Raw genomic sequence first — 65,452 nt, 5'->3', positions numbered from 1 at the left:
TACGCGAATCACGCGCGTCCCACAGAAGTGCTTCCGTGTGGCATGTGTGATTTTCACGCACCCATTGACTTCAATGGGTGCGTGATGCACGAAATACGCTCAAAGAACGGACATGTCGTGAGTTTTTCGCAGCGGACTCACGCTGCGTAAAGATCACGCAACTGTCTGCACGGCCCCATAGACTAATATAGGTCCGTGCGAATAAGCCCTAAATATAAATAAATATGCATTGCTGCTGAATCTACTTACATTAGTTAGGTTCTTAGCGAACATTTTGATCAAATCACACAAGGCGCCCTCTATTCATTGCTTGATTAGTTCTAACCCTCAATGCCATTTGTCAGTAAATAAATATCTAGCCTTTTTTAAATGCTGACTTAATTACTACCTCTTGGGTCAGGGCATTCCATAGCTTGACTACTCTGAGCGTATGTTCACTGCTTATTTTCAGCCGTTTTTCAACCCGTAAATGCCCCGAAAAACTGCTAAAAAAACCAGAAGCTGAACGCCTCCAAACATCTGCCCATTGATTTCAATGGGAGAAACAGCATTTTGTTCCAACGGGCCGGTTTTTTACGCGGGCGTTTGTAAAAACGCAGCGTAAAAAAGTGCATGAGCAGTTTTTCATTGTATCAATAGAAAAAACGCTCCGAAAACGGCCGCAAAAAAACGCTTGATGCTTTGAAAACGGCTGAAAAGGTTTTCCCTTGAAAACAGCTCCGTATTTTACGGACTTTTTTTTTAGTTTGTTGTGTGAACATACCCTAACTGTAAAGAACCCTTATTGAGGTCTGAAATGTCTTTCTTCCACATGCAATGAATGTCCCCTGATTCTTTGTAGAGTCCTTGGAAAGAGCAGATTATGTGCTAGTTCTTTGTATTGACCACACATATACTTATACATGTTAAAAAGGTCACCTCTGAGGGTATGTTCACACGGCTTTTCGGGCCGTAAAAGCCCAGAAAAACGTCTGAAAATATGGGGGCTAAATGCCTCCAAACACCTGCCCATTGATTTCAATGGGAAAAAACGGCGTTCCATTCCCACGGGGCATTTTTTTACACGGCCGTTTTTAAAAACAGAGCGTAAAAAAAATTCCCTGTTAAAAAGAAGTGCATGTCACTTCTTGAGCCGCTTTTGGAACGGTTTTCATTGTCTCAATAGAAAAACAGCTCCAAAAACAGCCGTAAAAAATGCTTGATGCTTTAATGGCTGAAAATTAGAGGCTGTTTTCACTTGAAAACAGCTCTGTATTTTACAGCCATTTTTTGTTAAGCGCGTGAACATGGGCGTCTTTTTTCTCTAGTCTTTCATTGTAAGCGACACCTCCCATCCTATTTAATAATCTGGTTGTCTGCCTTTGAACCCTCTCCAGTTTGCCTATATCCTTTTTGCAATGTGGAGCCCAAAACTGAATTCCATATTCAAGATGTGTCCTTATAAGGGTATGTTCACACGACTTAGCAAAATACGTCTGAAAATGCGGAGCTGTTTTCAGGAGAAAACAGCTCCTGATTTTCAGACGTTTTTGTAGCAACTCACGTTTTTTGCAGCGTATTTTACGGATGTTATTGGAGCTGTTTTTCAATGAAAAACGGCTCCAAAAACGTCCCAAGAAGTGACATGCACTTTTTCGTGGGTGTCTTTTTACGCACCGTATTTTGACAGCGACACGTAAAATAACACTTCGTGGGAACAGAACATCGTAAAACCCATTGAAATCAATGGGCAGATGTTTGTAGGCGTAATGGAGCTGTTTTTTCAGGCGTAATTCGAGGCGTAAAATGCCCGAATTACGTCTGAAAACCGTGCGTGTGAACATACCCTCAGGGATTTATATAGGGGTAATTTTACATTTGAATCTCAGGATTTTAGGGCGTATAAAAAGAGATAAAAACCCTATTTGCTTTTGCAGCTGCTGCTTGACATTGGGTACTGCTGCTTAACTTATTTGTTACCAAAATACCCAGGTCCATCTCTTGTTACGTTATCCCCAGCTTTATTCCATTTAATGTATATACATTAATACTATTATTGCATCCTGGGTGCATTACTTTACATTTATCAACATTAAATTTCATATTTTTGCCCATGCTGCCAGCTTATCGAGGCCTTTCTGTAATATTTTATAGACCAGCTGAGTTTTAAGTATCCTACAAGGTTTTGTAGTCAGCAAAAACTGACACCTTGCTATGAATCCCATCCATATGGTCATTAAAGGACAGGTGTAGCGAAAAAAAAAAATTTTTTTTTATATACTATTGCTTTTAGTAGGTCATTAAAATACATTTTATTTGTGTTTTTGTGTTGTACTTTTTATTTTTTTCTTTCTTTTACTTCTCTATGGGGGCTGCCATTTTTTTTTCATCTCTGTATGTGTCGATTAATGACACATACAGAGATGGAATACGGCAGCTACAGTGCATAGGAGTCTATGAACGGCTCCCGTCCATTGCTTCTGCTCTCTGGCTCTGTACTGCGCAGACGCAGGTCAGAGTCACACAGCAGAGCAGCTGTTTGCAGGGAGATAGCAGGCGCCATTATGAAGACCAGCTGCAGTGCAGGTAAGGTGTGTGTCTCTGTCTGTCCCTCTCTCTCTCTCTCACAGACCGCCGCTCTTGTGACCCCGGACGGGCCCCCCCTATAGTCGTGCAGGACTCTGTATAAAGGTCTCCAAAGGACACATGATGTAACTGTCCTGGGAAAGCTGGGTGATAAACAATATGCCCGCTGTTAGTGTGGTACCCAGCTGTCCCAGACCCCTGAATGATAAATCTCTAGTTGTGCTGAGACTGAGAGGTTCATTAGTCACATCCCCAAACAGTCTCAGCACAACTAGAGAGATTTACCGTTCAGGGGTCTGGGAAAGCTGGGTGACCACCATTACCACTCCTACTGGAGTGTGAGAGGTTTATTAGTCACATCCCCAAACACACTCCAGTAGGAGGGGTAATGGTGGTCACCCATCTTTCCCAGAAGCAGATATAACCAGGAAAGGGCTGGATGGACGGGCTGAGGGTGCACAGCGTTTTTGGTGATCCCCTCTGTCATGTGATTGGACCTAGGTTACCGGTTCATCAGACGGGGTTCATGTGACTATAAATCTGTCCATAACAAGAGACAGTGCACTCAGGATAAGCCCTGCCCTCATGCCGTAGTTGTGCGGTTCTGTCTGCAGTGATGACGGTGGGTGGCTCTGACACCCGCCTCCCCCGTCTGGTCATCTCAGGACAGAAGGGGTGTCCGGATTGGAGACAGCGCTGCACCTGTCCTCAGGTTGTGTCTGGTATTGCAGTTCACCTCCATTGAAGTGAATAGGACAGAGCTGTAATACCACACATGACCTGAGGACAGGTGTGGTGCCATGTTTTCCTGGACGACCCCTTTAAGACTGTTCCCGTGCGTGCGTGTGCACGGGCGCCGCTACTTCATAGCCACTTAGCAGCTGTTTTGAAGAATCGGCGGCGAACGCGCACACACACACACACACGCACGCACGCACGCGCGCGCGCGCAAAATGAAGTGTAATCAAGCGTTTTTTTATTTGGTTTTTGGCACGTAAAATGTGCAAAAAAAATGTGTCAAATACACGCCGTGTGAACCGGTCAACTGAAAAGTCATTCACTTCACTTTCATAATTCTAAGGGTATGTTCACACACAATGTTTTCAGCTGAAAAATCGGAAGCAGAACGCCTACAAGCATCTGCCCATTGGTTTCAATGGGAAACCTGGCGTTCTGTTCCGACAGGGCGTTTTTTACGTGGTCGTTTTCCAAAAACAGCACGTAAAAAGACACCCGCCAAAATGAAGTGCACATCACTTCTTGGGACGTTTTTGGAGCCTTTTTTCATTGACTTTATAGAAAAACAGCTCCAAAAATGGCTGATAATCAGGAGAGGGTTTCCCTTTGTTTAGTAAGCGTGTGAACATACCCTTAGCCTTTTGGTGTGTCCTATAACTTCTGCCAGCTGCAGAATCACACCCAAAATGGATGCCGGACACTGCTTAGCAATTTGAAGACACCTTTTCCTGGCTTGTAGGAGGGGGGGGGGGGGGGTAAGATTCCCTCCCACATTTACAGCACCTGTGAGTCAGGTTGCTTTGCCTTATTCATCTTGCTGTAATTCTGGGAAGTGCTCCCCCTGGTGGCCAACATAGAAAAACATGTCAAATTATTATTTAATTTTTAATACTTTCCACCATATGGAAGAAAACAAACAATACAGCAAAAAACTTAAAAAATAATAGAAATAAGTAACGACACTTAAAAAAAAAAAGGTTTAATTTGCGACGCATTCCCTTTAATAAAGAGACTAAAAAGATTTGGGCCCAACACTGATCCTTGTGGTACCCCACTGTAATAGAGTAGTAGCAAAAAGGACCCATCAATTAGGACTTGCATGCCACTCATTCTGAGTAAGTGAATCATTAATTGAAAGGGGCTTGTTCAAAGTAATAGCAGTGAGGAGTTAAATTGGTGAAGTAATTTATTCTGTGGAATAACAGGTGTCAATTTTGGCCCCTATTTAAGGTAGGAGGGTGGCAAACGTTGCACATGTTGGGTATAGTGCATTTCCTTTTGAATTGCTGGAGAAAATGGGTTGTTCCAGACATTGTTCTGATGAAAACCGTGCTTTAAAAAGTTAATTTCCCCCCTCCAAACATATAGAGAAGTGCAGCAAATTATAGGCTGCTAAAACTGTCAAACGCCTTTGAAGTGGCAACCAAAACCTGAAGGACGTGGAAGGAAGCAGGGAACTACTGTTTGAATGGATCGAAGAATAGCCAAAATGGCAAAGGCTCAGCCAATGATCACCTCCAGAAAGATCAAAGAAGATCTGAAGTTACCAGTGAGTACTGCTACAATCAGAGGACGATTAAGTGAAGCCAAGTTACGAGCAAGTGCTCCCCACAAATGCCCTAAATAGGGTAAAATTTGCCAAGGAACACATTGACTGGCCCAAAGAGAAATGGTGCAACATTTTGTGGACTGATGAAAACAAAATTGTTCTTTTTGGGTCTTGCGGCTGCAGACTGTATGTCAGACGACCCCCAAGCACTGAAGTCAAGCCACAGTAGACTGAGAAGACAGTAAAGCATAGTGATGAAAAAATCATGATATGGGGATGTTTCTCATACCGTGGTGTTGGGCCTATTTATCGCATACAAGGGATCATGGATCAGTTTGAATATATAAAAATACTTGAGATCATGTTGCCCAATGCCGTAGAAGAAATGCACTTGAAATGGGTGTTTCAACACGACAATGACCCAAAACACACCAGTAAGCGAACAACATCTTGGTTACAGACAAACGGGATAGAGGTAATGGAGTGGCCAGCCAAATCCCCTGACCTCAATCTCATAGAGAACTTGTGGGGTGACATATAAAATGTGGTTTATGAGGCAAAACCCAAAAATGCAGAACTGTGGAATGTCGTCAAATTTTCCTGGACTGGATACTTGTTCAGAGGTGCCAGAAGTTGTCCGACTCCATGCAACACAGATGTCAAGCAATTCTCAGAAACAATCGTTATGCCACTAAATATTAGTTCAGTAAAGTGAAATCAAACATTTAATTTTTTTAGTTTATACATGACATTTTTGAGTTTTTAAATAAAAACGCTGGCACTTTTATTTTTTTTGAACAGCCTAATATTCCTTTTTCTTTCTGTAAAGGATTAACACAATTAATTGTGTTTATTATTTTGATTTGGAATTGAATGTTTAGTATTTCTAGTTGCGTTTGCATTTAGGCAAATAAAAAGTTATTATGATTTTGCACTTTATTTGCTTTTTTAAAGTCACTTCTATTTTTTTTTTTTTTTATTAACGCTACTGTACATGGTCTGCCTTGCACACTTTTGTCAAGTTCTATCAGGTGTACACCTTTGCCTCTGCTTCCCTTGGGCACAAATTCTTGCGCCCATCAGTAGAGTAGGTGACCATGTCCTTTATTTCTGTTGCCACCCCTGGAGACTGCTTTAGGACATCCCATGTCTATGTCCCCATGTAACAAACCAGACAACAGGATATTTTTTTTTTGGTTCTTGTGGTTGTCGGTTGGAGGAATTTTTCTCTATCGTTTTGACTTGCCTTGTTTCTGCTTCTCCTACTGCTTACAGAGTGTCTGTAGGTGGGACTACTATTATGATTTCTTTGTGTCATCCTCCTGTCAGATAACAGGAAAGTAAAAGCCTAAACAATGTAAAAATTAGGAACACAAAGCTGTGCGGCTGAAAGTCTGGGCCAGGGTGGTACACCTTATGTATGAAAGTGTGGTCCTTGCGCATTTTTGCTTCTGTATATACCCCTAGAAGTATACACTAAAGCAACAAGCTGGCATTTTGTTTTGATCTCATGAGATTACTGACTTGCAAACTTTATAATAAGTATATATTGAGGTGGAAGCAACCAGGACACCCTTCCCGACCGGTCATTTGCTTTTGAAAGCTACAGTTGTTTTTTTCATTTGTATAATTTGTCTGCAAAGTCTAATTTATTTGGTTGGGCTCAAGTCCTCTAACTTGCAGAACGCCACATTACATCTTTGTAAATTGTACAAAGAAGCCAAAGGAATGCACCAGTCTGAGCCCAGGTCACACATGCAGTTTTTAGCTCAGCTTTTCAAGCCAAAGCCAGAAGTGGATCCAAAATTAAGAAAAGAAAAGACTGATGCATTTACTTTCATATATGTCCATTCCTGTGTTTGTCTAAAAAATAAAAACAGCCAAAAACTGCACCAAGACTGTGTGTAAACCTGGCCTAACTGTTTACACAAATTACTAAGCTATGAAACATGGTATGCAGATTTAAAGTCACCAGGATTTCCCCTCCTGTTTAAAATGTATTTTTAATATTCTAATAAATCCGTTAAATACATACAATGACTTCCATCTACTAACTCGGTTTTTATTTCTGTGCATTCGTTTTTATAAAAAAAAAAAAACTCCCAATCTTTGCAGAAGAAAAAACAAATCAATTTTAGACGGGCTGTACATTAGGAAGCTTTTGAGTGGCTGCTCTGAAATGCACGTTTCTTGGTCGGGCCTCTTTCACACAACAGTATTTTGCTTCAGTATTCGAAAGCCAAAATTAGGAGTTGAACCTTCAAGGGGTTTTCCACCTTCTGATGACCTATCCACCTGATAGGTCATCAGTATATCATTGGTGCGGGTCCGACACCTGGATCCCACACCGATCAGCTGTTCCTGTGGCCTGCGGGCAGCGGATGTTATGGCACATAATGGTATGTACAGAGCTGGAAGCAGTCGGCTCCGTACATAGCATAGCGACCGTGCTGCAGGTCCGCTCCTATTCACTATAATACATTACTGCAGCTTGGCCACTATTCCGTGGCCGGAATCAACTGCTCCCGGCATGTATGTCCGGTGCACGGAGGCACCAGACCAGCTGATCTGTGTGGGGTCTGGGTGTCTGACCCCCACAGATCATGTACTGCTGACCTATCTGGTGGATAGGTCATCAGAAGGTGGAAAACCCCTTTAAAAAGGAAAAGTTATAATGAAAAGATTTGTACCTCTTCCATTGGACCCACTCCTGGTATGGTCTTCCAAATACTGACCAGAATGCTGCTATTTGAAAGTGCCCTCAAAGTGACTTTATTTGAACAAAAATGTGCAGGCTAATATACTGAAATAAAGCTCAGTCATATCGGTCATGAAATGGTTGTGAGAAAAGAGTATCTAAACTCAGTACATCCGAGCAACATGTGAAATCTCCAGGCAATGAGCATTTTATAGTGAAGTCCATGATCTTATTTGTCGTCTAGAAATTGTGTGAGAACAGGAAGATGTCTCACTAGTTGATGACATTGCCATTGGCCATTTTATCCTAAATATATTTTGTGATCACCAGTATAAGCGGTTTCCTTTGCTTAACCCCTTGCGTACCTTCGCCGTAATAGTACGTCGCTGGCCGCATATGCCAGCGTACCTTCGCCGTACTATTACGTCGAAGGATCAAACTGTCACTCTGTGAAATCACAAAGTGATAGCGACATGGCGGCAGCTGTCAGTGATAGCTGACCGCCTCTGTTGCCGTGCTGGGGACAGATCTGCATGCCCCGATGTCGGCGATTGCTGTGATTGGTCAGTCTTTAGAGACTGACCAATGACAGCTATCTATGACGTAGGAAACCGGAGAAAGCTCCTGTCAGCGTCTCTGATCTCCTCATTTCTGTGAGAACTGTGAGGAGATCGGAGAGTGACAGAAATACAGTTGAAAAACAGTGGAAAAACAGCGTTTTTAGTGCCCATCTGCCCTTTATAGTGCCCATCTGCCCTTTATAGTTCCCATCTGCCCTTTATAGTGCCCATCATCCCTCAGAATATAACTAATAATATTCTTTAGTGCCCATTAGGGCCCAGCAGCCCTCTCCAGTGCCCACCAGCCATCTTTAGTACCCACCAGCCATTTTAGTGCCCACCAGCCCCCTTTGCTGCTCATTATAGTGCCCATCAGTCCTCCCTAGTAACAATCAAACCTATATAATACTTTTCTTTAGTGCCCATCAGTATATTAGCCCCCTTTAGTGCCCATCAGCCCTCTTTACTGCCCTATCCTTTAGTTCTTCATAAAAAAAATATAAAAAAACAAAAAAAAACAAAAAAAAAATACAAAAAAAGTTTTAGTAATTTAGTAGTAATTTTGTGTGCTACTTTTGCACGTCACAGTTTCCTTGCCAATACTGTTCAGGAATTTAGTTTTGCACGTCAGGGTTAGTGCAGTGTTATTACACACCCGTAATGTCTCGTCTATTTAGCGTGGAGGAGGCATATGCCATTTTATGTTCAGATACAGATACAGAAAGCGCCAGTGAGGGTGGATCTGAGTTTGTGTTATCCTCCTCCAGTGATGAGGAACCCCCTCAGAAACGAAGCAGGGCTAGTGATCCGAATGAGCCCAGCACAAGTGACCCCAGCACCAGTGACCCCAGCACCAGTGACCCCGTATGGCTACCGCCTACCTCTTACACACCTGAAATTCCTGCGTTTACCTCTGCCCCTGGCATAAAAATAAATCCAACTGACTTTCAGGAAATAGATTTTTTTAAATGTTTTTTTTCGGATACTTTAGTTGACCTAATGGTTGTGCAAACAAATTTATATGCACAACAATTCTTAGGCAAAAATCCGACATCCCATTATGCCAGAACCCAAGCTTGGCACCCAACCAATGCAAATGAAATTGTAACCTTCTGGGGGCTCTTGCTCCACATGGGCCTTGTAAAAAAGCCAACCATCAAATCGTATTGGTCCACAGATATTTTGTACGATACACCTGTATTCCGTGCTGTGATGCCGCGAAAACGTTTTGAGGCCCTTTTAAACTTTTTGCACTTTGCTGACAATGAGCAGTCCCCCCCCCCCCCCCCCCGATCATCCAAATTTTGATAGGCTGTTCAAAATTAGGCCCATCATCACATATTTTAATTTGGTTTTTGCAGAAGTTTATGTTCCTGAAAAAAACATAGCCATTGATGAATCTTTAGTCCATTTCAAAGGACGGCTTCATTTCCGACAATACTTGCCAAACAAAAGAGCCAGATATGGCATAAAAATATATAAACTGTCCGAGAGCCAGTCTGGATACACACACTCCTTTCGTGTGTACGAGGGGAAAGACAAACAGATTAGTCCCCCAGAGTGCCCCCCAGTTCTTGGCACAAACGGTAAAATAGTGTGGGACCTGCTGCATCCTCTGATGGATAAGGGGTACCACCTATACCTCGACAACTTCTATACCAGCGTTCCGCTTTTTAAGTGCCTTGTTGAAAGGAAAACAATGGCCTGTGGCACTGCTCGCAGGAATCTAAAATACCTCCCAAAGCCTTTTCTTGCTGAGAAACTGTCAGTTGGCGAAACCAGGGCACGATATGATGAAAATGTGCTCCTGGTAAAATTCAGGGACAAAAAAGAGGTCCTCATGCTCTCCACCATGCATGGCAACACCACAAGCCCAGTTTCAGTGCGTGGAACAAGCACCACTGTTTCAAAGCCTGTATGCATACAGGCCTACAACAAGCATATGGGAGGGGTGGATTTGGGAGATCAACTAATGAAGCCATACTGTGCCATGCGAAAGACGAAAGTATGGTACAAAAAACTGTCCGTATATTTAATTGAAATGGCCCTCCTCAATTCTTTTATTTTGTACCGAAGTGCTGGCAATCGTTCTAGGTACCTCGAGTACCTTGAAAAAGTAATTAAAAAATTAATTTTTAAAGACCAAGAGGAAGGAGCGAGTAGCAGGGCTTCAGGAAGTGAGGCAAATAGAATTGTCCCTGGCCAGCACTTCCCCAGTGAAGTCCCCCCAACGGAAAAAAAGAGCCATCCACAAAAACGATGTCGCGTGTGCGTGAAGAGGGGTATCCGAAAGGATACAATATATCAATGCAGCACTTGCCCCTCCAAACCAGGGCTTTGCATGAAAGAATGTTTCAGAATTTACCATTCTTCAGTGGACTACTAATTTTTTTCATGCCATTTTCAGGATGTCCATATAAACTTCATCTTAAATTTTATGTCACCTTCATTTAAAAATTGTCCACTTGTGCACCAATTGGATATATAAAACAAAACAAAAAATCATTATACCCCTAGATGAATACCACCATGGTGGCCCAAAATCACCCAAGCAAAAACTAGGCCTTGAAGAGCCTCATGGTACACCTTCACTTCCGGGCCTCACCGTGTGCCTCAATACAAAAAGGTCCTATATAGGGTATCAATGAACACAGGAAAAAAAAATGAATGAATTGTGAGTTCTTTTTTTTCTCATTGGTGCTTGATACATCCCCAAAATGTTTCATCAAACCCACGCGTTTGTAAAATAAATAAAAATTAAAATTCTACCAATTTTGTTTTAATTCCTAATCTGAAAAGTAAAATTTCGCACTATACCACTAGATGAATACCTTGAGCGGTGTCGTTTTCTTAATTGGGTCACATCTTGTGAGTTTCCTCTATATTGGTACCTCATGGGCTCTGAAAACACAATATGATGCCTGAAAAATATTCCAGCTGAATCTGTGATCAAAAACCAAATGGTGCTCCCTCCTTTCTGACCCTTGCCATGTGCCCATATAGCAGTTTACAGCCACATATGGGGTATTGCTGTAATCAAGAGAAAATGGGTAACAAATTGAGCAGTGCTCTTTCTCCTATTGCCCCTTGTATAAATGAAAAGTTTGGGGCTTAATCAACTTTTTATTGGAAAAAATGCAAATTTTCACTTTCACTGCCCAATGTTTATGACTTCTATGAAACATCTGTGGAGTCCAAATGCTCACTACACCCCTAAAACAAAATCCTCAATGGGTGTAGTTTCCAAAATGGGGTCACTTCTTGGGGGTTTCCACTGTACTAATACCTCAGGGGCTCTTCAAATGCAACATGGCGCCTGAAAACCATTCCAGCAAAATCTGCGCTCCAAAATCCAAATGGTGCTCCTTCCCTTCTGAGCAGAAGTTTATGACCACATATGGGGTATTTCCGTAATCAGGAGAAATTGCTTTACAAATGTTGGGGTGCTTTTTCTCCCTTTTTCCTTGTAAAAATGTGAAAATTCTATGTTTTTTCAGAAAAAAAGTATATTTTCATCTTCACAGACTAATTTCAATAAATGCAGCGAAAAACCTGTGGGGTCAAAATGCTAACTATACCGCTAGAAAAATTCCTTGAGGGGTATAGTTTCCAAAATGGGGTCACTTTTGGGTGGTTTCCACTGTTTAGGTCCCTCCAGGGCATTGCAAACATAACACGGCACCGAAAACCATTCCAGTAAAATCAGCACTCCAAAATCCAAATGGCGTTCCTTCCCTTCTGAGCCCTGCTGTGGGTCCAAACAACAGTTTATTACCACATATTGGGTATTGCCGTAATCGGGAGAAATTGCTTTACAAATGTTAGGGTGCTTTTTGTCCTTTATTCCTTGCAAAAATTCGAAATTTCTACGTTTTTCCAGAAAAAAAGTAGATTTTCATTTTCACAGACTAACTCCAATAAACATAGCAAAATACCTGTGGGGTCAAAATGCTAACTATACCCTAGATAAATTCCCTGAGGGGTGTAGTTTAAAAAATAGGGTCACTTTTGGGTGTTTCCACTGTTTTGACACCACAAGACCTTTTCAAACCTGACATAGTGCCTAAAATATATTCTAAAAAAAGCAGGCCCCAAAATCCACTAGGTGCTCCTTTGCTTCTGAGGCCTGTGTTTCAGTCCATTATCACACTAGGGCCACATGTGGGATATTTCTAAAAACTGCAGAATCTGGGCAATAAATATTGAGTTGCGTTTCTCAGGTAAAACCTTCTGTGGTACAGAAAAAAATTTATTACAAATGAATTTTATAAAAAAAAAATGAAATTTTCAAATTTCAGCTCTACTTTCCTTTAATTCCTGTAAGACGCCTAAAGGGTTGAAACACTTTCTGAATGCTGTTTTGAATACTTTGAGGGGTGCAGTTTTCAAAATGGGGTGTTTTATGGGGGTTTCTAATATATAGGGCACTCAAAACCACTTCAGAACTGAACTGGCCCCTGTAAAAATAGCCTTTTGAAATTTTCTTGAAAATTTGAGAAATTGCTGCTAAAGTTCTAAGCCTTGTAACGTCGTAGAAAAATAAAAGGATGTTCAAAAAACGATGCAAACATAAAGTAGACATATGGGAAATGTGAAATAGTAACTATTTTGTGTGGTATTACTATCTGTTTTACAAGCAGATAGATTTAAAATGTGAAAAATCATAATTTCTTCATATTTTCTCTAAATTTTGGTGTTTTTCACAAATAAGCAATAAATTTACCGACAACATTTTTTCACTAACCTAAAGTACAATATGTCACGAGAAAAAAATCTCAGAATCAATTGGATAGGTAAAAGCATTCCGGAGTTATTACCACATAAAGTGACACATGTCAGATTTGAAAAAATGGGTCTGGTCCTCAAGGCCAAAATGAGCTGGGTACTCAAGGGGTTAACTCGAGGCGCAGGGTAAACGGAAATTCTTATCCATACATTAGTTTCAATACTTTACAAGTGTCCGTTTATTGAAGTCATAATTGTTCTGTAGTAGATCAGACGAGTGCAAACATTTCTGCAGCATTGAAAGGAATTGTAAACAGCAGAATAATACGATTATAGTCCACAGGATATCAGAAATAAAAAAAAAACGCAAAGCTTCTCTCATGAATCACAGGGCAGGGTCCCGTCATTACAGATCAGTAGTTGCTGAAGCAGAGTCTGAGGGTGAGGGAATCTCCCAGTCTCACACACAGAGACATAAGGCTATGATGGCTGTGTGTGGAGGCTGCTGATTGGTTGCATGTATCTCAGCTGTTGATTGGTGCTTCACAACCCACAGACACTTCCTGCTGCCGCCTCATTCAGAGCTGTGCACATGGAGCTGCAGGAAACTGAGAATAGAAAGTAAAACCTGCTTATTTTTCATAAGGAGAAGCTTAGTTCCCATGTCCATTACGTGCAGTACAACTTGGGGGGGAGTTTTTTGGTTTACAACCTTTAAATAACATACTAGAAGGATTAACCCGTTAGTGACCGCCCATAGGTGTTTTTGCGGCAGCCACTTACGGGCTTTATTCCGATGCAGTAGCCTTTTTAGCGTGCTGCATCGGAATAAAGAAACACAGCAGGGAGCAGGTAAATCTCCCTGCTCTCAGCTATCGGAGGTAGCTGAGGGCTGGGAGCAGACCTGCTAGAACAGGCAAGATCGATATCAGTATCAATCCTGCTCATTTAATCCCTCAGATGCGGAGCTCAATAGTAAGCGCCACATCTGAGTGGTTTTGGAGAGAGGGGTCTCCCTCTCCCACCCTGCTATACGATCGCAGGGTGCCGGTGACTTCTATGGCAGCCGGGGGCCTAATAAAAGGCCCCCAGGTCTGCCTCTAGTTAATGCCTGCTTGGCCATGCCAGAGGCATGGCTTAACAGATGAACGTACGTTTTACATGGACAGGCAGTAATAGGGTATGTGCGCACACACACTAATTACGTCCGTAATTGACGGACGTATTTCGCCCGCAAGTACCGGACCGAACACAGTGCAGGGAGCCGGGCTCCTAGCATCATACTTATGTACGACGCTAGGAGTCCCTGCCTCGCTGCAGGACAACTGCCCCGTACTGTAATCATGTTTTCAGTACGGGACAGTTGTCCGGCAGCGAGGCAGGGACTCCTAGCGTCGTACATAAGTATGATGCTAGGAGCCCGGCTCCCTGCAGTGTGTTCGGTCCGGGACTTGCGGCCGAAATACGTCCGTCAATTACGGACGTAATTAGTGTGTGTGCACATACCCATACAATGCAATACAGAAGTATTGCAGTGTCTTATAAAAGCGATCAAATTTCCAGCATTTTTTCTTTTAATGTTGATGATTATGGCGAACAGTTAATGAAAACTCAAAATTCAGTGTCTCAGAAATTAGAATATTATATAAGCCCAATTTCAAAAATGATTTTTAATACCGAAATGTTGACCTACTGAAAATTATGTCCAGTATATGCCCTCAATACTTGGTCGGGGCTCCTTTTGCATGAATTACTGCATCAATGCGGCGTGGCATGGAGGCGATCAGCCTGTGGCACTGCTGAGGTGTTATGGAAACCCAGGTTGCTTTGATAGTGGCCTTCAGCTCGTCTGCATTGTTGGGTCAGGTGTCTCTCATCTTCCTCTTGACAATACCCCATAGATTATCTATGGGGTTTAGGTCAGGCAGGTTTGCTGGCCAATCAAGCGCAGTGATACTGTGGCTATTACACCAGGTATTGGTACTTTTGGCAGAGTGGGCAGGTGCCAAGTCCTGCCGGAAAATGAAATCAGCATCTCCATAAAGCTTGTCAGCAGAGGGAAGCATGAAGTGCTCGAAAATTTCCTGCTAGACGGCTGCATTGACTCTGGACTTGATATAACACAGTGGACTGTTGCTCAGTGTCCAATGTCCTGTTTCCAGATGAAAGTAAATTTTGCATTTCATTTGGAAATAATCTGGAGGAAGAGTGGAGAGGCATCAATTCAAGTTGCTTGCGGTCCAGTGTGAAGTCTCCACAGTCAGTGATGGTTTGGGGAGCCATGTCATCTGTTGGTGTTGGTCCACTGTGTTATATCAAGTCCAGAGTCAACACAGCCGTCTACCAGGAACTTTTCGCATCACAGCATTTTATAAGGGGATAGAGTGGGTTTTTCATTTTTTAATTATTTTTACTTGGGATTTTTATTTAATTTATCAAAGCCTTTATTACACCATTTTTAAAACTTTTTTTTAGTCCCACCAGGGGACTTAACCGCAATAATTTGATCGGTTTTATAATACACTGCAATACTTCTGTATTGCAGTGTATTATGCCTGTCAGTGTAAAACTGACGGCCATCTATATTCATTCACTAAAAGCAAACCTTGGGGCCCCCAGCTGTCATAAAATCTATTGGCGCATCGCGGGTTTGCCGATAGGGTGAGAGAGGGAGCCCCCTTCCTCTAAAACCACTTAGATGCTGCAGTCAATAACGACCTTGGCATCCAAGGATTAATTGGGCAGGATCGATGCGGATTTAAATCCTGCACGCTAGAGCAGGTGTCCGGCTGTCTTTAGACAGCCAGACACCCGCTCCAGCTGGCGCAGGACACCCGTGCTGGGCTTATGTCACAATGCTGCCTTTTGACTGTGCTCTGGCATAAGTACCCTTAATGGTCACTATGAAAACACGTATTGGCGTTCATTAAGGAGTTAAATGATCAAATATTACTCACCTTCTCCATCGGTCTTCTGTTCTGAAGGATCCCTTTTCACAGCACCTTGAAAACCAAGCAATAGATTATTCATCCTATTTAGAGAAGGGGCCATATTGCGGTTGACAATGCAGGTCATGAATGACATGATTACTCTACCTCTTTAAAAACAAGTTCTGCAGCAGCTGAGGTGTGTATTATAAGGAATAAGGTACCTACTACAAATAACTAAGAACATTAGTACTGCTGAAGTTCCTGGACTTGTATAAAAGCACTCTTCCTGCAGTCTTGTTCCTTTATGTGGTAATGGCACTTTTATATTCTGCATATTTCTACTAGAAGAGAATGGCAAACACAAACATCTTCTGGAACGATCGTAGGATCAGGCGAAGGAAAACAAAATCTTTGGTGTAGAGTCCAATTCTCACTTGTTGAGGCTTCACTCTCAATTCATACTACATGTTTGTTGTATCACTGTCAATTACATGTAATGTGTTCTATATATAAATTGGGTTCATTCATACTTATGTGGGTGCATATGTAGCCAGGTGTCTGCATGCAAGTCTTAGTATAGAAATTTGAGTTGGGACTGCTCCAAATAATTGTTCTTATTTTTTTGCCGTTTAACAAAGCACAGATCCATGTCCGAGATTATAAATATACAATAGATTTTGGCACTTGCTATGGTTCTCTCTCTGTAAATATCAATAGGACATCCTAATTTGAGTTCTATATAACTGGCAGGGAAATTATGCCCTATATCGGTGGTCTGCACCCTGCAGCTCTCTGGCCGTTATAAAACTGTTGTAGAGCAAGGTGCAAACCCGTACCCTAACGTTATAGGCTTAAATGGACACTAACTTTTCAAACAACGTATGCTGATCTAATAGTATACCTGATATAGAACAACTTTGTAATTTACTTACTGTTAAAATGTAGTTGTTTATCCATAAAAATTTGATGTGAACTTACTGCCATTAGGTGGCTCTCTTCCTGTAATCTGCTGTCCACCAAAGTCCGTCCCAGTTTACAGAGCAGATTTGATATGCTGCAGAAGGTGTGGGGGGGTATGTCTCCTCACTGCCTGGCGTCAGTCTATGGAGAGGGGAGGGGAGGGGAGGAGGGAGCAGTGGAAGAGCGAGAGACACACAGACGTCCTGTTAAGATTTCTGTCACCCCAGTGCTGGATTCTAAGCTACACTGCTCATTACTGCTGTATAATGTCCTCCATGTTGCTGCTGTTTCTATATATATTATAGATAGAGATAAGAGAGCAGGACTCTCCTCTTACATGTGTGCTGTGTATAGAAGACATGATAGCAGTTAGTTGTCTCTGATCTAGTGGGCGGAGTCTGAGAATTAGAGAGAGCCTACAGAGGGGAAAAATGCTAAAAACAAATGCTGAATACATATAAGTCATATAATGACCAGAAATACATAAGGATAAAGGAAGCAGCACTCCAGGTAAAGTGACTAGAGTGGTTTATTCACCAATGATGCAGATATGTCAGAAATCGTGTTATTCCTCATTTACACACACAACAGCTTATTCTGAAAAGTTAGGTACGCTTTAACCAAGACTTCCATTACTTCAATACAACAATTTGTTCCTTTTTACCTTTAAGCTTAAATGATTTGTCATGTTCTTCTTTCCATGACTGTTCTGTACAAGATATCTCTTCCACTGGGTCCTCTCTCCTTTGCTCTTGGCTACAAGATATTCCATGTAGAGGCTCCTCTTTCGTTTGATGTTCACCATAACATTTTTGGTCTACCCACTCTACTTCCATTTGCTCTTGTCCATTTACAGGCTCTGTTTTACTTTGCTGTGTACTATTCGATATTTCCTGTATAGAGTCATGCGTCTTTTCATAGTTCGTTAAACATCTCTCCTCTAGACGGTCTTCTTTCCTCGGCAGTTGACCAAAGGAGCTTTTTTTAAATGGGTCATTTTCCCTTTGCCGTGAACCATACAATCTCTCTTCTTTTCTTTGATGTTTTTCAAAGGAGCTCTGTTCTAAAGGTTCTGCAGTTTTTTCTCTTGGCAGTTCTCTAATAGATGTCTGCTCTGTAAATTCTTCCTTCCTTCGTGTTTGTCCACCATTCCTAGCTTTCAAAGGAAAGTCCACATCTGTAAACTACAAAATTCATTTAGGTTTAAAATTTTGCAAATCAAATAACTGAAGAGGAGAAATTAAAGAATGCTATCGCTAAGGCCCACTTCACATTGCGTTATTGCCCTTCGTTAATTGTGTAGGTCGGGAAAGCTCCCAATGTACACGATAAATGTGCTCATAGGACTTCATTTTCCTGACAGACCAAAAGAGTTTCCTTTTGGTCTGCGTCAAGCTGGTATACGTCAGTACACCTTTTTTTTATTTTTTTTTGAAGGATCCAATAGCGTAGTAGACTATGCTATTAAATCCTAAGGGATCTCACCAAAAGAAAACGTATACCGCACAGTATACATCTTTTAACATGGCAGCCTAAGGATGACAGATGCCACTGTATAGCATCCGTCACAGATATACAGATTAGACGTATACCTCAGGGAGCCTCTGACGTCACTGTCCATATATGAACAGTGACGTCAGGAGCAGTGTCAGGGTCCCCTGGCTGATGCTCTGCTCGGGGACTCCGGCACTGGGGAGTCTCCTGAAGTCACTGTTCATATATGCGCCTGAGTCCCACTGCACCCTTCCACTGCACAGGACGTATGTAATATGTCAGAATATAAAGACTAGAAATTGGGCTCAAAGCCCAGAATATTAACTTAAAAAAAACTAGGCTCAAATCTCTACGTGTAATATTCCGGGTGCAGCACTCGTTTGAAGCAGAATGAAAAGTTTCACCTTCCTGGTTTGGCGTTTCTATAAGCGAAGGCTGCAAGGGAGAGCTGGAAGAAAGATCACAGCGGGTTACTATCATCTCTCTCCTGCACAGCCTTCCAGTGACCCCAGGGGGTGATATAGGAACCTTTCTTGATATCACCCTCTTTTACCAATGAGAGAGGATACGTGCTCGGTCACATTTTGTGGGGTCTTTTTTTCCCAACCACAGGGATGAGAAAGTGAGCAGTTGCACATGTAATCACCCCAGCGCCTAAATCAGGACATTTGTCGATACAGTGACTCGGCATCTGATTTGAAGAGATTTTGATCTATTCAGTTTTGACAATTGTGTGAAGATATGCGCATGTAAACATAGGCATGTATGAACTCTGCACATCCTAAAATTACTTATTAGGGGTATTGTGTGTCTCAGGCTCTGATTGGATCAAACTTTTAGTGGGTGTCTTTTATAAAATATAGGGGTACAGTATGATTTTTTTTTAAATTCTATAATTCAGGTTCTTTGTGTATGTCAAAAGGTGTGAACATTTTTGCACTAGCGAAAGGATTAAAGTGTGAACTGGTGAAAAAAGTTGTTTAAAAGTTCCTTTCCCTTTAACTTTAGATTATAAACTCTTTTCCATTCAACTTACTGACTATTTATCACATGCACATACTCATGGAGGAGAATATTATTTTCAAGATTCTCCAAACACAATTAGACACAGATGAAACATGAAATCTAAATATCTGACAGAATTGAGGAGATTCTGGGCTATTCTACAAAGCAGTAAATAGTTAAAAACTTACATCTGGCATACGCAAATTATTCCTGTCACTTGAAATATCCATTGCTTGCAGGCTCTCCGGCCTTTGATTTCTGGGATATCTGTAGTTATCTTGCACATATCCTGGTTCTAAATAGTGGGGCTGTTGATACGATCCTTCAATAAAATTTCCATAACGTGGTCTCTGGGACTCTGCAGGTGGCAACCTCTCCCGCTGTGTCTCTCGATTGTTTCGGTGCATAAGAACTTGTCCAATTGTTGTGCTTGCCCCATAACAAGTAACCTGGAAATAAACAAATAAATTGTAACGAAAAATTAATACTTATATGTAGCCTAAAGCACTAGAGCTATGAAAAATCTATGGAAGCTACACAAGGGCACTGTTTTGATGCATTAGCTTCTAAGGACTAGTTCATAGTTTTTTTTGGTGCTGTTTTTGAAGCGGAAACCGCGCCCAAAAAAATGTCCGACATCGCCGCCCATTCATTTCACGGACGAAAAACGTGGCAAAGAAGGTGCAGGCAGGTCAAAATCTGCCCCAAAATTCCTAAAGGAATTTTGAGGCAGATTTTTCTGCCTGCAAAAAAACTGTGATCGTACCCTTAGGCTATGTTCACACAGAGTATTTTGACGAGTTTTTTGCCGCGGAAACCGCGTATCTCTTACGTAATCTAATAGGCACTTTGATGTAGATAACTACTGTTTTTTTAAAAAAAAAAACAAAACGTTTATTTTTGACCAAGTTACGAACATTTTAAGATTTATGCAAATTTGTTCTTAATGCACAAATGGGCGTTTTTTTTACTCTTCACCAAGTGGGCGTTGTAAAGAAAAGTGTATGACGCTGACCAATCAGCGTCATACACTTCTCTCTTCATTCCAGCTCAGCTTGATCCACAGCACAGAGCGATCTTGCGAGATCACTCTGACGTCACTTCATCCAGAGAGTCCTTCACCGGAGCGATGGAAGACTGAACAGACATCGCCTCCAGCCACTGCAGATTCAGATAAATGTCCTGGCACAACTGGAGGCGATGTCTGTTCACTCTTCCTTCGCTCTGGTAAAGGACCTGCGGGAGGAAGTGACGTCATAGCGTGATCTCGCGAGATCACGCTGTTCTGCGGAGCTGGAATGAAGAGAGAAGTGTATGACGCTGGATTGGTCAGCGTCATACACTTTTCTTTACAACGCCCACTTGGTGAAAAGTAAAAAAACGCCCAGTTGGGCATTAAGAACAAATTTGCATAAATCTTAAAATGTTCATAACTTGGTCAAAAATCAATGTTTAAAAAACCTGTTATCTACATCAAAGAGCCTATTAGAGTAGGTAGGAGATAAGGCACTTATAAACTGGTGACAGAACCTCTTTAATGTAAAAGTTTTCATTTAAAAGAACAAGATCATAAAAAGGGAAAAAATAAAAGATATACTCACCATAAAAATAAGTGCTATAAGAAGAAGTACTAGCAATTGATAGAAAACAGGGATCTCTGCCAGCAAGCCATTTAAAAACTCTCCCATTGCTTTCCCCACATGTTTTAAAGGTTCTGTTATGAAATCTGTAAAAGTAAGAGCCAATGCCTGCACAGGGAAGAGAAGACAGTACCCACCAGTCAAATATGCATTGTTAAAAATAACAGCTGTAGAATATGTTTAATACATGAACACGGATGGTACTTTTTGTCCTACTCTGTAATCTTACAATGGCTCAGGCTTACTCATTCATCCTCATAGTAGAAATATAGAAAAATTGCGCACGCATCAGTTGCTAAAGAAATGCAGGAAAAAAAAGTGCTTACAGAGGAGAAAAATGGAGGAAAATAACGGATGACACACAGAAAGCACACGTATGCAACATGGACATTTATATGGATGAAATACGGTCTGGACTTTGCGGACACATCAGATACGCTCGTGTGAATAAGGTCATAATCTTCAGGGAGGGCGGATCACACAAGTTGAACTGTATCAGAGTGTATATTGGGAGGAGAGCAACACACTGGCAGTCTGCAGTGGGGAGGGGATTAATCACTCAGGCTGTGTATGAGTGTAGAGAGAGGAGAGCATACATGTCAGACTCTGCAGGGGGAGGGAGGGGGAAATCACACACTCCTAAGCAACGGTGTCTTTTAGCACAAGGAAGAAGAGATTCCTCATGGGCTGTAGAAGACGAGAGAAGTACAAACATGAAGCTCAGCTGATACATGAAGGCAGCAGCATTCTGGACGCACAGACTTCACATCCGGTATGTCTTCCTGGGAGGGACACGACTACACGAGAAAAGTCTGAAACTAGCAGCAGATTGTAAACTGCATATCAAGGGGTCTGAATTAATGAAAGAATTGAGATTGCAGCCTGAAACTCAGTAAAACTTAAGGTAACCACTAACATATTTACAAATATTTTTTCCCATGTCAAAAAGGTATTCATAGCATTTAATGGCCATTTTTGACATTTTAATACAAAACTGTACAACGGCTAATTCAAAACTAACCTTTGTAGGTGGAACCATGAGAACTGGATTTATCATCAGAGATTTAAAATATTCTTCGCAGGGATCATTTTGGAAAGTGGAAGCTCCCTTGAACCATTCTGTCACAACAAAATGAAAGGTTAAAGGGGTTGTACTAGGAGCGACAATTATCATCTATCCACAGAATACAGTAGGTGAAAAATGTTTGATCACTGGGGGTCCCACCACTGAGAACCCCAACGACCGCGAGAACTGGGGTCCTGAATGCACCGTTTCCCTTCGCTGCACCCCCGCAGTGAGAAGCTTGGCGTGGTGATCAAGCATGTGCCCGATGCTCCATTTAATGTCTATGGGATTTACAGAAACAGCAGAGCGCTGTACAGGGCTGTTTCCATCAGTCCCAAAGACTTGGAATGGAGCAAAAGTGCATGCTCGACCACCGCTCTAAATAAAACCTTCCTGTGATTGGTGGGAGTCCCAGCGGTAGGGACCCCAGCCATCAAACAATTATCACCTATCCTGTAGATAGGTGATAATTATAAATTCTGGTACGACCCCTTCAGACTATACTGATATAAAATATTAATAATGCATTGCCAATTGTGTACAATTTTTTTACTTCACCTATTGTGCACATATATACAGAACAACATTACCTCTGTATACAAATTAAATAATTTCTTTATTCCATACTATAACTGATAGTCACCCCTACTTAAAGTGGTTTTATGATCTTTAGTGGGGTTGTCCAGTAAGAAGAAATTGATAGCTTATCCCAACGATAGACCATCAACATCCCATCGGTGGGGGTCCAACTCTCGGCACCCCTGCCTATCAGCTGTTTTGAAGGGGACGCTGCGCTCGTTAATGGGGGAGCTGGAGGCCTTGGTACTGGAGGAACATATTGATACAGTTGGTGTTGCTGAAACATGGCTGGACTCTTCTCATGACCGGGCTGTGAATCTACAGGGTTTTACACTGTTTCGGAAAGACCGGGCAAATAGGAAAGGTGGTGGTGTATGTCTGTATGTGAGAAGCGATATGAAGGCGAGTGAAACACAATAGTGGGTCAAGAATGTGAGGAGGTTGAAACGTTGTGGGTGGAATTACAAAGGGAGGTAAATACTGAAAAAAAATATTTTTGGTTTAATCTATAGAACCCCCAATATAACTGAAGAGATAGAAGTTCATTTATATAAACAGATGGAGCGGGCTGCACAGGCGAGTACTGTAGTGATAATGGGAGATTTTAATTACCGGGCTATTAATTGGCGTCATGGTTCGGCTAAAGCTGTGAAGGGGAGAAATTTCTTCAACCTGTTGCAGGAAAATTATATGGCCCAGTGTGTGGAAGACCCGTCTAGAGGTGAAGCTCTGTTGGATCTGGTCATTTCTAATAATGCAGAGCTTGTTGGGAATGTCAATGTTCGTGAAAACCTCGGTAACTCATCACAATATAGTAACATTTTACCTATACTGTAAAAAACAAACACAGGCTGGGAGAGCAAAAACATTTAATTTTAAGAAAGCTAATTCAGGATATAGACTGGGAAGAACTAATGTCAAATAATGGTACAAATGATAAATGGGAGATCTTAAAATCCACTTTGTATAATTATAGTGCAAAATGTATTCCTTTAGGCAACAAGTATAAACGACTAAAACTTAACCCCACATGGCTTACACCTTCTGTAAAAAGGGCAATACATGACAAAAAAAAAGGGCATTTGAAAAATATATATCTGAGGGTACAGCTCTCGCCCTTGAAAAATTACAAAAAGCTTAGAGAGCTGTTCGCGCGCACATCGATGTCACCACTCCCGCCGCCACGGATCGAGAAGAGACGAAGAGGAGAAGCAGAGACGAGGAGAAGAAGAGGAGACGAGGAGATCTACTTACATCCGTGAATGTGCATGCGAACGACCGTGCACGCATGCGTGAGGGCGCGCGCGCTCTATCTGCAGAACAACCACCAAGTTTGTGTGTGTTCTCATGGGAGGGAACACAGCGCAAGCCGCCCTGACACTGTCTGCAGCTGATTGGACAGTGTCAGAGCGAAGACATCACGCCCCCTTGCCTTTTAGTTAGTTAGAAACACTCTATTGACAGTTCAGGGGCTTATTTACATCTCGGGCACCAATTATAACGGCACCGATATGTAAATAAAGGATGGAGTTAGAAAAACAATTTTACGTGAGACAGGATTTGTGAAGCCCTGCCTATAACATGCTACACTCAACTGCACATGTAATGTAATAAAATCAGCAAAAATACAAAACGAAAGGCAGGTGGCCAAGGATAGCAAAATAAATCCCAAAAAATTCTTCACGTATATAAATGCAAAAAAGCCAAGGTCTGAACATGTAGGAGCCCTAAATAGTGGTAATGGGGAGTTGGTCACAGGGGATCAAGAGAAGGCAGAGTTACTAAATGGGTTCTTTAGCTCTGTGTATACAACAGAAGAAAGAGCAGCTGATGTAGCTGGTGCCAGTGCTGCTAATACATCAATTAATATACTGAATTGGATGAATGTAGAGATGGCCCAAGCTAAGTTAAATAAAATAAATGTGAACAAGGCACCGGGACCAGATTGGTTACACCCACGAGTTCTTAACCCCCTTTGCGCATCACGACTTAATAGCACGTCCTGTGGAGGGGGGTGATGTATGGAGCAAGCTCATGCGCTGAGACCACTCTATACGATGCGGGTGTCAGCAGTGTATTACAGCATCGAAGGCATTAGAAAGAGTGGGCGGCTCCGTCCGACAGCCCATCTGCCAACACGCGATGCGATCGTGCGGTGCCGATGGAGGTCTTGGCAGCCCAGGGGCTTAATGAAGGCCCCCAGGCCTGCCTTCTCTCTGCCTTTGTTAAAGGGGTTCTACCATCAGAGAGATTTATGACATATCCACAGGCTATGTCATAAATGTCAGATAGATGCGGGTCCCAATATTTTTTTTTAAAAGCATGTTTGTTATTAATAAAAAAACAAGCCGATGGGTTCGGTGGATACATTTTTATTGCCTTACCAATCAGACTTTCAGACCAGCTTATTTTCTCACCACAGTTGCCATCAAACTTATGCAGCTTTGCTAGTTCTGCCTGCCGTTCTGCAAAAGCAACCTGAAAATGAAGATGGAACCTTACAATCAATTATAGAACTGCCATTGATTTCTGTTCTTCTAGAGAATACCTCCCTACATATGGGGGATTTATTAAGATGCCAGTCTTAATCTAAAAAGTGCTGGAGTAAGATGTGCCTAATTTATTAGGTGCACCTCTTAATAAATGAAATGCATTTCTGGCTGTTCGTGCGCCAGAAAGGCTAATTTACTCCAGCTTCAAGCCAGATTAGATTTGCGCTGAAAAATTTGTTGAGCCGTGGATTTCTCAGCGCAAATTGCAACTTTTGAGGCATTTGCGAAAGAATAATATAATTCCTCCCATTGAGTCTAACGGAAAATGGCATGATTTCTTTTCTATCAGATTTGTACGGAATCTCGATAGAAAAATCACTCTATGACTTTGTATGAAATGGGAGGCTTAACCCCTTAGTGACCACCAATACGCCTTTTCACGTGAGTCACTAAGGGGCCTTAGGCTAGGCCAGCGCTTTTTCACGTGAGCCTAGTCTAAGTCCTGCACGGGTCTCCCGTACAGGCTGGAGCCGGGGCTCAGCTGTCTGATGACAGCTGGGCTCCTGCTCCAACACCCGCGATCGAAGTTTACTTCGATCGCGTCCGTTTAACCTGTTAAATGCCGCCGTCAATAGCGACCGCGGCATTTAACTTGTTTATAGAGGGAGTGAGCTCCCTCTGTCACCCATCGGCGGCCCGCAAATGCAATCGCGGGTCTCCGATGGGGTGTCATGGCAGCCGGGGGCTTGATAAAAGCCCCCAGGTCTGCCCTGGACATATGCCTATTAGGACGCGCCGGAGGCTTGTCCTAATAGATTGCCTGTCAGATTTACACTGACAGGCAATAATGCTCTGGTATACGAAGTATACCAAAGCATTATAGCAGCGATCTGAAGATCGCACAGTAAAGTCCCCTAGTGGGACTAATGAAATAAAGATTAATAATAAAAATGACAGTAAAAAAATAAATAAAACCATTTTTTTTCCATAAAAAGTGGTTTTATTTAGTAAAAGTGTAAAAAATAAATAAAAGTACACATATATGGTATCGTCGCGACCGTAATAACTCAATTAATAAAGTTAATATGTAATTTAAACTGCAAGGTGAACACCGTAAAGAAAAAAACGCAAAAAACAATGGCGAAATTGCAATTTTTTTCCATTACCCCCCAAAAAAGTTAGAATAAAAATGAATCAATAAGTCCCATACACCCCAAAACAGTACCAATCAAAACTACGTCTCATCCCGCAGAAAACAAGCCCAAAAAAATCACTACATTGATGAAAAAATAAAAAAGTTACAGCTCTTGGAAAGCAACGATGCAAAAACAAATAATTTTAGTTCAAAAGTGTTTTTATTGTGCAAAAGTCGTAAAACATAAAAAACCTCTACATATGTGGTATCGCCGTAATCGTACCGACCCATAGAATAAAGGTAACATGTTATTTACGCCGCACAGTGAACGACGTCAATTTAAAAACGCATAGAACAATGGTGGAATTTCAGTTTTTTTTTATAATCCCCCCCAAATAAAGTTAATAAAAAAATTATATGTACCCTAAAATGGTGCTATTAAAAAGTACAACTAATCCCGCAATAAACAAGTCCTCATACAGCTATGTAGACAAAAAAAAAAAAAAAGTTATAGCTCTTTGAATGCAACTATAGAAAAACGAATAAAATAGCTTGGTCATTAGGGCCTAAAATGGGCTCATCACTAAGGGGTTAAAGAGGTACAATAGAGGCCTCATGGACTTCTATTGCAGCCCTTTTACGGCTTCCGACTTCAAACGAGTGCTGCACCCTGAATACTGTACACAGAGCTTGGTATTACTTGTAAGAAAACGTACATTTTAGTCACTGCGTTTAAAGTCTTGATGTATTACAGTTATATGGTTAATAGATTTTTAGTGTTGCACATATGCGCTAAACAAGTCCCTTCCCTTCTTAGAGCTTACCTTGTATAAATACATCCAGTTCCAAGCCACACTGACAATAAAGCTTAGTACACAGAGTCTTTTTATCTGTGTAAACCATCCAATCCGCGACCAAAGCTCTGTCGCTATGATTGATACAACGCATGTAACACACAGGAGAATCTGTTGAAAAGTAATCACGAAGGTAGGATTACAAAAGACATCCAAACACTTGATGCTAGAAGACATCTTTCTGGATTTATTTTTTTTAAACAGTTGATATGTAGCATCTCATAGAAAAAAAATATATAAAAAAATTGTCAAACCCAATTAAACATTGCAGGATAAGAAATATATCAGTCTCTAGCGCTCCTTCTCTGTATGTGTGATGGAAGGAGATGTAGTGTTGGTTAACACATGGTCTGAAACTACCATAGATCATCATTTAGTAACTTCATATGGGTTGTCATGGAGTCTAGTTTTTAAAGAGGATTTGTCACCAGATTTAACAATCAAAACTGAATACATTATTAAATACAACTTTTAGACTTTCAAAAACCATGTCTGAATGGCTATATAATATTTTCTCAAAGATTTCCAGCCTGGTATAAAAAAAAAACAATATACGAGTCCAGGATTCATTCTAATATCAGACGGGAACATTTTGATATAGGATTATCAAGCCATTTTTACAAGAATTTTCAAGATAAGTACACCATGTTCATCAGATCTGGTGAAAGATCGTTTTTAAATATTCAGTCTTTCCTTAGTTATATCGGTTTCTGAGACAGCTTGGAGAATTGAAATCTGTGAAAAAGAATCTAATAATAATAATAATAATAATATTATAATAAGTAAAAAGATGCTGTAATACAAAGCTTAAAGCGTAGCTAAACGTTTGACAAACTTCTGACATGTCATAGTGACATGTCAGAAGTTAGGATTGGTGGGGGTCCGAGCACGGAGACCCCCAAGAAATCGATAGACCAAAGCAGCTGAAGCGCTCAGCCGCTTCGTGTCTGTTCGGCTCATAGACTTTCTATTGAGTCCGTACACCGATACATTTATTTCCGGAAAAAGCCGAGCAGACATGAAGCGGCTGAGCTCTCACCCGAGTGCTTCAGCTGCTTCGTTCTAGCAATTGGTGGGGGTCTCAGTCACTATGACATGTCAGAAGTTTGTCGAACGTTTAGCTACACTTTAATGTCAATTCTTTATATTATACTGCCAAGGTTCTAATAAACAAAATTTATATATATATATATATATATATATATATATATATATATATATATATATATATATATATATATTCCAATTGCAAATGAACACAGCACTCCAAAGAAACATATATTAGGCCACGTACACGTTTACTAGAGGATGAATCAGTTCCCCAACTTGAAATATACAAACACCATAGAGCAAAGTAACGGCACCAGTGCTTCAAGATTGATGAAAAAGGGTGGATTTATTCACCTCAAGTGAGCAGCAACGTTTCGGTCCGTCACAGAACCTTTCTCAAGCTGTGACGGACCGAAATGTCGCTGCTCACTTGAGGTGAATAAATCCACCCTTTTTCATCAATCTTGAAGTCCTAGTGCCGTTACTTTGCTCTATGATGTTTGTAGCACATGAAAGGAGTTGGAGATTCTGAGGGTAGGAGGCAGCCGCAGCTTATAGGAGACAGGGTTCATCTGTTGCAAAATCTCAAATGGGCTGAGGAGCCTGGGAGCAACCTTGTATGAAGGCACCTTTAAACGAATGTTCCGTGAGAACAGACAGACTTTGGTACCTGGAAGATACTGAGGCGGCTCTCTTCCCCAAATGCAAAGTCAACAGCGGGTACCTGAGATGTAGTCGACACAGGAAGAGGGACTCTAGGATGTTGACTATACCCAATGTAAAACGGTGTGGAAGTGGTGAACTCACTTGTGTGATTGTTATACGAGAACTCGGCCCATGGAAGAAGCTGTACCCAGTTATCATGCTACAAGGAGATGAGGTGGCGGAGATAATTCTCCATGACCTGGTTGATCCTCTCGACTTGCCCATTGGACTGGGGTTGATAGGCTGAGGAAAAGTCCAATCTCACATCCAGGAGTTTACAGAGGGCTCCCCAGAATTTTGAGGTAAATTGAACCCCCCCGATCGGACACAATGTGAAGGGGCAAGCCATGCAAGCGGAAGATGTGCTGAATGAAGAGACTCGCCATTTGGGGAGCAGGAGGCAGGCCGGTCAGCGGAATAAAATGTGCCATCTTCGAGAACCGGTCCACCACCACCTAGACAGTGTTGCTTCCTGCTGAGGGAGGAAGGTCTGTGACAAAGTCCAATGCAATGTGCTGCCGGGGGGCATTGGGGACAGGCAGAGGCGAAGGGCATCACCAGGTATTCGTAGTGCCCGTCTCGGGTGTTGAACGCCGTCTTCCACTCGTCCCCTTGATGGGTTCAGATGAAATTATAAGCCCCACGCAAGTCTAATTTTGAAAAAATCCTGGCTCCTCATATACGGTCAAACAGTTCGGATATAAGTGGCAACCGGTATTTGTTCTTGACTGTGATCTGGTTGAGACCATGGTAGTCAATGCAGGGTCAAAGAGATCAGTCTCTTTTCTTAACGAAGAAGAACCCGACCCAAACCCTTCAAATTCTCCTTGATATAGGCCGATATGGATAAAGTCTCTGGCAAGGAGAGAGGATATATCCGTCCATGGGGAAGAGAAGTTTTGGAACCAGTTCAATGGGGCAGTCAGAATTCCGATGTGGAGGCAACGTCTCAGCCTCTCACTTGCTGAAGACATCCGCAAAACTAGCATACCGAGATGGTAGATCGAGAGAGTGACTGAGGCAGAGGGGGCAGAATAGGACGAACTCATGACAGGCAATGGCATCTGGGACCCCATTGAAGAATTTCTCCAGAACTCCAGTCAAGAACCGGAGCGTGTAGGCGAAGCCATGGCAGACCCAGCAGGATAGGATTGATAGCCTTGGGTAGTACAAGGAAGAAGGCGATCTGTTCCAAGTGAAGAGCTCCGACTTGTAGTGTCAATGGTTCCGTGATGAACACAATCGGGTCGGGCAATGGTAGACCATTCACAGAGGCAACAGCCAGGGGTCTTTCCAGAAGAACTGTGGGTAGATGTAAACGATCCACTAGATCATGCTGGATGAAATTAGCAGCTGCTCCGGGGTCAAGATAGGCAGAGAAGGGATGAGACATCTCTCCGGAGACGATAGCCACAGGCATCGATAATTTGGAAGAGGTTTTGACGTTTGAAGACGTCCCACCTAGAGTTGCCTCTCCAACCAACCCTAGATGCTGGAGTTTCCCGGTTTCTGTGGGCATTGGAGCACAAAATGACCCTTAAGGCCACAATACATACATAATCTAGAGGAGCATCTGCGCTGCTTCTCTTTTTCGGACAACCGGACTCTGTCTACCTGCATGGATTCTTCCGGTAGTGCACTAGGGGAAGGCAATAGTGGTCTCTGGATCTAGGGTGCTGGTCTGTGACCCCGGCTCTCCTGTCGAACCTCTTGAGTGCGCTCTCAGATCCTCATGTCAACCCGAGTGGCTAACAGGATGAGGGTATCCAAGGTAGAAGGAAGGTCGCGGGCCGCCAGTTCGTCCTTTATGTGAGAGGACAGTCCCTGCCAAAAGGTCGCCACCTGTGCCTCATTGTTCCATGCCAGGTTACGGAAGAGATAGAATAGTCCCCCTACTGTGGAACCTTCTTGCTTGAGGGTCAACAGAGTGGCAGCGGCAGAAGATGTTCGGCCCAACTCCTCGAACATGGCACGAAAAAACTGCAGGAAAAAGGCTAGGTCCGAGAATACAGGTCCTTGTTGTTCCAAGATTGGGTTCGCCTATGCGAGGTCCTTGCCAGCGAGGAGGGAGGGAGATAAACGCTACTTTGGCCTCCTCGGAGGGGAAAAGATGAGCACGTAGCCTAAAATGAACTGTGCATTGGTTAATAAATCCTCTACAGGCTCTGGGATCACCGTCATAGCGAGGAGCAAGAGGCAGTGGAACTGGATCCGGAACAAATGGGAGTAGCAACGGGCCGTGGCATAGCAACAGGCTCTAGAGGAAGAACCGGAGGTGGAACAGTGAGTTGATCCAGCTATCGGGCCATGATAGAATTTACAGCCTCAAGGAGGTGATACGGACGTGTGAGTAGGTCATTCATCTCCGTCTGTATCTTCTGGACTGTGGTCTTGGGCTAGCCAGCGGGTTCCATGGCCTGAGCTTACTGTCACGGTCACAGGGTACGTGGACCCACTAGGCCGCTCCGCCGTAGCGAAGAGGCAGCTGGCCTAGTCACAGTCTATACAATAGTGTATAGCAGTTCGTAACACACTGGTACCTGAACTAGTCCAGACAGTGGCTGTGGCTTCAGCACGGATGGAGGTGGGTGCAGCAGGTTGCGATAGACAATAATAGACGTGACAGGACACTGGTCGTGGAAGACGACAATGGACGTGGCAGAAGACAATGGACGTGGCAGAAGACAATGGACGTGGCAGAACACACTGGACGTGGCAAACGACAGCAGGTGCAGTAGGACACGACTCCAACACTAATAGGCTCAGGAACAAGAACACAGCACAGGATTCAGGATACAGGTAACAGGGCACGGGTAACAACTGGAATGGGATAACACTAAGGGACCATTTGCAAGGCTGACATGGGATACACCAGGGCCCTTTCTGATAGTCCAGGAAATCATGTGCAGTTGATGATGATGATTGTCCACATGTGCGCATCCTACGGGACATAGCGGACCGGAGCGGAAGTGAACGCTGGCGTCTCCTAGGAAGGAGATGCGAGCCAGCGCTCACTGACACATGGCGGCGGGCGGCGAGTAAACCCGACGGCCCGCGGCCATGGACGCTACAAGGATTACTACGTTTAGTCACCACAGTCGGCTTGAGGAAGGCTCTAGTTAGAGCCGAAACATGTGAACACGTGGTGGATAGACAGAGAAATCGTTATGTGCTGTTGCCTTGATATACAGACTTTGGAGAAGGGATTGATCAAACTCTGATAGTAACATTCGAAGAAGTCTGACCAGAAGTGGTCTTCATGGAAGAATTGCAGCCGAAAAACCATACCTTCGACATGGAAACAAGGCCAAGCGACTCAACTATGCACGAAAACATAGGAACTAGGGTGCAGAAAAATGGCAGCAGGTGCTCTGGACTGATGAATCAAAAGTTTAAATATTTAGCCGTTACAGAGGGCAGTTTGTTCGCCGAAGGGCTGGAGAGCGGTACAATAATGAGAACCTGCAGACAACGGTGAAGCATGGTGGAGGTTCCTTGGGGCTGCAATTTAGCAAATGGAGTTGGGGGATTTTCTCAAGATTAACGGTATCCTCAATGCTAAGAAATACAAGCAGACACTTATCCATCATGCAATCCCATCAGGGATGCAAGTGATTGTCTCCAAATTCATTCTGCAGCAATACAACAACCCCAAACATACAGCCAATTTCATGAAGAACTATCTTCAACTTAAAAAAAACAAGGAACCCTGGAAGTTATATGGCCCCCACAGAGCCCTGATGATGTCATCATCATCATCGATTCTGTCTGAGATTACATGACGAGACAGAAGGATTTGAGGAACTTTACATCTACAGAAGATCTGTGGTTAGTTCTCCAGGATGTTAGAAACAACCTCCCTGCTGAGTTCTTTTGAAAACTATGTGCAAGTGTACCTAGAAGAAGTCATGCTGTTTTGAAGGCAAAGGGTGGTCACACCAAATATTGATTTGATTTAGATTTCTTTACTGTTCATTCACTTTGTATTTCAATTGATAAAAAAAAACTATTAATACTTCTATTTTTTAAAGCATTCTCACTTTGCAGCATTTTTCCACAACTGCCTAAAACTTTTGCAAGGTACTGTACATCGTGAATATTCACTGATAGAAACACTGAACTTGCGCAGTAGAGTATGGAGGAAGCTAGCTCATACTTTCTGATGGAGTGATATTCCTGCATAAGTTATTTCTATCTTGCAATTATTTTTATACACTGTTCTTGATTTACTTATTATTGTATTGGAATTGATTTATATTGTGATTTTTTTTATTGCACATGGTATGTATCATATTCATGGTGTATTATGTATTTTTTATAACACAATCTTATGCATTCTTTTCATAAACAGAATTCCACTACTGTGTTACCTTAAAAGTGGTGCCAAAATCAATTCCAAGATAGTCCTCAAATATCCCCGTCCACCATTCTTTCACATTATGAAATCTAAATTTTACTAATGTCCTCATCAAAGCATCTTCAAGAGATCCTAGATTCCAGTCTTCATCATCAATGAATTTCTGAATCTCAATAACCATCTGTTTTGAAAGGACCATCTCCGCATTATAGTAGACTTCAGAACTAGAGTCTTCTGGCTGAGGAACAAACGAAAGAGTCATTCAATATAAAAATTACCCATTGTTTAGGTCCAGTCTAAGATTCTATTTAGGTTCTCCCAATGCAATAATTTACAAAACATATTCCTAGGGTACATTGACACCTTAACGACGGATATATCTGTCCTATGCAGGTGCTAGTTCCCACATAAGGACAGATATATCAGTCCTCTGATCGCGAGGGTACTGCCAGTGTACCCACAAGATCAGTGGCAGGATCACAGCTGTTATACACAGCCTGACTCCTGCCCCAACTGCTGGAATCGAAGCGCGCTCAGATTCCGGCAGTTTAACCCATTAGATGCCACTGTCAATAGCGACAGCGGCATCTAATGTGTTTGACAGAGGGAGGGAGCTCTGTCACCCCATCGGCGCCACCGCAAAGAAATCGCGGGGCCTTGTCGGGTTTCCATGGCAGCCGGGGGCCTAACAAAGTCCCGCGGTCTGCCTTTGGCGGCATGGCCTAATAGATTGCCTGTCAGTTTTACACTGACAGGCAATAATGCTTTGGTATATTAAGTATACCAAAGCATTATATCTGCGATCTAAAGATCGCAAAGTAAAGTCCCCTAGTGGGACAAAAAAAAAAAAAAAGTCAAATAGTTAAATAAAGTTTATGAAAACATTTTTTACAGTAAAAGTAAAATAAAACTGCTTTTTTCCCCAAAAAGTGGTTTTATTTAGTAAAAGTGTCAAAACAAATAACGCATACACATCTAAGGTATCGCCGTGATCGTAACGACTGGAACAATAAAATTAACACACTAATTAAACCGCCGGATGAACGACGTCCAAAAAACAAAACAAAAAACAATGGCAAAATTATTTTTTATCTCCCATCCCCCCAATAAAAAATAAAAGTAAAAGTTAATAAATAAGTTCCGTATACCCCAGAATACTACGAATGAAGACCACACCTTGCCCCAAAAAAATCAAGCCCACATACGGTCACAATGACGGAAAAATAAAGAAGTTACGGCTCTTGAAATGTGGTGATGCAAAAACAGTAAATTTTTGTCTAAAAAGGTTTTTATTATGCAAACATTGGAAAACATATAAAACCTTTACATATTTGGTATCCCTGTAATCGTGGCGACCCATAGAATAAAGGTAACGTTATTTATGCCGCATAGTGAACCGCGTAAATTTATAACGTGAAAAACAATGCTGGAATAGCTGCTTCGTTTCAATAAAATAAAGTTAATAAAAGTTAATCGATATATTATATGCATCCAAAAATGGTGCAATTGCAAAATACAACTCGTCCCGCAAAAAAACAAGCCCTTATACGGCTATGTCGACGGAATAAAAAAAAAATAAAAAAAAAGTTACGACTGTTGGAATTGGGACCATGAGAAAACAAAAAATAATCTTTAGTCATTAACGTGCAAAATGGCCTGGTCATTAAGGGGTTAAAGAGAGCAGAGAGAATTTTGACATTTTCTGAAAAGGATAGTATGACGAAAGAAAGAAATATGAGGGTATGTGCACACGGCTTATTTTCGGAAGCAGAACGCCTCCAAACATCTGTCCATTGATTTCAATGGGAAAAACGGCGTTCTGTTCCGACTGGCCGTTTTTTTATGTGCCCATTTTGAAAAAAGGCCGCGTAAAAAAACGCCCACGAAAAAGAAGAAGTGCATGTCATTTCTTGAGTAGTTTTTGGAGCAGTTTTTCATTGACTCTCTAGAAACATAGCTCAAAAAACGTCCGTGAAAAAATGCAGCAAAAAACGGGAGTTGCTGAAAATCAGGAGCGATTTTCCCTTGAATACAGCTCCGTATTTTCAGACGTTTTTGTTTAAGCGTGTGCACATACCCTAAAGGTCTTAAATGAGCCACCATACCTGGATGTAGACGAGTATCCAGAGAGAGCCATGGCCCCTTTGTTTTGCTGATCAGGGGAGACCTGGGGGTCAGAACCCCACCCATTATACATTAATGGCCTATTCTAAGGATAGACCATCAATATGGTTTCCGGAAAACCTCATTTAAGAAATAGTGTGATAAAGTATACGTCACAATTCATTTAGAAGGTGAAAGAAATGGCACAAATTGCACCTAATTTATCAAAAAGGAGAGCATGACATAATGAACTTGGCACAGCTGGGCACCCTTTTTCTTCCTTGTGCCATCTCATGGCTGACGTACACGTAATCCAGTATTTGTGCTAATAGCCCATAATAATATTCACGCAACCTTTGGCTATACTCATATATGCAATATTTTCTAAAATTGTCCTAGCCATTGCAAAATGGTACAAGCGGTTCATAAATGTTGTGCAGGCCACTTTTTCAGTGCATTGTAAACCACTTTTCTGGCATATTTCTTTTTATACAGTCCCAGGCATGGCCCTGAATCCACTGACAAACAATCTGTGTTTAGCATGACTATGATATACACTCTCTTATTATTTATTCCGCACATCCTATACCTGACCCCATGAGTTGGTGAGCAACCTCTATTTCTGCACCGAGCAGTGTTTGTAATAAAGTGGCAGGTTGAGATATATATATATATATATATATACATATATATATATATATATATATACACACACACACACACACACACACACACACATATACACACACAAACAAACAAAAACAGTCCTTCAGTACTACTTACAAGCCCAAAACGTTCAGCCTCGTTTAGAATCTTGCGCAGATAGCGTCTGAAAACTGGGTTACTGTTGCTCTCTGGTAATTTTATGTCTTCTTTGTGTTTGTGTTCTTCACTCTGAAAAAAAACAACAAATGAACGGAGAAGATGTTGCCCTATGGATTTTCTAGGTGTTCTGTACTGATACAGGCTGTATTGAATGAGCAATTGGAAAGACAGTTGTAGACAGACTTAGGCCCCATGCACACAACTGTGATTTGCATACAATCCGCAATTGAGGAGCTGTAATTGCAGATAGTATAGGGCAGATTATATCCTATGGGCAGATGCACACAACTGATGTTTCCGGGCTCAATGCACTCTTGTATGTGCACGGTCCGTGATTATGGACTGCCTGCGGATGACACACCTCGGGCCATCCGTGCCGTAATCACAGACCGTACACACAGCTATGGTCGTGTACATGAGTCTTAAAAAGGCTCTGTCACCAGATTATAAATGCCCTATCTCCAACATAATCTGATCGGCGCTGTAATGTAGATAACAACAGAGTTTTTTTATTTTGAAAAATTATAATTTTTGACCAAGTTATGAACAATTTTCAATTTATGCTAATTTGTTTCTTAATAGACAACAGGGCGTGTTTTTACTTTTTACCAACTGGGTGTTGTGAATAGAAGTGTATGACGCTGACCAATCAGCGTCATACACATCTCTCCATTCATTGTTAGCTGTAATTACTGTACAGCGTGATCTCGCGAGATCACGCTGTGCTGAGTACAGCTGAACACAAATGACAGCACAGCGTGCTGTGAGTAAGTCCCACAGAAACGTTACCGAAGTGTCGGGTGTATGAATAGAAATCGCTACCTGACTGGAGGCAATGACTATTCACTCTCAAGACACTACGATAAAATTACTGTGGGAGTATGTGACAGCACAGCGTGATCTCGCGAGATCACAATGTGCAGTGAAAGAAGCTGGGCTGGAACAATGAGAAGAGTATGACGCTGATTGGTCAGCGACATACACTTCCCTTTACAACGCCCAGTCCGTAAAAAAGTAAAAACACGCCTAGTTGTCTATTAAGAAACTAATTAGCATACATCTAAAATTGTTCATAACTTGCTAAAAAATGATAGTTTTTAAAAATAAAAACCACTGTTGTTATCTACATTACAGCGCCGATCACATTATGAAGGAGATAGGCCACTCTTTAAGGCAGGGGTCTCAAACTCGGCCGGGTAAGTGGGCCGCATATAGAAAAAAATGGGAAGTTGACGGGCCGCATTACTTTCAAATTTGATACAATACTAAATTATTGTTAATCAATTAGTTATTTGAACTACTATAACACTACATTACTATAATAATAGCGCTAGGTTTAAAATTTGAAATATTTCTCCAAGTGCTTATTTCAACAATCCAGCTTTCCAGTTTAAGTGTCGCTAAATGCAGTCCGGCGGCTCAGTTAGCACACATGTCAAGATTGGGCAGCCCCTTTTTAGATAGTGCCGCAGTGCCCTCTGTGGATGCTGCCGCAGTGCCCTCTGTGGATAATGCAACACACCCCTAGATAAGGCCACAGTGCCCTCTGTAGATAAGGCCACAGTGCCCTCTGTAGATAAGGCCACAGTGCCCTCTGTAGATAAGGCCACAGTGCCCTCTGTAGATAAGGCCACAGTGCCCTCTGTAGATAAGGCCACAGTGCCCTCTGTAGATAAGGCCAGTGTCCTCTTCAGATACTGTCACACACCCACTTGTAGATAACGCCACAGTGCCCTCTGTAGAGGCTGCCACAGTGCCCTCTGTAGAGGCTGCCACAGTGCCCTCTGTAGAGGCTGCCACAGTGCCCTCTGTAGAGGCTGCCACAGTGCCCTCTGTAGAGGCTGCCACAGTGCCCTCTGTAGAGGCTGCCACAGTGCCCTCTGTAGAGGCTGCCACAGTGCCCTCTGTAGAGGCTGCCACAGTGCCCTCTGTAGAGGCTGCCACAGTGCCCTCTGTAGAGGCTGCCACAGTGCCCTCTGTAGAGGCTGCCCCAGTGCCCTCTGTAGAGGCTGCCCCAGTGCCCTCTGTAGAGGCTGCCCCAGTGCCCTCTGTAGAGGCTGCCCCAGTGCCCTCTGTAGAGGCTGCCCCAGTGCCCTCTGTAGAGGCTGCCCCAGTGCCCTCTGTAGAGGCTGCCCCAGTGCCCTCTGTAGAGGCTGCCCCAGTGCCCCCTGTAAAGGCTGCCCCAGTGCCCTCTGTAGAGGCTGCCCCAGTGATGTCAGGGGCTTGCCCAGAGCTGGAGTCCCAGGCAGAGCGCTAGTAGGCTCTTCCTGGGACTCCAACTGTGCTGCTGACATCACTGGGACACCTGCTCTGGGGAAGCCCCTGACACACTGTCCATATATGGGCAGCGATGTCAGGGAATTCCACAGAGTCCCGGAGCAAAGCCGACACCAGCGCTCTGCTCGGGACTCCGGCTCTGGGGAAGCCCCAGACATCGCTGTTCATATGTGGACAGCGATGTCAGGGAATTCCACAGAGTCCAGGAGCAGAGCCGACACCAGCGCTCTGCTCCGCTCTGGGCAAGACCCTGACACACTGTCCATATATGGGCAGCGATGTCAGGGAATTCCACAGAGTCCCGGAGCAGAGCCGACACCAGCGCTCTGCTCGGGACTGCGGCTCTGGGGAAGCCCCAGACATCGCTGTTCATATGTGGACAGCGATGTCAGGGAATTCCAGAGTCTCGGAGCAGAGCCGATACTAGCAGCTCTGTGTCCCGCGGGCCGCAGATGACAGCCCCAGGGGCCGCATGCGGCCCGCGGGCCGCGTGCTTGAGACCCCTGCTTTAAGGCATAAATAAAGGATATTAGAAAGGTCTGTGCAGAGATTCTGATATTCCATCAAGTTAAATTTTCAGCCAGCGATATATCACCTCACAGATTATTGGCATAAGTGTCCATTAGTAAATTCATCTGAATAACACTACTGCTGCTAAAATGTAAGTTTCAAAGGGCTGTGAGGAACGCTTCAATTACAATAAAAGATCATTCTTTCAATGGATTACTTCCATATTACACACGTTTTCAAATAGAGATACAAACCCCTGGCCCCCTTACAAAGTGCGTATGCGAAATATAACTGAAATTTCAAACAATTTAACCCAAGAGGATATGAATCCTTTGTCAACTCAGAAGAAGATGGCAGCGCTTCCTACGATGTCCAATGTCTCCATTCTTAATTAAAGAGTAACTTCACTTTCATCAAATTTTTGAAATGTCATAGAGCCATATCAAAAGTTTGGATCGGTGGGGGCCGGGGAGCGGAGTCCCCCACCGTAGCTGAGCGCTCTGCACCTTTGGCTGTGATCAGTGATCAATGTCAAGCTAAAGACGGCTTATATAGACATTCTATGTGAGCCGTCATCAGGCTGACGAGTAGCGCTGATCACAGCTGAAGGTGCAGGGCGCTCAGCTGAGCACTTCTACACTTTTGTTTCAGCAACGGTGGGGTTCACAGAACCTGGACCCCCACTGATCCAAACTTTTGATTTGTCTCTATGACATATCAAAAGTTTGATGAAAGTGTAACCTCAAAATGAATGATAAAAGTAAGCAGGAGATTCACTTGCCTAGCGTCAGTCTGCAGAGAACACGAATGTTAATGTCCTCCTGATCCCCTCCATTTTCGCTGGCAGTCTGCTGAGAGGGTGTGGGTTAGCCAAATGGGGTGAGGCATTCTTTGTAACCTATTGCAGAAAGAGCTAGGGGAGGGGAGGGGTCCTGCTGGAGACAGTTGTCTAATAGCCGGACACAGGATAATGAGAACGAGGAGGGTGAATTGGCTGATCTCCTGGGATATGATAGAATATATATATATATATATATATATATATATATATATATATATATAGAGAGAAGAATTGTTCATAAATGTCTAATTTTTTATTACAATAAGGGAGAAATTGGTACAATTTTTTTTGTGTGAGTTTTCTATGATCATGTGTAGTGTTTCTTTATATGTTCAAATGGTATAACAACGGGAATTTGTAAACAATTACATATTCAATACTTGTACATATACTACTAAAAATTCAGAAATTCTTACCACTTGCTTTGATTCTTCGGTGTACTTCACCAATGCATTATTGTTGTCTATGCAGGTGTCATCTCCTTCTTTCTCACAAACTGCTTCCAATTTTTTTTCTGTGTCGTGCTGAGAAAAAGATTAAACATAAAGACATACGACTTTATCTGAAACTGCACCTAAAGTGGCATTAAACATGTAAAACTCGTGTGTCAGGACGGATTTCTGAAACTTTAAGCAGAAAATCCTTAATAAAAATATGCAGCAAAATCCGCTTGTTACAAACGCAGATTTTGCTGCAGAAAATTTGCAGTCTTTCCGTCCAGCGTAAATCGGCCTAGCAGTATTTTGCATCATTATTTGTAAGCCAAAGCGAGGAATGGAACCTACACAGAGAAAATGTACAATGGAAAGATCTGCACCTCTGCCATGTCTCAGTTCCACTCCTAGTTTTGGCTTTTAACCCCTTCCCCCTGCTTGCATTCTGGGCCCTAATGACCAAGCAATTTTTAGAGTTTTTCCATCGTCACATTCGAAGAGCTAGAACTTTTTTTATTTTCACGTTGACATGGCTGTATGAGGACTTTCAATGGCACCGTTTTGGGGTATGTAGAATTTTTTTATCAACTTTTTTGGGGGGGGGGGGATATAAAAACCCCAGCAATTTAGCCATTATTCTAATGCGTTTTACATTTCCGCCAATTGCTGTGCGGCGTAAATAACATGCTACCTTTATTCTATGGGTCGGTACGTTGATACTAAATATGCATAGTTTTTTTTGTTTTACTACTTTTGCAGAATAAAATCACTCTTGAACTAAAATAATTTGATTTTGCATCGCTGCTTTCCAAGAGCCATAACTTTTTTATTTTTCTGTCACCATATGAGGGCTTGTTTTTTGCGGGACTTCATTGCTACCATTTTGGGGTACATGGGATTTATTGTCGCAATAACGGGTGTTTTTACGGTCGTGTGCATGAGGCCTAACAGTTTCTACACCCTATGACTATGTCGTGCTAAGAAAGCAGCTGTCCTGAAATCATGTCAGTCCATAGACATTATGTATATCAACCCGCTCTGATATATAGTAAGTTAGAGTGGGAAAATGTATTAAACTGTTGGCGGAAAAAGGCAATATATCCAAAAAAAAGGAGGAAGAATGTATCCAGCTATGTGGAAAACTAGAGCATGTTCACAGGATGAAAGAAAATTTGTAGGGCTGTAATGACTTTATTATTCAAAGTGACTGGTCATACGACGTCTCTTTAGCTCCATCAATCCCTATATAAGGGACGAATGTGCCAAGTGACGCGGTACACCATAACAAGCCCCTGCCCGGTAAGGTAGGAACCGCCATGTGCACAAAACAACCAATCACCTGTAGAATATATAAAGGGGCAGTGTCCCACACCGTATGTATAGATACAGTAAAGGACCACTACTCCCCAAACTCCCTTGCGGTCACGAAATTTTAAAGCCAGCATCTTCTCAATTTGAAAAGTGCATGACTCCCCCTTTCGTAGTTTTTTATCCACAAGTTGACGTGGGAAACCTTTGCGATTCCTGCGTATTGTGCCACAGGCTCCGGTGTTGGCACAATGAAGGGCGCTAAACAATGGCACACTGATATAAAAACTGTCCGTGTATACATGATACTCCTTGTGTAGGAAAGGGCCAATTAAATCCCACACAATCTTACCGGTGGTACCAATATTTGGAGGGCACCCTGGTGGATTGAATTCACTGTCTTTACCCTCGTAGATCTTAAACGCACATGTGTAGCCAGTAGTGCTTTCACATAATTTGTACATCTTTACCCCGTATTTTGCACTTTTTGAGGGTATGAATTGGCGAAATGAGAGACGCCCTTTGAAATTCATTAGCGATTCATCCACTGCTAAATTTTGTTCAGAGGTATATGCTCCTAAAAAGGAGGAATTAAGAAAATTTATACTGCCGGTCACGGCTTCTGTCGCTGGAAGGGGGTGCCTGTAGGTTGTCACTAAAGTGGAGAAATCGCATAAGTATTTCGTACCTGCTGCGTGACATAATGCCAGAAAAAATGGGGGTGGCATGTATAGGGCTTGATGCCCAATATGACCTAATAGAGGTTTTTTTTATAATTCCCATGTTAAGGGTGAGGCCCAGAATTTTTTTTATTTCCATTGCATTTGTGGGATTCCACAACCTGGCATGAGGTGACGAAGGCTTATTGGCAATGTACTGCCTGGCATACAAATTTGTTTCATGCACAAAATGTTCCAAAACTTGGTCCGTAATAAAAATATTAAAATAATTTAGTGGTAAAAAATTACTGACATTGGGACTTATGCCAGGAGTAGCAATAAAGTCATTTATGGTGGTAGAAAATAAACTTGTGGGTTCCCACACTAAATCGGTTTGGTGGGGTTGTACAATTTCAGGGGCTGCACTTTGAACGGACGTTGTGGCAACTGCACCGTCTCCCATATCACTGGTGCTGGGTCTCATATCCGTAGAATCCCTTGAAGCGACACTTTCGCTGTCGCTTTCAAGTAAAAGCTCAACTTCAGATGCAGAATCCGTATCTGAGCATAGCATCTGATAGGCTTCCTCAACGCTGTATCTTCTGGCAGCCATAATGATTATACAGTCTAAACCGCAAATAATAAATGGAACTAGCGGTTTAAATTTTTTTATCAACTAAGAACACTAAAGGAATTAAACTTTTTTTTATTTATTTTTTACCTTTTTTTTTTTTTTCAAACCTAAACCCTACGCCTAACACAAACCGTAAACCCAAGCCCAGAACAGCACCCTACGCCATCTAACAGCGTACACGCCGTCTAACAGCGTACCCTAAAAAGAAAGTAGTTTACAGTACGATTCTTAGTATATACAGTAAATATACTTATATATATGTATATATTATATACTAGAACAGCTAGAACAGTGAGGAGAAACAGATACATGTTTTTACTTTTATTTTACTGTAGTGATCACTATGATTGGATCTCATAGTGATCACAAAAGATCAGGAACCAATACTATTGGCTCCTGATCACTGCTCTAAGAACAGAGCTGGTAGCAACAGCTCATTCTTAGAGCAGGAGCTGTCATTTAGACACTCCCGGCGGCTCTGTACACAGTAACAGCATGTGACCGCTGTGATTGGCTCTCACAGCGGTCACATGATGTTACGACGAAATCGGCAGGTCCTGATGGCTGCACTAAGAACCGGACCTGTTACTTACAGCCGGTTTTTAGTGCAGACTTAATCAGGGTGCCGCTAAACCCCCTCTACTACAGCGACGCCAAAAGGCGTTGTTGTAGACTGAGTACATGCACCGCCTGACGTCAAAAGACAGTGGGCGGTCGTTAAGGGGTTAATCACTTCCATTTCAAAGAAGAGGGACAGCCACTCGCCTGGTGATCTCCTCTCCACGAGCCTACTGTGTCTGTCTTTCATGTTATTTTGCTGGCACACAGCCCCCGAGAACACAGGCACACAGAAAACGTGTTCACAAAAACTGCTGTACTGTCGTTGACATTTACGTTTACTTTTACACTATAGAGGGCAAGGCTGGGCAATTAATCGAAAAAACAAAAAAAATAGAACCGAAATTCAGCTCAGATAACCAATGTCATATTGAGCATTGTTTTTTGGTTCTGTTTTTTTTCCCCAGTTTCAACTGTATCTGCGTCCTCAGGACACAGATACAGTTGTATACAATGATAGAGTATTCACTATGTAACGCCAGCTGCTCACAGCGAGCCACAAAGACCAGAGGAGTAGGGGGAACTCCTCCGCTCCTCGTTGGAATGGCGTTAGGTGAGTATTTTATTATTTTCATTAGGTACTATTGGGGATGTGTGGAGGGCAGCTATGAGGCATTATACCGTGTGGAGGGCAGCTATGAGGCATTATACCGTGTGGAGGGCAGCTATGAGGCATTATACCGTGTGGAGGGCAGCTATGAGGCATTATACCGTGTGGAGGGCAGCTATGAGGCATTATACCGTGTGGAGAGCAGCTATGAGGCATCATACTGTGTGGAGGGCAGCTATGAGGCATCATACTGTGTGGAGCGCAGCTATGGGGCATCATACTAGGTGGAGAGCAGCTATGGGGCATCATACTGGGTGGAGAGCAGCTATGGGGCATCATACTGGGTGGAGAGCAGCTATGGGGCATCATACTGGGTGGAGAGCAGCTATGGGGCATTATACTGTGTGGAGGACAGCTATGAGGCATTATACTGTGTGGAGGACAGCTATGAGGCATACTGTGTGGGGAGCACTATGGGGGCAATATACTGTGCGGGAAACACTATGGAGGCATTATACTGTGTGGGAAACACTATGGGAGAATTATACTGTGGGGGCAGTGTCAGGGGGTATATTATATACAGTAATATACAGCAGGCTCAGGGGATATATATTAATTAAATGGCGTAGCATGCAAATAGCGTATGTGGTATGCAAAAGGGGTGTGGCCTAAATTCTCCATTAATCGTGATTTTTGATAAAGGTCACAATCGCCCAGCCCAAATAGAGAGTAATGAAATACGTAAGTAATTATAAAAAAAAAAAAAAAAGTGGGGGGGGGGCGACTACTTTTTTTAAATGAATACATATAGCATAAGTTCATATTACAATCCTGTACTAAATATAAATATAGCGTTTGATTGCCATTTTTAGCTTGTTAAATGTTAAGATGTAAACATAATGTCAGATCAGCATTTCACCTTGATTAAAGTTCACCACTATAGTGAACTCTGACCCCTACCAGATACTACTGATACGACGGTGTGGACTTTTCACTTTCTTGCCATCAAGGATTGCAATGGATTGTATACTAAATTTCATCTGAGAGACTGGCAGATGGTATCTCTTGGTAGGAACCACCTCTCCATACACATAACCCTTTTCATGATTTAGGTGTGTATGTTTATATCAGTAGGGAGAAAGGAATAAGACCCACATGAGATCATCTGCTGCTCGTGTGTATGGTCAGCTTTCCATTCTAGATTAAAATGTCAGGTTTTCGATTTCACAAAAATATAAAAAATATGCAATTTTGAAGGCGCATTTGATACCATTTTGGTCGCCATCTGGAGCATGAAAAAATATTATATATGTAGAGGAATGATCGAGGCACTCACCGAAACTGGCAAAAAATTCGTTCTTTATTACAAAAGAGGATCTAGGTCAGGATGTGGAATTGCAATTCCACATCCTGACCTAGATCCTCTTTTGTAATAAAGAACGAATTTTTTGCCAGTTTCGGTGAGTGCCTCGATCATTCCTCTACATATATATTCAGCTTTTTGTGCTATTCTTTCGAAGAGCAACTCCGTGGCAATTTACCTGCAATTATCCAACAGTAAGCAAGCCATATTTCAACTCCTATTCCGACTGTGCGGTTTTGGTAGTGCCAGCCTCTTTCCTTCTTCCCATTGAAAAAATATTATGGCATGGAAAATGGAGATCTGTTCTTTTACATAAAGGAATACATGTAAATACACACAATGAATGTGTTAACGCCACCGAAAACCGTTTGAAGAGGCTCCAAACTTAAACAACTGGCTCAAGGTGCGTTAAACAGCGGGCACTGGCGCACATATGCTGAATAGATATATTATTACTTAAAGGGGTTTTCCAATCTTTTTAGAAATAATGCCTAAAGCGCTATTCCAATCTTAGACATTTTTGGTATATCAACGAGATAATATGGGGAATAGGGAAATAATTATTAGTTCTATCTCAGTTATATACCGGTAACTGAACGACATCTTCCCTATTTGATGTTATTACTGTAAACGTACTCTTCTTTTATGTTCTGGTTATTAAAACTTTTGAAAAAAATAAAAATAATTAATAAATCTCTTTCACTTTAAAAATAAATAAATAAAAATAAACAGGATGTGCCATAAACATCTCATAGATAAGTGTCCCAGCTCCCACATTTATCTCCAGAACAGGGGTCATCCAACCTCGTCTTCGGCTGGTAATGCGGCTACCATTCCTCGCATTTAGGCAGAGAATAAATGAAGACTTGGCTGCGCATGTGAGCAGTTCTTTCCGTCCAGTTTTATAAAGATTAATGGAAACAGCCAAGAACGCGTACTTGACTGTTTCTGGAAGTCCCATAGAAGGTACAAGATAAAAAGACAATGCTACATAAAAATTTTGAACTTTTGGGATAGAAAATGTTGACATTCTGTAACCAAGCATCACTGAGAAGGTGTTACATACATATTAGCATATTTCAATTTTAGTGAACAAAGTCTCTATTTCACAGCTAAGGTGGCAGATTAATGATTAAAGGGTTTGTTACTTCAAGACAACCCATCGAAATGCACTATTGGCACATATAGAAGTTATAGAGATGCCAAGTTCAAGCAGCTCATGTGAACTCTCTGCCCGTTTTTGTATTTACATGGCATTAAAACAAGACAGACAAGGTGGCAACTCAGAGAGGACCACTCACTGTGAGAGTTGGAGTAGGTTACAGATGCCAAGCAGAACTGAATTTCCATTTCATTATATTTCCCACCACCCACCCAAACTATTTAGACAAAACAAACAACTATTAAGAGGTTTTTCACTTTCCCTACAAGTGTTGGATTGTATACCTTCAGTTTATTCATTTTTCCAGTAGCAGCATCATAATTAAACATGTCTGTAGGATCAGTCCAGTCTTCATTGTCGTATTGCCCACAGCAAAGGGTCACGCACAGGGATAGAACCAGGAACGGGTACATTTTACAGACCTACAAAAACAAAACACAATATCCTTTAACGTAACGTCTAGTAGGAAACAGACTAGAAAATCTGTTCTCACTGTAGCAAAGTAACACTTATTTGCTATAATGCAGTTCTATGAGATCATCACCAGCCTGTGCCACCCACAGTTAACATCACCAGCCTGTGCCACCCATAGACTGTGTTAACGTCTATGCACAAGCACAGTCAAGAGGAGCGTCTAAGCCAAGTGGGAAAAAAAGAGGCACATATGTAAAGTAACTGTCTGACCGGTTTAAAGAACATGTAAGTAACAGCACCCTAATCTTCTATGTAGGGGCTCTAAGCACTATGCAGGGATGATTTAGTTAGGGATGTTAGAGATTCCCTTTCAAACTATCCTCCAGTTAAAGAGGCTCGGTCACCACATTATAAGAGGCCTATATTGTACATGATGTGATCGGCGCTGTAATGTAGATTACAGCAGTGTTTTCTATTTCGAAAACCGATCATTTTTGACGGAGTTATGACCTATATTAGCTTTATGCTAATGAGTTTCTTAAAGGGGTTGTCCGAGACACCATCATATTTTCAAACACCCCTTTAACCCCTTAATGATCAGCCAAGCTGTATTAGGTCTTCTTTTTTGCGGGACAAGTTGTATTTTTTAATAGCACCATTTTGAGGTAGATATTATTTATTGATTAACTTTTATTAACTTTTTTTTGGGGGGGAATAGAAAAAAAACCAGACATTTCGCCACACTGTCGCATCTTAAATCTACGCCGTTTACCATGTGGTATAAATAACACAATAACTTTATTCAGCGGGTTGTTACGATTGCAATGATACCAAATTTGTATCGTTTTTATATGTTTTACTTCTTTTGCACAGTAAAAACGCTTTTTTTCAACATTATTTGTTTTTGTGTCTCCATATTTGAAGAGCCGTAACGCTTTTATTGTTCCGCTGATGCAGTTGTATGAGGGCTTTTTTTTTTGCGGGAAGACTTGTGGTTTTTATTAGTACCATTTCAGAGTAGATGCGACTTTTTGATCACTTTTTATCACATTTTTCCTTAAGTCAGGATTCACAGAAAACAGCAATTTTTCCATAGCTTTTTTATTAAATTTTTTACGACGTTCACCGTGCGGGTTAAATAACGTAATAGATTTATAGTCGGGGTCGTTACGGACGCAGTGATACGATATATGCGTAACTTTTTTACTTTATTTTGGTTTTTTAATAGTAAAGCATTTTGTAAGGGGAAAAAGTGGGTTTTTCATTTTTATTTCACATTTTTTTTAATTAACTTTATTAAACTTTTTTACTAGTCCCACTAGGGGACTTTAATATGCGATTCTCCGATCGCTATTATAATACACTGCAATACATTTCTATTGCAGTGTATTACTGCCAGTCCGTTTAAAACGGACAGGCATCTGCTAGGTCATGCCTCCGGCATGACCTAGCAGGCATTCGCTACAGGCAGACCTGGGGGCCTTTATTAGGCCCCCGGCTGCCATCGGAGACACAAACACTCGGCGATCTTATCGCCGTGTGTCAGTGGGATGAGAGGGAGCTCCCTCCCTCTCTCCAAAACCACTCAGATGCGGTGCACGCTATTCAGCAAAGCAGCTGAAGGGTTAAACGGGTGAGATCGATACTTACACCGTGTTCCAAATTATTATGCACATTGGATTTAAGTGTCATAAACATTTAATTATTAGTTTTTCAATGAAACTCATGGATGGTATTGTGTCTTAGGGCTCTTTGGATCATTGTAATCAATCTCCGACACCTGTGATAATTAGTTTGCCAGGTGTGCCCAATCAAAGGAAAACTACTTAAGAAGGACGTTCCACATTATTAAGCAGGTCACAGGTTTCAAGCAATATGGGAAAGAAAAAGGATCTCTCTGCTGCCGAAAAACGTGAAATTGTCCAAGGTATTGCACTAGGTATGAAAACATTGGATATTTCAAGAAAACGTAAGCGTGATCATCGTACTGTGAAAAGATTTGTGGCTGAATCAGACGGGTTCGTTCAGATAAAGGCAGAATGAGGAAGGTTTCTGCCAGACAAATTAATAGGATTAGGAGAGCAGCTGCTAAAATGCCATTGCAAAGCAGCAAACAGGCATTTGAAGCCGCTGGTGCCTCTGGAGTCCCGCGAACCTCAAGGTGTAGGATCGTCCAGAGGTTTGCAAGTGTGCATAAAGCTATTATTCGGCCACCCCTAAACAATGCTCACAAGCAGAAACGGTTGCAGTGGGCTCAGAAATACATGAAGACTAATTTTCAAACCGTGTTGTTTACTGATGAGTGCCGTGCAACCCTGGATGGTCCAGATGGGTGGAGTAGTGGATGGTTGGTGAATGGCCACCATGTCCCAACAAGGCATGGAGGTGGCGGAGCCATGTTTTGGGCTGGAACCATGGGGAGAGAGCTGGTAGGCCCCATTAGAGTCTCTGACGGTGTGAAAATAACCTCTGCAAAGTACGTAGAGTTTATGACTGACAACTTTCTTCCGTGGTACAAAAAGAAGAACCGTGCCTTCCGGAGCAAAATTATCTTCATGCATAACAATGCACCATCTCATGCTGCAAAGAATACCTCTGTGTCATTGGCTGCTATGGGCATAAAAGGAGAGAAACTCATGGTGTGGCCCCCATGTTCCCCTGACCTCAACCCTATTGAGAACCTTTGGAGCATCCTCAAGCAAAATATCTATGAGGGTGGGAGGCAGTTCACATCAAAACAGAAGCTCTGGGAGGCTATTCTGACATCCTGCAAAGATATTCAAGAAGAAACTGTCCAAATACTAACAGATTCAATGGATGCAAGAATTGTGAAGGTGATATCAAAGAAGGGGTCCTATGTTAACATGTAATTTGGCCTGTTAAGTTTTTGTTGATTGAAAGAGCTTTTGATTTCTGTAAATATGACCTCCTGATGCTGCAAATTCAACAAATTACCATTTTAGTTCTCTTTACAACCTTTAAAATGTTTTGATCTCTGTTGTGCATAATAATTTGAAACAGTGCATTTTGAGTTTTTTACTTCTAAAAAAAAAATCTGTTATCATTAGATTTGTTCAATAAAATTAGCATTATACGCCAACGGTTGATGGCTTGAAGATTATACTGACTGTCATTTGCATCGACTATTTATGAAAATCAGCGAAAAATAACATTTGCATAATAATTTGGAATGCGGTGTATATCTCACACGTTCGAGCAGGGACGCCCCCAGCCCTCAGCTATCTCTGGCAGCTGAGAGCAGGGAGATTTGACAATTCCCTGCTCTGTTTATTTATCCTGATGCAGCGACGTAAAAAGGTCTATGCATCAGAATAAAGCCCGTTAGTGTCTGACGTGAAAAGGCGTATTAGCGGTCAGTAACGGGTTAATGCATGTAATTTATAAATGTAAATACATTTGTAATATACTTACGTTTTCCATAGTGGCCCCGTTTCCAGATCCTGCCATGGGGGAACTTGATTGGTGACGTCACTCTCTGCCGCTTTTTTGATCTTTAACTTTTTGACGTGGTGTATATCGGCTTGTTCTGTTGTTACGTGCACGCGGGGCCCCTGCTGTTATCTCAAGAACAGCAGGAACCGCGAGAACAGCAGTGACAGCGCATGCGCGTTACAGGCTGTGAAGCAGAACAAGCCGATATACACCACGTGACAAGTGACGTGTCGTATACCCGGCAAAGAATTCACGATCAACAAAGCGGCAGAGCCAGTGCAGAGAGTGACGTCACCAGTCTAGCTCCCCACAGCAGAATCTGGAAACGGGGCCACTTTGGAAAACGTAAGTATATTACAAATGTATTTACATTTATAAATTACATGCATTAAAGGGGTTTTTGAAAATATGATGGTATCTCGGACAACCCCTTTAATGAACAACTGGGCGTGTTTTACTTTTTGGCCAAGTGGGCGTTGTACAGAGGAGTGTATGACGCTGACCAATCAGTGACCAATCAGCGTCATACACTTCTCCCCATTCATTTACAAGCACATAGCGATATAGCTATATCGCTATGGGCAGCCACATAAACACACTATAACGTTACTACAGTGTCCGGACAATGAATATACATTACCTCCAGCCAGGACGTGATGTGTATTCAGAATTCTGACACTTCGCTAATACAATCCCGACACTACAGCACAACAGCGATGTGAGAGGCTTCCCCAGAGTCCCGGAGCAAAGCCTATACTAGCGCTCCGCCCGGGACTCCAGCTCTGGGGAAGCCCCAGACATCGCTGTCCATATGTGGACAGCGATGTCAGGGGATTCCACAGAGTCCCGGAGCAGAGCCTATACTAGCGCTCTGCCCAGGACTGGGGAAGACCCTGACACTGTCCATATATGGACAGCCATGTCAGGGAATTACACAGAGTCCCGGAGCAAAGCCTATACTAGAGGCTCTGCCTGGGACTCCGCTCTGGGGAAGACCATGACAACACTGTCCATATGTGGACAGGGATGTCAGGGAATTCCACAGAGTCCCGGAGCAGAGCCGATACTAGCGATCTGCCCGGGACTCCGCTCTGGGGAAGACCATGACAACACTGTCCATATATGGACAGCGATGTCAGGGAATCCCAGAGTCCCGGAGCAGAGCCGATACTAGCACTCTGCCCGGTACTCCGCTCTGGGGAAGACTCTGACAACACTGTCCATATATGGACGGCGATGTCAGGGAATTCCACAGAGTCCCAGAGCGGAGCCTGTACTAGCGGCTCTCTGTCTCGCGGGCCGCAGATGACAGCCCCAGGGGCCGCATGCGGCCCGCGGAGTTGAGACCCCTGCTCTAACGTAGATGTAGAGTACTGTTAATGTAGAGTACTGTCATATAGATAAAGGCCAGTAAAATAAAATTAAAACCTTAACATTTAAAAAAAAAAAATTTTAATTAAAAACAAATTGTAAATAAAAAACACACACAAATGACAATTTTTTTTTACAATAAACATCATAATATAAGGCCTAATACATAAAATAATATATACATATTTGGTATCACCTGCACAACAAATTTATAGTGTTATTTATAATGATCAGTGTATTCTGTTTTTTCTGCATTTCTGCCAAAATAAAAATGTATATCAGTTAAATGATAAAGTAAATGTACCAAAAAATGACACCATCAAAAAGTACAACTCCTCCCACAAAAATCCATACAGCTGTGTCGAGCAAAAGATAAAAAGTTATGAATGCCGGGATGCAAAGAGGAAAAAATAAATAAATAAATTATTCTATCCTCAAGAATCGTTTTGGTTTCAAGAATCGCAATACTTCACATATTTGCAGTATCGGTATCGAAGTCCAAATTCTGGTACCGTGACAACCCTACTCCAGTGTGATCTGCAGACTTTCCACGTTGGCCGACTTGGATGGAGCTTTTATCATGATTTAGTGAAAGTAGGGGATGACTACGACATCACAAGATTGAAGGAGGACAGGACGCTTGGGACCATTGCCAACACAAACAGGAGAGCCACAGATTCATAGCGGTTCAATCAGACATAAAAGCGAAGGAACAGTTAGTGGAACGCACAAATGGGGATGTACGCATCTTTGAAGTCCACCGAGGATAAGAACTCCACTTCTTCCATCGATGCACTTACGGAGACTCCATCTGGAAGCACCAGACCTTTAAGGACCAGATGAGGTGCTTTAAGTCTAAGACTAGACATACCGTTCCTTGCTTTTTGGGACCATTAAAAGATTAGATTTGGCAAAGGTTTGCATTTTCCTGTCGTGCCGAACCTCGAATGAAGACGCGTCTGCCATAGGAAGAAGCGTCTTCCTATGGCAGATGATTCTTCATTCAAGGATCGGCATGACAGGAAAATACAAACCTTTGCCAAATCTAATCTCCAGGCGCGAGACTGGAGAGTCTACTGCCAGTGAAGAGGCCCATCTTTTGACAGACTTGGTTGGGGATGCATAACATCCACGCGTTTTGGCTTTGAAAAGCACCTATCCGAAACTGTAAGGAGCGCTTCCTCAAATTGCGGGGGGGGGGGGGGGATTTTGGGGAGCGCATAGGTCATCGAAAAAAGAAAACCCCTCTTGGGAGGAGAAAGGTTCCTGATCCTGAACATTCAGCGTATCTTTCACGGACGATAGAAGGCTGTCGATCATAGAAGAGGGTATAGATGACTACTCCTCGTCCATAGCTGAATCTGTGTCAGAGACCTCACCTTTCAAGTAATCCTTATTCTTCTAATGAAATTTCAGATTGCCGCCCCAGAAGGGGGACGAGGATTGTGAAACTGAGGGCTGTTGAGACCGGCTAGACTTGGCCTGTTTACAGGGTCTACAGGGCACTGGTTCTGTGGAAATAGATTCCATTTGAAGGTCGGACTGAGTCTGTAGTGACAACCGGCCTAACTTCCACTATGGATCTGGATGCCCCAGAGACGTCTGATTCTGCCAATGAGAGAGACCACGGCCACTCCAGTTCGAGACCCAGTGAGTGGATGACAAACCACTGAAAAAAGGACATATATTCACTTCTAAAAATATCACAGAAAAAAAAAGAAAAAGGCCATACATACTGATACAAGGGCAGGCTCAAACACCAGCTCCCAGCTGGATGCAGACAAGCCACAATGCTACATAAAGGAAGGTTGCACAGGTGCAAAATACAGATGAACAACCACTCTCACACCTAACATTCATGAGGGGGTGGTTGCTTAGTATTATTACACATAGATCAAGCTTATACAAGGGTGCCAGTCACACGGTTACATGTAGTGCACCATGACGGCTTGCAGCCTATTAATCACGCCCATACTATTAGATTAGGCGGGCTGCCCAGCACTATCTAGGTGAACCACCTGACACCCCACTATCCCCCAGCATTAAACAGCCTGGCTGCATCCTGAAAAAATATACAAGATAAATAGTGAACGGATAGCAGCTTGAGAGATGGGAGGGGTTCAGGCTGGCCACAATGAAATTTAGTATTATTGTGGGAGCAAGCAAAATGGGTAACCATGACCGTTCCCTACTTAGGGACTTTACCTCAGGGTTCTGGCGACACAATTACTCATCTGTAAGCCCCTCTACTCTCTGCATACAAACTTTTGTTAGGCCCACACAGTTTTTTAACACGGTTTTTGACGCGGAAACCACATCAGAAACTGCGAAAAAAACGGACGAAATAGCCTGATTTCAATAGGAGATTGAGGCGTTTTTTTCCCCCACAAGCGGGCAAAACGCTCGCAGGAAAAAGAAGCGACATGACCTATATTGAGGCGGTTGCCGCTTAAAAAAAGCCCATTGAAATCAATGGAAGACGTAAAAAAAAACTTGCATTATTTGACGCGGTTTTGTCAAATAACGCTGGCGGGTTTTGCCTCTTGAAAAATAGAGCTAAGCCCAGCCCAAAAAGGGGAAGGCACTGCTTCTGCTTAGCTGGAAGCAGCCATCTGCAACGAGGAAGACAAGCACTCCCCTGAGGAAAGAAGCAGAAATCGGCTATAGTCCTCCATCCAAATTTAAAAAAAGTAAGTACATTACAGCTCACATCTCCATACATCTAGGTAGATGTGCAAACGTAATTATTTTTTATTTTCGCTGCAGTTCATTTGTCTAATTTTTTTTAATTCACATTTCAGGAACAGAAATGTCAGAAGAGGAATACCATGGGATGGACATCGATGTTCGAAAATTAATTCATGAAGTGAGTATACAATGATTTTTTTCATGTAAGGGCCTGTTCACATCAGCGTTGAGTTTCCGTTGAGGGGTTCCGTCGGTGCTCTCAGTCGGGGGAACCCCTCAACAGAAAGGAAACGTAAACTATAGGTTCCGTTTGCATCACCATTGATTTCAATGGTGATGGTTCTGTTGATATCGGTTTCCGTTTGTCTCCGTTGTGAAAGGAAGGGTTCTGTCATTTTGATGGAACCCTCGCACAACTGAGACAAACGGAAACCATTTGCACCGGAACCGTCAACATTGAAATCAATGGTGATGCAAACACAAACCTATAGCTTATGTTTGTTTGAGTTTGGACTCCATTCATGGGTGCTCCGTTCATGAATGGAGCCCAGAGTGAGATGTGAATGGAGCCTAATGTATGCTTTTTTGTAAGGATTGCTTTCCATTTTTTTGGTGAATTTGGTTAGTCCATGTTCACCCACGGCGGGTACGCCTAGTATAATGTACACAGCATATCTGCCCTGCAAGGGCAAAGGAATTCCAGCAGAAATGTCATACAAGAAGGCCTGGCTGCAGGATGTCAGGTTTTTTTTTGCTTTCATTTTAGTAAAAAACATTGTTCAACAGCAGACATTATTTTAAAAACTGCACCACTATTTGGTGTGGTTTTTCTTCGGAATTACCTGTGCGGACAGGGTGGATACACTGTGTTCACACTTAGCGTTGCCTTTCCGTTGAGGGGTCCCAACGGAGGTTTCCGTCAGGTTAACCCCTCAACGGAAAGGCAAACTGAAAACTACGCTGCCGTTTTCCTCACCATTTAACTCATTGGCTTCGGAAACTTAGCTATAATGGTTTCTGTCTGCCATCGTTGTGACAGGGTTCCGTCTTTTTGACGGAATCAATAGCCCATTTTTAACTAGGTTTCCGTCACATTATCTGGCCCTTATCCGCAGCGTATGAATCCTTGTGTGAACATACGTTTTTAGTGGATTTTATGCAGCATGTGGATGAGATTTGTTTAAATCTCATCCACTCTGCTTCTACTGTATACTGCAGATTTTCCACTATGAAATACGTTACATCTAAACATACCCAGTGGCGGATCATAAATTGTGTGCGCAGGACAAATGTTAGTTGAGGTAATAAACTGGCCTTTCAAATGTATTTTATTACAGGTGCAGTCACATCCCAATCTATGGGACAAAGGCGCGGGTACGGCGACCGTAATCTGCGGGGAGACGCCTGGCTTGAAATATGTAAAGCACTGTACCCGGCCTGGAGTCGCCTCTCACCATCAGAAAAAAGGCGTAACAGTGAATATGTCTTTGTTTTTTTAATTGTAACTTTTTTTCAACTGTTTTTTTTTTTTTTTTTAAGTATTTTAAAAACTAACTTAAATTTTGTATTTGCAGAGGAAGATGTTAAAAAAAAAAAGATGGATGAGCGTGCGGGACCGCTTCATGAAGGAGGTGCGGAAGGCCGCCACCCAGAGCCAACCACTTACCACTTCTGCCCCTTACCCCACTCCTCCCCTGCCCACCGCTAGTGCGCAATTTGTTCATTCTTTTTTCCCATACCACCAGTGGGCCACAGCCTACTGGCTCAACCCCCTCCACCTCTCGTTGCATCTATTTTTAGTTTAGCTCTGGGTGGAGGTGGACACGTTCTGGTTTTCCATACTTTAAAATAGGGGTAAATTATGGTGGGTGGGTAATAAGGGATCCTTTGATTGTTGATTATTTTTATTTTGTAATAAAAAATTGTTTTAAAGTTTATATACATTGTGTGTGTATTTTTTTACGTTAATTTTCTTGGACTGAAGTTAAAGGGATACATATTCCATTAGCATAAATCCACTCTATTTAGGTACTTATCCGCAACCACATAACTGTACAGTGTCCTAGTCAGACTTGGACAGAAAAGACTTGGCTTGACAATGACACCATACCTTATATGGCTGCATTAATAGACCCGTTTTATGAAGGCCTAATCCCTAGTTTCATTTGTAATCTGTAGTGAACAGCTAAGTGACTATTTGGTCATAAAACTTCAGATTACAAATTAAAAATCAAAAAGTGTAGCTGAACTTTTAACAAATTTCTGACGTGTCATGTCTAAAAGTTTTGATTGGTGGGGTCCGAGCACTGAGAACCCCACCAATCGCTTAAACAAAGCAGATGAAGTACTCGTGTGAGCGCTCATCCGCTTCTTGTCTGTTAGGCTTGTTCTGGAAGTCCGATGTATCGGAGGACGGGCTCATAGACTTTTTATTGAGCCCATCCTCCGATACATTGTTTTCTGTAAAAAGCCAAACAGACACGAAGCGGCTGAGCGCTGACACGAGCACTTCAGCTGCTTAGTTTTAGTGATTGGTGGGGGGTCCGAGTGCTCCGTTTTATATGGAACCGATCTGTACTAATTTTATACAGTATACGTCATCTGTGGAATGGTATGCGTACCCCTATACCTAAAGCATGGATGGGGAATGTCCGGCCATATAAGGTCCGCGGGATAATTTTGTCCGGCCTGACCTCACTCTGACCTCCGCCATGAGACCGCCCTACTCACTCACATTTAGGAGCAGGAGAAGGGCAGATGGACTCAAGTATGGCGGCGGCGGCAGCAGTGGTCTAAGTGAGGTCGGCGCATGCCGGCCCAAGAGTGGATGAGTCCGGTCACCTGACCTGTGTCAGTGACGTGAGGTCAGGTGACTGGACTGGTCCACTCCTGTCACAGCACGCCCCGACCTTAATCTGACCGCCGCTGCTGCTGTGTCATTCCCTCCTGGGCTCCGTCCACCCGACCTACTTACTCGAAGTGACTTAAAGGAGCTTTGTTCATCAAGGACATTTATGATATATCCACAGGATATGCCATAAATGTCCGCTAGACAAGTCCCACCTCTGGGTCCCAGATCTATCTCTAGAACGGAGCCTAAACACCATTCTACCCCTTTGTGTTGTGGCTGAAGCTTGTGATTTCCGAACATGAAGAAGAAAACAGCGCAGCTTGCTGAGCAACGCGGTTTCTTTAAGTCCGAAAGAATGAATAGTAGTTACGGAAACGGCGTAACTCGTAAGCTGCGGTGCTTCTGTAACTGCCATTCACTACTATGGGAGTTATGGAAATAGTGAAGCTCAGCGAGCTACGCTGTTTTCTTCTTCATGGTTGGAAATCACCAGGACACAGAGCGGTAGAACGGCATTTAAGGGGCGCCGTTCTAGAGATAGGTGCGAGTCCCAGAGGTGGGACCCGCATTTATCTGACATTTATGACATATCCTGTGTATAAGTCATAAATGTCCCTGATGGGAAAACCCCTTTAAAGAGGCTCTGTCACCAGATTTTGCAACCCCTATCTGCTATTGCAGCAGATAGGCGCTGCAATGTAGATAACAGTAACGTTTTTATTTTTAAAAAACGAGCATTTTTGGCCAAGTTATGACCATTTTTGTAGTTATGCAAATGAGGCTTGCAAAAGTCCAAGTGGGTGTGTTTAAAAGTAAAAGTCCAAGTGGGCGTGTATTATGTGCGTACATCGGGGCGTTTTTAATACTTTTACTAGCTGGGCGTTCTGATGAGAAGTATCATCCACTTCTCTTCAGAACGCCCAGCTTCTGCCAGATCACGCTGTGACGTCACTCACAGGTCCTGCATCGTGTCAGACGAGCGTTGACACCGGCACCAGAGGCTACAGTTGATTCTGCAGCAGCATCGGCGTTAGCAGGTAAGTCGATGTAGCTACTTACCTGCTAACGCCGATGCTGCTGCAGAATCATCTGTAGCCTCTGGTGCCGATGTGTCCTCGCTCGTCTGACACGATGCAGGACCTGTGAGTGACGACACAGCGTGATCTCTCGAGAACACGCTGTGTGTCTGCACTGTCAGAAGCTGGGCGTTCTGAAGAGAAGTGGATGATACTTCTCATCAGAGCGCCCAGCTAGTAAAAGTATTAAAAACGCCCCGATGTACGCACATAATACACGCCCAGTTGGACTTTTACTTTTAAACACGCCCACTTGGACTTTTGCAAGCCTCATTTGCATAACTACAAAAATGGTCATAACTTGGCCAAAAATGCTCGGTTTTTTAAAATAAAAACATTACTGTAATCTACATTGCAGCGCCGATCTGCTGCAATAGCAGATAGGGGTTGCAAAATCTGGTGACAGAGCCTCTTTAAGTAAATCAGAACAACTTACTGCTGCGAGTTCTTTTCAGAACTTACCAAAGAGTCGACTGCGCTCCAGACTGACCGACACATCATCATCAATACCGGCTAACATCACACAACTCACCAAAGAGAAGCCGTTCCAGCCATCACATTAGGGGCGAGTTAATTAAATGTTTGACCAAATATAGCAGGCAAATTTTTAAGTTGATAATTTTGTATGGCCGCAAATGATGTTAGAAATATCCAAATGGCCCTTGGCAGAAAAAAGGTTCCCCACCCCTGATCTAAGCTAACAGCGTACATGTACGGAATGTGATCGTCCATATGGACAAGAGATGTACAGACCCCTGCACGTGAGCAACAGTGACTGACAGGAGATATAAAAACATTCGCACCGGGACGTCCTCTACTCCCACATGGCACTGGTTATTTCTACATAGATACTGGAGCAGCAATGAGGCCATTACCAGGCACGAGAAGACACTAATAACAGCGGCCACACAGAATGTCACCCAGCTTTCCAGGGAACTGATAGAACGAAGAGACAGCTGAACAGGGATACTGAGATCGTATACCAGGACTGCCATCATCCCTCTATATACAGTGACACTGACTCCAGTATCTAGTGGCGCAGGCTGTACACTGGAGGGAGCGGAATAATAACAGCATGGCTGCCAGCTTCATGTACTGTGCCCGCACTGGGACAAGCCGCCGCCGCCCCCTCTGTACAACACTACGTCAAACCAGATGTAACACAAAGGCGGAAAATGTCCGTCACGTCACCTGCTGCGGGCTCATCAACATTCACGGCGTCTCACAACGCTGTTCACCCGGTAACGTCAAGGTCCTATCCGGGAGTGGGACGTCCGTGACGTCATTACTATGAGACCGGCGTTATCAGATTGCCCGCCCAGAAGAAGTGCTTGATACAGCAGGAAGGAGCGAGAGGAGAAAATGAATCACCGGTTTGGGTTGATCGTACTTTATGAAGAGGGTTGTTGTACTACTATAACCTATACGACAAAGCCAGCAGAAGTATACGCAGTGACAGTCACAGGGCCCTGGTATGTCCATAACAGACATCCACAGTGATATTGGCGGCCGAGCATAGTCAAGCACAGTGTGCCCATAATAACCATCAACTGTGTGCCATCACGCAGCTAGTAACTGTATGCCCAAAACAACCATCAAGTGTTCCATCACAGCTTGCCACTGTATGCCCATAACAACCGTCACAGAGCCAGCCACTGTATGCCCATAACAACCATCACAGAGCCAGCCACTGTATGCCCATAACAACCGTCACAGAGCCAGCCACTGTATGCCCATAACAACCGTCACAGAGCCAGCCACTGTATGCCCATAACAACCATCACAGAGCCAGCCACTGTATGCCCATAACAACCATCACAGAGCCAGCCACTGTATGCCCATAACAACTGTCACAGAGCCAGCCACTGTATGCCCATAACAACCATCACAGAGCCAGCCACTGTATGCCCATAACAACCATCACAGAGCCAGCCACTGTATACCCATAACAACCGTCACAGAGCCAGCCACTGTATGCCCATAACAACCGTCACAGAGCCAGCCACTGTATGCCCATAACAACCGTCACAGAGCCAGCCACTGTATACCCATAACAACCGTCACAGAGCCAGCCACTGTATAACCATAACAACCATCACAGAGCCAGCCACTGTATGCCCATAACAACCGTCACAGAGCCAGCCACTGTATGCCCATAACAACCATCACAGAGCCAGCCACTGTATAACCATAACAACCATCACAGAGCCAGCCACTGTATGCCCATAACAACCATCACAGAGCCAGCCACTGTATAACCATAACAACCGTCACAGAGCCAGCCACTGTATACCCATAACAACTATCACAGAGCCAGCCACTGTATGCCCATAACAACCATCACAGAGCCAGCCACTGTATAACCATAACAACCATCACAGAGCCAGCCACTGTATACCCATAACAACTGTCACAGAGCCAGCCACTGTATGCCCATAACAACCGTCACAGAGCCAGCCACTGTATGCCCATAACAACCATCACAGAGCCAGCCACTGTATGCCCATAACAACCGTCACAGAGCCAGCCACTGTATGCCCATAACAACCGTCACAGAGCCAGCCACTGTATGCCCATAACAACCATCACAGAGCCAGCCACTGTATGCCCATAACAACCATCACAGAGCCAGCCACTGTATGCCCATAACAACTGTCACAGAGCCAGCCACTGTATGCCCATAACAACCATCACAGAGCCAGCCACTGTATGCCCATAACAACCATCACAGAGCCAGCCACTGTATACCCATAACAACCGTCACAGAGCCAGCCACTGTATGCCCATAACAACCGTCACAGAGCCAGCCACTGTATGCCCATAACAACCGTCACAGAGCCAGCCACTGTATACCCATAACAACCGTCACAGAGCCAGCCACTGTATAACCATAACAACCATCACAGAGCCAGCCACTGTATGCCCATAACAACCGTCACAGAGCCAGCCACTGTATGCCCATAACAACCATCACAGAGCCAGCCACTGTATAACCATAACAACCATCACAGAGCCAGCCACTGTATGCCCATAACAACCATCACAGAGCCAGCCACTGTATAACCATAACAACCGTCACAGAGCCAGCCACTGTATACCCATAACAACTATCACAGAGCCAGCCACTGTATGCCCATAACAACCATCACAGAGCCAGCCACTGTATAACCATAACAACCATCACAGAGCCAGCCACTGTATACCCATAACAACTGTCACAGAGCCAGCCACTGTATGCCCATAACAACCGTCACAGAGCCAGCCACTGTATGCCCATAACAACCATCACAGAGCCAGCCACTGTATAACCATAACAACCGTTACAGAGCCAGCCACTGTATACCCATAACAACCGTCACAGAGCCAGCCACTGTATGCCCATAACAACCGTCACAGAGCCAGCCACTGTATGCCCATGACAACTATCATAGAGCCAGCCGCTGTATGCCCATAACCATCACAGAGCCAGCCACTGTATAACCATAACAACCTTTAAGTGTTCCATCACAGAGCCAGCCACTGTATGCCCATAACAACCGTCACAGAGCCAGCCACTGTATACCCATAACAACATCACAGAGCCAGCCACTGTATGCCAATAACAACATCACAGAGCCAGCCACTGTATAACCATAACAACTGTCACAGAGCCAGCCACTGTATACCCATAACAACCGTCACAGAGCCAGCCACTGTATGCCCATAACAACCGTCACAGAGCCAGCCACTGTATACCCATAACAACATCACAGAGCCAGCCACTGTATGCCAATAACAACATCACAGAGCCAGCCACTGTATAACCATAACAACTGTCACAGAGCCAGCCACTGTATACCCATAACAACCGTCACAGAGCCAGCCACTGTATGCCCATAACAACCGTCACAGAGCCAGCCACTGTATGCCCATAACAACCATCACAGAGCCAGCCACTGTATAACCATAACAACCGTCACAGAGCCAGCCACTGTATACCCATAACAACCGTCACAGAGCCAGCCACTGTATGCTCATAACAACCGTCACAGAGCCAGCCACTGTATACCCATAACAACCTTCACAGAGCCAGCCACTGTATACCCATAACAACCGTCACAGAGCCAGCCACTGTATGCCCATAACAACCGTCACAGAGCCAGCCACTGTATACCCATAACAACTGTCACAGAGCCAGCCACTGTATAACCATAACAACCATCACAGAGCCAGCCACTGTATAACCATAACAACTGTCACAGAGCCAGCCACTGTATACCCATAACAACTGTCACAGAGCCAGCCACTGTATGCCCATAACAACCGTCACAGAGCCAGCCACTGTATGCCCATAACAACTGTCACAGAGCCAGCCACTGTATACCCATAACAACCGTCACAGAGCCAGCCACTGTATGCCCATAACAACTATCACAGAGCCAGCCGCTGTATGCCCATAACAACCATCACAGAGCCAGCCACTTTATAACCATAACAACCTTTAAGTGTTCCATCACAGAGCCAGCCACTGTATGCCCATAACAACCGTCACAGAGCCAGCCACTGTATACCCATAACAACATCACAGAGCCAGCCACTGTATGCCCATAACAACATCACAGAGCCAGCCACTGTATGCCCATAACAACATCACAGAGCCAGCCACTGTATAACCATAACAACCATCACAGAGCCAGCCACTGTATGCCCATAACAACCGTCACAGAGCCAGCCACTGTATGCCCATAACAACCATCACAGAGCCAGCCACTGTATAACCATAACAACCGTCACAGAGCCAGCCACTGTATGCCCATAACAACCATCACAGAGCCAGCCACTGTATGCCCATAACAACCATCACAGAGCCAGCCACTGTATACCCATAACAACCGTCACAGAGCCAGCCACTGTATACCCATAACAACATCACAGAGCCAGCCACTGTATGCCCATAACAACCATCACAGAGCCAGCCACTGTATAACCATAACAACCGTCACAGAGCCAGCCACTGTATACCCATAACAAACGTCACAGAGCCAGCCACTGTATGCCCATAACAACCATCACAGAGCCAGCCACTGTATGCCCATAACAACCATCACAGAGCCAGCCACTGTATAACCATAACAACCTTTATGTGTTCCATCACAGAGCCAGCCACTGTATGCCCATAACAACTGTCACAGAGCCAGCCACTGTATACCCATAACAACATCACAGAGCCAGCCACTGTATGCCCATAACAACATCACAGAGCCAGCCACTGTATGCCCATAACAACATCACAGAGGCAGCCACTGTATACCCATAACAACTGTCACAGAGCCAGCCACTGTATACCCATAACAACCGTCACAGAGCCAGTCACTGTATGCCCATGACAACTATCACAGAGCCAGCCGCTGTATGCCCATAACAACCATCACAGAGCCAGCCACTGTATAACCATAACAACCTTTAAGTGTTCCATCACAGAGCCAGCCACTGTATGCCCATAACAACCGTCACAGAGCCAGCCACTGTATACCCATAACAACATAACAGAGCCAACCACTGTATGCCCATAACAACATCACAGAGCCAGCCACTGTATGCCCATAACAAACAACATCACAGAGCCAGCCACTGTATAACCATAACAACCATCACAGAGCCAGCCACTGTATGCCCATAACAACCGTCACAGAGCCAGCCACTGTATGCCCATAACAACCATCACAGAGCCAGCCACTGTATAACCATAACAACCATCACAGAGCCAGCCACTGTATGCCCATAACAACCACCACAGAGCCAGCCACTGTATGCCCATAACAACCATCACAGAGCCAGCCACTGTATACCCATAACAACCGTCACAGAGCCAGCCACTGTATACCCATAACAACCATCACAGAGCCAGCCACTGTATAACCATAACAACCATCACAGAGCCAGCCACTGTATACCCATAACAACTGTCACAGAGCCAGCCACTGTATGCCCATAACAAACCATCACAGAGCCAGCCACTGTATAACCATAACAACCATCACAGAGCCAGCCACTGTATACCCATAACAACTGTCACAGAGCCAGCCACTGTATGCCCATAACAACCATCACAGAGCCAGCCACTGTATACCCATAACAACCGTCACAGAGCCAGCCACTGTATGCCCATAACAACCATCACAGAGCCAGCCACTGTATACCCATAACAACCGTCACAGAGCCAGCCACTGTATGCCCATGACAACCGTCACAGAGCCAGCCACTGTATACCCATAACAACTGTCACAGAGCCAGCCACTGTATAACCATAACAACCATCACAGAGCCAGCCACTGTATAACCATAACAACCATCACAGAGCCAGCCACTGTATACCCATAACAACTGTCACAGAGCCAGCCACTGTATACCCATAACAACCGTCACAGAGCCAGCCACTGTATGCCCATAACAACTAACACAGAGCCAGCCGCTGTATGCCCATAACAACCATCACAGAGCCAGCCACTGTATAACCATAACAACCTTTAAGTGTTCCATCACAGAGCCAGCCACTGTATGCCCATAACAACCGTCACAGAGCCAGCCACTGTATACCCATAACAACATCACAGAGCCAGCCACTGTATGCCCATAACAACATCACATAGCCAGCCACTGTATGCCCATAACAACATCATAGAGCCAGCCACTGTATAACCATAACAACCATCACAGAGCCAGCCACTGTATGCCCATAACAACGTCACAGAGCCAGCCACTGTATGCCCATAACAACCATCACAGAGCCAGCCACTGTATAACCATAACAACCGTCACAGAGCCAGCCACTGTATGCCCATAACAACCATCACAGATCCAGCCACTGTATGCCCATAACAACCATCACAGAGCCAGCCACTGTATACCCATAACAACCGTCACAGAGCCAGCCACTGTATACCCATAACAATCGTCACAGAGCCAGCCACTGTATGCCCATAACAACCATCACAGAGCCAGCCACTGTATGCCCATAACAACCGTCACAGAGCCAGCCACTGTATAACCATAACAATCGTCACAGAGCCAGCCACTGTATGCCCATAACAACCATCACAGAGCCAGCCACTGTATGCCCATAACAACTGTCACAGAGCCAGCCACTGTATACCCATAATAACATCACAGAGCCAGCCACTGTATGCCCATAACAACATCACAGAGCCAGCCACTGTATACCCATAACAACTGT

General features: G+C 43.3%; 1 protein-coding gene across 3 annotated transcripts; it reads right to left on the bottom strand.

Moving 5' to 3' along the window:
- Window positions 1–13,046: 13,046 nt before the first annotated feature.
- On the bottom strand, window positions 13,047–59,536 carry CLCC1 (chloride channel CLIC like 1). Of its 3 annotated transcripts, none has more exons than XM_075833401.1 (13): window positions 59,431–59,536; window positions 46,671–46,808; window positions 40,075–40,182; window positions 35,989–36,099; window positions 33,116–33,340; window positions 26,961–27,101; window positions 24,894–24,987; window positions 21,886–21,983; window positions 20,826–20,972; window positions 19,413–19,673; window positions 17,390–17,909; window positions 15,793–15,837; window positions 13,047–13,443 (listed from the first exon to the last, which is right to left on the bottom strand). In XM_075833401.1, exons 1-13 carry the CDS (start codon window positions 59,449–59,451, stop codon window positions 13,379–13,381), a joined length of 1,974 nt encoding a protein of 657 aa, XP_075689516.1. In that variant the 5' UTR covers window positions 59,452–59,536; the 3' UTR covers window positions 13,047–13,378. The 3 variants fall into 3 exon arrangements, with proteins under 3 accessions (XP_075689516.1, XP_075689514.1, XP_075689515.1); XM_075833399.1 differs by lacking the exon at window positions 59,431–59,536 and adding an exon at window positions 59,115–59,263; XM_075833400.1 differs by lacking the exons at window positions 13,047–13,443; window positions 59,431–59,536 and adding exons at window positions 14,531–14,847; window positions 59,115–59,263.
- Between the last annotated feature and the right edge of the window lie 5,916 nt (window positions 59,537–65,452).

This window comes from Rhinoderma darwinii, chromosome 7 (assembly GCF_050947455.1).
Source record: "Rhinoderma darwinii isolate aRhiDar2 chromosome 7, aRhiDar2.hap1, whole genome shotgun sequence".
NCBI classification, from domain to species: domain Eukaryota; kingdom Metazoa; phylum Chordata; class Amphibia; order Anura; family Rhinodermatidae; genus Rhinoderma; species Rhinoderma darwinii.
Note: the sequence above shows the minus strand (reverse complement) of the source record. Positions and strands in the feature narration are given on the sequence as shown.

Bases quoted from the DNA above. Each gene is read 5' to 3' on its own strand.
- CLCC1 (XM_075833399.1), bottom strand. From the start codon at position 59,237: ATGATGGCAGTCCTGGTATACGATCTCAGTATCCCTGTTCAGCTGTCT. The intron at 27,102-33,115 runs GTAACACAGTAG...ACTTTTCAACAG, and splicing joins ATTTTGGCACCACTTTTAAG to ATTCTCCTGTGTGTTACATG. The intron at 19,674-20,825 runs GTGAGTATATCT...GTTTATTTCCAG, and splicing joins TTATAGCACTTATTTTTATG to GTTACTTGTTATGGGGCAAG.